Source organism: Canis lupus, chromosome X, assembly GCF_011100685.1.
Source record: "Canis lupus familiaris isolate Mischka breed German Shepherd chromosome X, alternate assembly UU_Cfam_GSD_1.0, whole genome shotgun sequence".
Taxonomy (NCBI): domain Eukaryota; kingdom Metazoa; phylum Chordata; class Mammalia; order Carnivora; family Canidae; genus Canis; species Canis lupus.
Window position 1 is genome coordinate 90001194 of NC_049260.1, and position 72089 is coordinate 90073282.

A 72089-nucleotide genomic window follows, 5' to 3' on the forward strand; every position below is an offset into this window, starting at 1 on the left:
TTCTTGTTCTTTCTCTCTCTCTCAAATAAATAAATAAATAAATAAATAAATAAATAAATAAATAAATAAATAAATGGAATATTTTTTAAAATCTGACAGTTATGAACTCTGTAGTTTGAAAATTATTTTCTTTTAATTACTGGAAGGATGTATATATCTTCATGCTTCCCCACCAAAATTGATGTCTAGTTTATGAAGACACTTAAACGCTTATATGATTTTGACCACATTTTAAATTTTGATTCATATTTTGAAAAAAATAGCATAAATTATACCCTTTATTATACACACACAGGCAAAAATATACACATAATACATATAACAAATAAATGAGATATTACTGATAAACTGTCTGAATGCCAGTCCAGATACAGTGAAGAATTCACCAAGTTAATTGTCAATTTATAAGAACTGTCTAGAGAGTCAGCCAGACTTCTCTGCTGACTCCTCACTCACCTTTTTAAAAATTCTAAACTTTCTTTATAGAATGCCCTTTCTCTTTCCTCCTATAAAGACTAGTGCAAATGTTAACTTCTCCATAAAGCTTTCCCCATAGTTCCATCTCAAATAAATTGCTCCCTCCTTTGGACTCTTAAAACACTTTCTCTAGATTCCTATAATAGAATCATCTGTAAATCCTAAAAGACCCTGGAAACAAAGCAACCAAATAACTTAAATATCTTCAATGAGCAGTTAATATGTGTCATTCATATATATACATACATATATATATATATCCATTTCCAAGAATGCTATGGAGTAGCATTGGAAATTCCTCTGCATATTTCAATTGCAGGTGAAATATTATTAAGGAAATTAAAAACTTGAGGTGCCTGGGTGACTCAGTCAGCTAAGCAGACAACTCTTGATTTCAGCTCAGGTCATGATCTCAGGATCATGGGATCAAGCCCTGCCTCAGCTGATGAAAGCTTTTAAACAGTAAGTAAACAAAAGCATTAATTATGCGAGGTGAGGAATGTGTTATTCATCTTGAGCTTGGTAACCATTCCACAATGTATATGCATATCAAATTATCACAAAGTATGCTTTAAATATATACCATTATATTTGTCAATTATTCCTCAATAAGCTTAAAAATAACAAAAGCAGAACAGTAAATAAAGAGTACCCCGATGATATCCCACAAAAATTAGTAATAATGGTATTTGTACAAGTAATTTCCATTTACCATCCCTTGCTTGCTAGAAACTTTTAAACCATATCCTTCCTTTGCTATTTTAAGACAATGCTTACAAATTTTCTTTAATTTCAGATAATACACATGCTAAGAGGAATGGTTTCTGTCTGATTCTCAGTCCAAATGTCCCATGACTTTTTTCTTAATTAACAACATTCTTCTATTGAAAATAGTATTGTGCACATGTAAAATTTTTAACAAGGCAAAGGGTACACAATATAAAAGACATCCCCTTACCACACTTGATACCCAGATTCTTTCCCTGGAGACACTCACGATTATAGTGTCTTATGTATACTTTCATATAAAAGATGCATTTGTTTATTTTTATTTTGTACACAAATGAGAGCATACTATTCACACTGTTCTGTATTCTGCTGTGTACAGTTAACTATATATCTCAGAAACTTTTATAGGTACATATAAATCAGTCACATTCTTTACCAGTTAACATTGTACAAAATTTATTCAAATATTTACCTGAATGAAAGACACAAAGGGTGTTTTTATTCTTTTGCTATTATAGACAGACCTGCAATAAATATCCATGTGTGTAGATGTATATATATTTTAGTATGTGATATAAAAGCCATACTTGTTTTCATTTAGATTTTTTTAAATTATGGGTAAGATTAAGCATCTTTTCATATTTACAAGTCATTTATATATTTTTTTCCTGTGATTTTCTTGTTTGTACACTTTGCTCATCCTTATATTGGTTTTTCTTTTTCTTATTTGGAAGAGCTCTTTATATCTTAGGAAACCTAGCTCTTTGTATGTCATATGTGCTGTCAACATACTTTCCAGTTTCCATTTATCTTTTGACATTTCTAGTGTGCTTTTTCCTGAGAAAATTTGTAAGTTGTTTTATGTCATTAAAGTTATCATTATTTCTCTATAAAGCTCCTGGGTCTCACATCTTGCTTTAGAAAGGCTTTCTTGGGACGCCTGGGTGGCCCAGCAGTTGAGCATCTGCCTTTGGCTCAGGGTGTGATCCCGGGAGTTCTGGGATCAAGTCCCACATAGGGCTCCCTGCATGGAGTTTGCTTCTCTCTCTGCCTATGTCTCTGTCTCTCTGTGTGTGTGTGTGTGTGTGTCTCTCATGAATAAATAAATAAAATCTTTAAAAAATTAGAAAGGTTTTCTCAATTTCATGAATATAAACATTTTCCCCACGTTTTCTTTCAAGAAACATTTTCCAAATTTATTCTTTATGTGTAAATCCTTGAGCTAGGTGGCATTTATTTGAAAGGAAAGAAAAAGTTAAGAATCCAGGTTTATCATGAGAGACACCTAACTCTGGGAAACAAACAAAGGGTAGTGGAAAGGGATGTGGGCAGGGGGTTGGGGTGACTTGGTGATGGGCACTGAGGGGGGCACTTGGCGGGATGAGTACTGCATGTTATCCTATATGTTGGAAAATTGAACACCAATAAAAAAAAAAGAATCCAGGTTTATCTCTTTTTCCTTCAAAATAGATAGCTAGTTGTTCCAACATCATTTCTTAAACAATTTATCTTTTCCTCATTTTTAAAAAAGATTTTATTTATTTATTTGACAGAGAGATAGAGAGAACCAGAGAGCACAAGCAGGGGGGAATGGCAGAGGGAGAAGGAGAAGCAGGCTCCCTGCTGACCTGGGAGCCCAATGTGGAGCTGATCCCAGGACCCCAAAGGACATCTGAAGGCAGATGCTCAACTGACTGAGCCACCCAGGCCCTTCTCTTTTCCTCATTTTAAAAAATACCCTTTATCGGGGCACCTTGGTGGCTCAGTTGATTGTCTGACTCTTGATTTTGGCTCAGGGTCATGAAATCAAGCTCTGCACTGGGCATGGAGCCTGCTTAAGATTCTCTCTCTCTCTCTCTCTCTCTCTCTCTCTCTCTCTCCCCCCCCCCCCGCAGCTCATGTTCCCTCTTTCTTCCTCTAAAAAAATAAAATAAAATACTCATTATCATATACTAAATTCCTCTGTCTACTTGGATCTATTTCTGGACTCTTTTCTGTTTCACTGATCTATTATTTTGCCAGCACTGAAGAATTTTATTTTCTGTACATACATAGTACATTTTAATATCTGGCCAGATGAGGCCCTCCTTGTTATTTTTCTTTTTTGGAAATTTTCTTTGCCCATTATGTTCTTAATTTATATCTAAAAAAGTTAACGTCTATCTCCTGATCCTAGAGTCAATGTTTTATTCACCTCTACTTCAGCCCACGTGAGGGAGAAAGTCTTGCTCTAGGGCCACAAGTATGGTCTAACACACAGCAGATGTTTTACCAATGAGATGGATAGTAGTTTATTAATCACATATTTTCACAACCTAGGGAAGGAGGACACCATACCCTGTAGGATCACACAGGTGTTTCATTCAGGAACATAGTGAACCAGTAGGTGCTAAGGAAGATAGGCTTTGTAGTAACAAGAAGATGAGGCAACCCCTGGTTCTTGTGGATGTACTTGTTTTGTCTAAATTCCTCTGGCTACTCTGGAAAACTGTGTGGAGGCTCCTCAAAGAGTTAAAAATAGAGCTGCCCTACGACCCAGCAATTGCACTGTTGGGGATTTACCCCAAAGATACAGATGCAGTGAAACGCCAGGACTCCTGCACCCCAGTGTTTATAGCAGCCATGTCCACAATAGCCAAACTGTGGAAGGAGCCTCGGTGTCCATCGAAAGATGAATGGATAAAGAAGATGTGGTTTATGTATACAATGGAATATTACTCAGCTATTAGAAACGACAAATACCCACCATTTGCTTCGACATGGATGGAACTGGAGGGTATTATGCTGAGTGAAGTAAGTCAATTGGAGAAGGACAAACATTATATGGTTTCACTCATATGGGGAATATAAATAATAGTGAAAGGGATTAAAGGGGAAAGGACAGAAAATGAGCGGGTAATATCAGAGAGGGTGACAGAACATGAGACACTCCTAACTCTGGGAAATGAACAAGAGTAGTGGAAGGGGAGGTGGGCGGGGGGATGGGGTGACTGGGTGATGGGCACTGAGTGGGGCACTTGACAGGATGAGCACTGGGTGTTATACGTTATGTTGGCAAATCGAACTCCAATATAAATAAACAAACAAACAAACAAACAAATAAATAAAAATATTTTAAAAAAACACAAATTCCTCTGGCTGGAAGTGAGCCGAAATTTTCATAATCAAGCAGTATGCCTGGTCCTTTTGGTAGGGTTGTTTGCTAGGAGACCATATCCATGTGAGCACAATGGAGATCCAATTTGCAGCTAGGCTATTTGAGGCCCTCTTAGTTTTCCCAAGATATTGAGACACACATAATATTAGGGCTTACTCCACAACTGACCCTTGGTGCATTGACGTCAATTTAAACCTTAATGACCGAGCCTTCTAGGGGGTAGGAGAAGTACCTCCCTAGGAAAAAAGGTAGTTACCTGATCAAGAGGGAAAAGGCCACATGATGAGGTTTTTGTAAAAAATAAATAAACTTTAGAAGTGCACCCCTTTATAGCCAATAAAGTATATTGAGGGCATCAGTGTGTCATTGTGAGAAGTGCAAGTCCCCAGGGAGTACAAATTTAGGTTAATCAATGCCTCTGGCAGAGATGACAACAAACATGGGCTCCATTTGATATTTTTTAACTTAAATGGGAGTTCTTTGAGAAGCTCATTATGCTTCCTAATTAAACCATCTGCCAGAGCCTATAGGAAAGGTAGAAGTTCCATTGAATATCTGATTCAAGAGGTCAAGGTTTGGCATTCTGAGAAGCAAAACTAGTACTTTGGTCACTATCAGTAATGCCTGGAATTGCAAAGGGCATAAGGAGTGTCTTCATGAGGCTTTGTATTGTAGCTTTGTTATATGGTGAGGCAATCTGTTACCTTGATTTACCTTTTGGGCATCTGTGAGGCAAGAGCTTCTCAGTGTTCTTCAACCCAAAGGGAACAAATTTTAGGCCATTTCCCACAAGTTTGTAAACTTGTACAAATGGGGCAATTTTTTGGACCAGGGTATCCAGTGCTACAGTGACTGTCTGATATGGGACCAATTGTGCCGGTCCTTGAGTCTCATTCTTTATTAGGAACATTCTGATTAAAAGATTAAAAACACCTTGAACTCTATTGTGTATGACAGTGGCAATACCATAGGTAAAGTGTACAAACTCCCACTGTTATTTACTCAGCTGATGCAAAGGGTCTCTCCAAGTAGCCTCCCCCTGGGAGAGGTGACCTCCCCCAGCACCATGGCATCTGACAAAGGACTGAGGACAGGAAAGGCCACATCCACCTGTAGAAGGCCCTGGTTTCTCTCCCTCTTATAGCCAGGAGTTCTCAGCCATGCTAACCTTGTGGGTGCCTCTTCCACCCCTCATGGCATAGTGTACATCTGGATACATAAGGTCATAAACTCCAAGTCTGTAAAAGTTGCTATTTCCAGGAGAGCCCAGTACATGGCCACAATGACCATTCCAGTTGTGAATGGTGCAGAGCTAAGGGCAGTTTATTGCATCAGAAGCCCATGGCCAATTAGTTACTGTGATTGGTGGTTCAGATTCCCAAAGGAATGACAGAAGGATGGCACAGCCTGTTCAGAGAAGGGGTCTCCGAGGGCACTCACAAAAGTACCTTTTAATTTCAATTTGGACAGATTCTAAAGCCTTCCGTTGGAGAAGACTTTATTTAAGGTGGGCCCATTTGCAAGTAACAGCATTGGTAAGATGAAGTGAAATTATAAATAAGAAATATGTTGCCGGGATCCCTGGGTGGCGCAGCGGTTTGGCGCCTGCCTTTGGCCCAGGGCGCGATCCTGGAGACCCGGGATCGAATCCCACGTCGGGCTCCCGGTGCATGGAGCCTGCTTCTCCCTCTGCCTGTGTCTCTGCCTCTCTCTCTTTCTCTCTGTGAGACTATCATAAAAAAAAAAAAAAAAAAAAAGAAATATGTTGCCTCCAAAAAGCAAAAAGGGCTAGGAGACGTTGAACTTATCTTAACATTGTGTGTGCTGAAAGTGTCAATAAGTCTTTCTTGACAGGTTCAAAGATGGAGCAGCTCCTGGTTTCCCAGAGATTTTTCAGGAATTTAAGAGGTGGTGGGATCTTGCACTATGTGTGGTAATGGCCTGTCCCTTTTTTGTGAGCTCCTTTGTGAATATTTCTGTGTCCTTAATATATGTCAAACAAATCTCTTCGGAGGAAGATGACATCAATATAATGTCACGCCTGTGTTCACCTTCATAGGGAAAGGTGGATGCAGTTAAGATCTTGCTGGCAAAGACTGTGTGTAATGACAAGGCCATTGAGGTATCCCATGGGTAGCCTGGAAAAGGTGCATCGTGTCCTTTCAGAGGTGAAGGCACACAGTCCTGAGAGGCTGTTGAAATAGACACTGAACAGAACACAGTAGCCAAATCTTTAACAGCAAAATATTTACCAGTTGCTGATTGGACAGAGTCAATAATTACAATATTAGGTGTAGGGGCCTTAGGTTTGTTGTGCTCCACTGTGAGGCACCGGGTCAAAATGGGATGTTCAAGGAGAAGCAGTAGCAATTATCAGCCTTTCACTCACTGGGTCATATATAATATGTAAGTTTAAATCCGTGAAGACCCGGGTTTAGTTTACACAGGGTGATATGAACTATTTTACCTTGGAAAGAGGCATGCTCTGAGCTACTGATGAGTTGCAGCCAGGCAGAGGGAGAGCACGAGATGGCATCCACCATCCTATGTTCCCTGAGAGTGCCTCCAGAGACCTCTAAAATGTGTGCCAACTCTGAAGCCTACCACCCAGGCCAAAGCTCTAAGACAAGTGAAGAGGCCACTTTCATAGAAAGACTAAGAGTGTGTTTCAGTCAGCTGTCTATGTAGCACCCTGGGGGTGGTAGCCTGCCAAGAACGATCCCTCTGATTGTTATAGTTCCATGGAGCATAGGAACACAAGTCGCCCTGGCCACCACAACCAGGTGATCAAAGGGTATTCTCCTGAGTGGCAGCTGCAAAAACTGGGGCACCAGACATGAGTCAAAGGTTCCCTCCAGGAGATACTGACATTCTGGAGTGCAGCAGAGGGAAAGCACAAAGATGGCATACTCCGGCTTCTGTCTCTGGAGAGTATGCCAAAGGACCCCAAAGGTGTTTTAAAGGCCTGCCCCTCAGGCCAACACTTTAAGATTAGCCGGTGAACCTCTTTCACATAAAGCCTGACACCTCTGGATTGACTACTCTTTTCCTGGGCCTTGGGACAGATGGGTTATCATTTCTTTCTGGGCCCTGGGGCAGGTGAGTCTGAGTACAGGAGTCCTTTAAGAGCCATTTCTTACTTTGCTGTAGTCTTGTGGGTTTTGTGAACTCACAATTTGTTGATTTGTAAAGCTAGATGTTTTGGGGGTTTGTCTCTCAAGCTCAGGTCTTAAAAGCTGGGGTGCCCGAGGTAGGGTTCAAACCCTCTGCTCCTCAGGAAGAAGCTTCACATTTTAAGTTCCTCCTGGATTGTGGTTGCCATGCTAGGAATAGCGTTTATGGCAAGATTGTGTCTCAACTTCACCTACCTGCTTCATTGGTTGTGTGTGTGTGTGTGTGTGTGTGTGTGTGTGTGTGTGTGTGTGTTTCCTCATTTGCCTTATATGTAGGAGTTGCTCAGCTAGTTTTTTGGGGTTTTTTCCTCAGAGGAAATTGTTTCATATGTAACTGTCGATTCATATGTATTTTATATGTAACTGTGTATCTGTGGAAGAAGGTGAGTTCAGGATCTTCTTACATCACCACCTTCAATACATTTTGACTTTTGCTTAAAACCCTTGCATCTAGGTACTGGAATGTCTTGATGGCCAGTTTATCTTTCATAGTCAACATTTCAAGATTCCCAGGGCCAGATGCCATCTTCCCTCCATGCTCTTTTCTTTCTCCCTCGTACCTGGGTCATCTCCAGAACTAGTGAACTCTCTGGAAATGCTCATCATTTCAGGGCAGCCTCCATTCAGAGACACAAAAAGACACCGACATAAAATGAAAGTGGGAGGTGATCTACACAGACTTAGAGTCTTGACACTGGAATGCAGTACACTTCTATTTTTATGGCTCTATCTTTTCTCTGTGTCTGAGATTGTAAGATTATTTTCCAAACAATGATTAAAGATTATAGAACCCCCTAAATTGGTTAATTGGTACTTGGATATTTTTACCTTTAAGTAATGAGGCACCATTAACTCATCTCCTACAGTGTCAGAGAGCCCAAATAGTTAAATCTACCTTGTGCACTCTTATTAAAGGGATATCTGATGCAACAACAAATGGCTGGGACAAAATACCTGTCATTCCAACCTTTGGAATTTTTTTTTTTTTTTTTTTTTTTTCTTTTTTCCAACCTTTGGAATTTTTTAGAAATAATTTAGCAGAAGTTCAAAGACCCATTTGGTAAATTGTCACTGCCTTGCATATTTTGTTCCACAAACAGTTCTTCCTTTCCCATTTAGAGGAAGGAGGAGGAGGAGGACAAAAGAAGAAAAAAAGGGCAGACTGAGTGGCTCAGCGGTTTAGCGCCGCCTTCAACCCAGGGCATGATCCTGGAGACCCGAAATCGAGTCCCATGTTGGGCTCCCAGCGTGGAGCCTGCTTCCCCCTCTGCCGTGTCTCTGCCTCTCTCTCTCTGTGTGTCTCACATGAATAAATTAATAAAATATTTTTAAAAAGAAGAAAAATGTATAAGTCACATAATTTTTCTCCCCGCCTATTTTTCCTGCTTTTAAAATCACCTGATACTTCAGTGGGGGTGTCTCTAAGCAAAATTAATCTTCTCTTTGTAGATCTGGAAAATTAAATGTTTTCCAATGTTTGTAGTTGGGAATTCCCAACGTTTGAAGAAATGAGTAGACTAGGAAGGGGAAGTTCAGTATGCTAGATCTACCTTACCTCTCTTACTTCAAAAAAATATCTCTATTTCTGTCTTCTCTGTTTTAGGATTAGGAAAGTCATCCCTTCTTCCTGCCCTTGCAATTTTCTATATGGAAAACTATTAATGTGCCTTTCCCAGTACAAAGTACCCATGTTAGTTGATCCATAATACTTATACATATCTGCAGGAAGTAGTCAGGTAGAAGAAAGTGAAAATGCTACCAAAGAAATGCAAAGGAGGATATTCATCTTTTGATTTTCAAAATCTGATTGTGTACACATTCTAAATCACTAGCTAGTACATTTTATCCTCGCCTCGGTAAAGGGTGAGTAGCAGATTTCTAAGTGTCCCTAGGGAGAAGTGTAGCACTACCAGAAACCGACCACAAATTAACCCTATCCTTTACAGTTTGCTTATAATTTTTTTAGAGAGAGAATGATAGAGACTGTGTGAGTGTGTAGAGAAGGGCAGAAGGAGAAGGAAAAAATCTTAAGCAAGCTCCACGTCCATCGAGGAGCCAAACAACCCTGAGATCATGACCTGAGCGGAAATCAAGAATCAGATGTTTAACCGACTGAGCCGCCACACAGGTGCCCCCAAGTGTGTTTATAATTTTGATAATCTTTTTATTATTTTATTTTAAAATTAATACAGTAGAATAAAAGGACATAGTCTATATGGTCTTTTTTTTTCTAATTTCAGTCTTGCTTTAAGACCCAGAGATTGTTTTACTCTCACATAAATGTCATATACTTGAGAAGGATATAGACTATAATTGTTAGAATGGGGTAACATACAAATATATGTCTTTTAAACTGATTTGTTGATTAAGTTTATCAAATCATTCAAAACTTTATTATTATTTTGTTCATTTTACCTATCATTTAGTGAAATAGATATATATTTTTTAAATAATAAATTTATTTTTAGTGGTGTTCAATTTGCCAACATACAGAATAACACCCACTGCTCATCCCAAGTGCCCCCCTCAGTGCCCGTCACCCAGTCACCCCCACCCTCCACCCTCCTCCCCTTCCACCACCCCTAGTTCGTTTCCCAGAGTTAGGAGTCTTTATGTTCTGCTCCCCTTCAGATATTTCCCACATATTTCTTCTCCCTTCCCTTATATTCCCTTTAACTATTATTTATATTCCCCAAATTAATGAGAACATATAATGTTTGTCCTTCTCCGATTGACTTACTTCACTCAGCATAATACCCTCCAGTTCCATCCATGTCGAACCAAATGGGGGGTATTTGTCATTTCTAATGGCTGAGTAATATTCCACTGTATACATAGACCACATCTTCTTTATCCATTCATCTTTCGATGGACACTGAGGCTCCTTCCACAGTTTGGCTATTGATGATTCCACACAAATCTTAAAATAATTTGTTCTAACTCTCTGAAGAAAGTCCATGGTATTTTGATAGGGATTGCATTAAATGTGTAAATTGCCCTGGGTAACATTGACATTTTCACAATATTAATTCTGCCAATCCATGAGCATGGAATATTTTTCCATCTCTTTGTGTCTTCCTCAATTTCTTTCAGAAGTGTTCTATAGTTTTGAGGGTATAGATCCTTTACCTCTTTGGTTAGGTTTATTCCTAGGTATCTTATGCTTTTGGGTGCCATTGTAAATGGGATTGACTCCTTAATTTCTCTTTCTTCAGTCTCATTGTTAGTGTATAGAAATGCCACTGATTTCTGGGCATTGATTTTGTATCCTGCCACGCTACCAAATTGCTGTATGAGTTCTAGCAATCTTGGGGTGGAGGCTTTTGGGTTTTCTATGTAGAGTATCATGTCATCGGTGAAGAGGGAGAGTTTGACTTCTTCTTTGCCAATTTGAATGCCTTTAATGTCTTTTTGATGTCTGATTGCTGAGGCTAGGACTTCCAGTACTATGTTGAATAGCAGTGGTGAGAGTGGACATCCCTGTCTTGTTCCTGATCTTAGGGGAAAGGCTCCCAGTGCTTCCCCATTGAGAATGATATTTGCTGTGGGCTTTTCGTAGATGGCTTTTAAGATGTCGAGGAAAGTTCCCTCTATCCCTACACTCTGAAGAGTTTTGATCAGAAATGGATGCTGTATTTTGTCAAACGCTTTCTCTGCATCTAATGAGAGGATCATATGGTTCTTGGTTTTTCTCTTGCTGATATGATGAATCACATGGATTGTTTTACGAGTGTTGAACCAGCCTTGTGTCCCGGGGATAAATCCTACTTGGTCAGAGTGAATAATTTTCTTAATGTACTGTTGGATCCTATCGGCTAGTACCTTGTTGAGAATTTTTGCATCCATGTTCATCAGGGATATTGGTCTATAATTCTCCTTTTTGGTGGGGTCTTTGGTTTTGGAATTAAGGTGATGCTGGCCTCATAGAACGAATTTGGAAGTACTCCATCTCTTTCTATCTTTCCAAACAGCTTTAGTAGAATGGGTATGGTTTCTTCTTTAAACATTTGATAGAATTCCCCTGGGAAGCCATCTGGCCCTAGACTTTTGTGTCTTGGGAGGTTTTTGATGACTGCTTCAATTTCCTCCCTAGTTATTAGCCTGTTCAGGTTTTCTATTTCTTCCTGTTCCAGTTTTGGTAGTTTGTGGCTTTCCAGGAATGCGTCCATTTCTTCTAGATTGCCTAATTTATTGGCGTATAGCTGTTCATAATGTGTTTTTAAAATCGTTTGTATTTCCTTGGTGTTGGTAGTGATCTCTCCTTTCTCATTCATGATTTTATTTTATTTTATTTTATTTTATTTTATTTTATTTTTTTTTGGACATTCATGATTTTATTAATTTGAGTCTTCTCTCTCTTCTTTTTAATAAGGCTGGCTAATGGTTTATCTATCTTATTAATTCTCTCAAAGAACCAACTCGTGGTTCTGTTGATCTGTTCCACAGTTCTTTTGGTCTTGATTTCGTTGAGTTTTGCTCGAATCTTTATTAACTCTCTTCTTCTCCTGGGTGTAGGATCTATTTGCTGTTTTTTCTCTAGCTCCTTTAGGTGTAAGGTGAGCTTTTGTATTTGAGTTCTTTCCAGTTTTTGGATGGATGCTTGTATTGCAATGTATTTCCCCCTTAGGACTGCTTTTGCTGCATCCCAAAGATTTTGAATGGTTGTATCTTCATTCTCATTAGTTTCCATGAATCTTAATTCTTAATTTCCTGGTTGACCCTTTCATCTTTTAGCAGGATGGTCCTTAACCTCCACGTGTTTGAGGTCCTTCCAAACTTCTTGTTGTGATTTAGTTCTAATTTCAAGGCATTATGGTCTGAGAATATGCAGGGGACGATCCCAATCTTTTCGTATCGGTTCAGACCCGATTTGTGACCCAGTATGTGGTCTATTCTGGAGAAAGTTCCATGTGCACTTGAGAAGAATGTGTATTCAGTTGAGTTTGGATGTAAAGTACTGTAGATATCTGTGAAATCCATCTGGTCCAGTGTATCATTTAAAGATCTGGTTTCTTTGGAGATGTTGTGCTTAGAAGACCTATCGAAGGTAGAAAGAGCTAGATTGAAGTCACCAAGTATAAGTGTATTATTATCTAAGTATTTCTTCACTTTGGTTATTAATTGGTTTAAATATTTGGCAGTTCCCACTTTTGGGGCATGTATATTGAGGATTGTTAAGTCCTCTTGTTGGATAGATCCTTTAAGTATGATATAGTGTCCCTTTTCATCTCTCACTACAGTCTTCGGGGTAAATTTTAGTTTATCTGATGTAAGTATGGCTACCCCTGCTTTCTTTTGAGGACCATTTGAATGGTAAATGGTTCTCCAACCTTTTATTCTCAGGCTGTAGGTGTCCTTATGTCTAAAATGAGTCTCTTGTAGACAGCAAATAGATGGGTCCGGCTTTTTTATCCAGTCTGAAACCCTGCGCCTTTTGATGGGGTCATTAAGCCCATTCATGTTCAGAGTTACTATTGAAAGATATGAGTTTAGTGACATCATGATATCTACTCAGTCCTTGTTTTTGTGGATTGTTCTGCTGAACTTCTTCTTAATGGGGAATTTTAAGAGTCCCCCTTAAAGTTTCTTGCAGAGCTGGTTTGGAGGTCACATATTCTTTCAGTGCCTGCCTATCTTGGAAGCTCTTTATCTCTCCTTCCATTTTCAATGAGAGTCTTGCTGGATAAAGTATTCTTGGTTACATGTTCTTCTCATTTAAGACCCTGAATATATCCTGCCAGCCCTTTCTGGCCTGCCAGGTCTCTGTGGAGAGGTCTGCTGTTACCCTAATACTCCTCCCCATAAAAGTCAGGGATTTCTTGTCTCTTGCTGCTTTAAGGATCTTCTCTTTATCTTTGGAATTTGCAAGCTTAACTATTAAATGTCGAGGTGTTGAATGGTTTTTATTGATTTTTTTGGGGTGGGGGGGAATCTATTTCCTGGATCTGAATGCCTGTTTCCCTTCCCAGATTAGGAAAGTTTTCAGCTATGATTTGTTCAAATACATATTCTGGACTTCTGTCCCTTTCGGTGCCCTCGGGAACCCCAATTAAACGTAGGTTTTCCTTCCTCAGGCTGTCGTTTATTTCCCTTAATCTATCCTCATGGTCTTTTAATTGTTTGTCTCTTTTTTCCTCAGTTTCCTTCTTTGCCATCAACTTGTCTTCTATGTCACTCACTCATTCTTCCACCTCGTTAATCCTCGTCGTTAGGACTTCTAGTTTGGATTGCATCTCATTCAATTGATTTTTAATTTCTGCCTGATTGGATCTAAATTCTGCAGTCATGAAGTCTCTTGAATCCTTTATGCTTTTTTCTAGAGCCAGCAGTAGCTTTATAGTAGTGCTTCTGAATTGGCTTTCTGACATTGAATTGTAATCTAGATTTTGTAACTCTGTGGGAGAGAGGACTGTTTCTGATTCTTTCTTTTGAGGTGAGGTTTTCCTTCTAGTCATTTTGCTCAGTGCAGAGTGGCCAAAAGCAAGTTGTATTGGGAAAAGGAGAAAAAGAGAGGAGAGAAAGAAGGAAAGAAAAGAGAAAAAGAAAAAAGAAAAAAGGAAGAAAAAAAGAAAAAAAGAGAAGAAAAAGAGAAATAAAGAGAAAAAAAGGGTGGGTGAAGCAAACAGAAATAAAAAAAAAACACGGGGGAGTATCTTCTGATTCTGTATACTTTAAGTCCCTTGACTTCCCCTGGAACTTCTCCGTCTAGCGGGTCTTCTGGGGGAGGGGCCTGTTGTGCTGATTTTCAGGTGTTAGCACTTGGGGGAGCTGCTCTGCCCCCTTCCTGGTGCAGGGCTCAGTGGGGGTTGATTACCCCGTGAGGCCCCTGCAGGAACAACCGCAGTGGCTGGGCAGCTCTGGAAACCTGGATTCAGCCCCCGCAGTAACTACAGAGCTCTCCGTCTGCAGGGCCTGGAGGCTCCGGGGCGGGGCCGCTGATCTGCTCAGCTCGGGGCAGGAGCGTCCTTGCTGTCCTGGGCCCTCCCGGCCTCTGCCTGTCCCGGGGGAGGCCGGATTCTGGGCTGTGTCCCGGCGCCCTGTGCTCCCGGGCCTGTGCTGTTGGATTCGCGTCCCGGCTGCGCATCCCCCTCCGAGGAGCCGCCGCCCGAGCCCCTCCGAGCTGCTCCCGGGTCAATGTGTGCACGCTGTAGCCCTTTAGGGAGCTCGGCCAAGGCGTGCAGCGTGCTCTCCCCGGGGCGCAGGTGTCTGTTAGTGTCCCAGGGAGCCCGAGGGCATCCCCGCCCTCCTGGGGTCCTGCTCTAACTCCCTGCGAGCCCCTTTCCGCCCGGGAAGGTTGGTGCAGCTCCTGCTTTTCCGGGACTGAGCTCTACTGTCCTGGGGACACTCCCCCCGGCCTTAGCCCGGCTCCTCGCGGGGCCCCTCCCCCTTTTGTTTCTTTATTTCTTTTTCCCCGTCTTCCTACCTTGATAGAAGCCGAACTCTTCTCACTGTAGCATTCCAGCTGTTCTCTCTTTAAATCTAAGGCCGAATTCATAGATTTTCAGGATGATTTGAAGGTTATCTATTGAATTTGGTGGGGACAGGTGATTTGGGGACTCTACTCTTCCTCCATCTTGCCCCTCCCCCCTCCTGAAATAGATATATTAAATAAATTTTTATCATGCTGAATTTTGTCCATCTATACACGAAATTCTGTCAATTTTTTCTCATATATTTGAGCAAGGATGATGGCATCCACTTAGGTTTTAGAATTTCATATCATCCTGGTGAAGTTAAACATTTTTCTCTCTCTTTTTTATAAAGAGATTTAATTTATTTATTTGAGAGAGAAAGAGAGAGCATGCAAGAGAGAGAGAGAGCACCAGTAGGATGGAGAGGCAGAGAGAGGAAGAAGCAGACTTCCAGCTGAGCAGGGAGCCTGATGTAGGACTCAATCTCAGGACTCTGGGATTATGAACTGAGCCAAAGGCAGACATTTAACCAAATGAGCCACCCAGGCGCCCCCTAAGTTAAATGTTTTTCATCATGTGGTCACTATTTCCCCCTAAATTCTATTTTATGTGATATATGCAATCAGTATATATATTTGGCTTTCACAGCAACAATTTTATTAACTGACTCAAAAGCTAGAAGAAAATAGACTATCAGTATATTTTTTTAAGTTGTTTTTCTCCTAATCTTTTCGTTTCGACATTTATGTGTTTTTATATCTAAGCTTACTTTTATAAAATTATATAGCTGTGGGCAGCCCCGGTGGCCCTGTGGTTTAGCGCTGCCTTCGGCCGAGGGCCTGATACTGGAGACATGGGATCGAGTCCCACATCGGGCTCCCTGCGTGGAGCCTGCTTCTCCCTCTGCCTGTGTCTCTGCCTCTCTGTCTCTTATGAATAAATAAATAAAATCTTTAAAAAATATATAGCTGTGTCTTTAAAAAGTCAATATTAGAGTATTAGAGTATTAGTCTTTTAATTGGTGATTTAGGTCACTGTACGTTTATTGCAGTAATTTATTTGAATGATTTCTCCTATCTTTTTTTCCCCCTGCTTTCTACATATCCCTATATTTTCTCTACTTCCTTTAACCTTTTTTTTTTTTAAAGTGGCTCCATCCTAAGCATGGAGCCCAATGTGGGGCTTGAACTCATAATCCTGAGATCAAGACCCAAGCTGAGATCAAGAGTCAGATGCTTAATGGACTGAGCCACCTAGGTACCCCTTAACTTTCTTTCACTGCAATTCTTTTTGGCTGGTAGATGTTTTCCCGTATTGTCCTGAAGTTATATACTTCGTGCTCCTTTTTTTTTTTTTTTTCAAATGGAAGCTTAAAAAAGAAAAAGACTTAAAAACTTAAAAAAAAAAATCTGATCATACAGGCAAAAAAGCCTTGCAATCCAAACAGCTGTATCGTAGATTCTCTCTCTTCCTCCTTCAGTGTATTAAGGGCCAGGCTAGCACAGAGTTCGGCAGAGGGAATACGCATACAGGAAGAAGAAAAAAAGAGCTGCATTTTTCTGGCCTCAGGAGATTATGACAAGGAGTCCAATGGTACTCACTAAACAAATAACAATCACACTGTGAGTCTCAAGTAGTATATTAGAATAGTGAGTGTAACCCTGAGGACAGACGGCATTCTTCCTCCTATTCCCCACTTCCAACTCTGGAGAGAAGTATCTTCTCAGGCTGTTCCTACATTAACGGGAGGTACTAATGCCTTATCAGTTAGCTGTGCAAACTGAACGCCTGGCATTTGGCTTTACTGAGTTACCTTATGTTTGATTGGTTTAGATATTAGATTAAGTGTCAATGGCACTGCCTGTGGACCCTCCAAAGCAGGAAAACGTGTCCCAGTAGAACGGGTTGGGTCTGGACCACTGGGCTAGTTGGCTCAGTGGAGGACATGGAGAGGAGTAAGGGACAGACAGGGCTAGGCAGTGAGAGATAAGAGGGAGGCCCCAGAGTCAGGCTCCCATAAATGCCAAGGACACCAAGATGCAACAAACCCAGAGATAAGGAAGTAGATCTGGTCACCTGACCCCAAATGTTAAGGAGTATCTTCCTTTGATGGCTACAATGTAATCACAGAGACTCACCAGACCCAAAATGACATGTCATTCACTCAAGACGGCACAAGAATCTCAAGGCCATAAACTCTCTGGTCAGGTTCTCTATAAAAGGCCAGCCACAAAAACCTTCAGCGGCAACCCTGTAGGGACCCCCTCTTCCTCCTGAGAGCTTTCTCTGTATCTTTGCTTAATGAACTTCTATCGCTTTGCTCACTCTCCTTTGTCTGAGAGATTCATTCTTCAACTCCGTGAGACAAGAACCAAGCTCTCCTACAACATTTTGGTGCCTAAACCCAGGATCACTGCCATCAAAGGGTGAGTAAATGAGGACTCTTCTTTTTCTTTCCTGGGAGATTTAACTCCCTTAAATAACCCCTTCTTTTAACAAACAGCAAAACTGGGCACCTGTCAGCCAGTTAAAGGTGAATAGCATGGCCTCCAGTCTTAAGACTCAGGTGACAGGCTTCTGGAGAGAGGATTGGTCCATCCCCCTTCCCCAAAAGAAAGGAATGTTGGGGGCAGCCAGGTGGCTCAGCGGTTTAGCACAGCTTCAGCCCAGGGCGTGATCCTGGAGACCCAGGATCGAGTCCCACATCGGGCTTCCTGCATGGAGCCTGCTTCTCCCTCTGCCTGTGTCTCTGCCTCTCTCTCTCTCTCTCTCTCTCTCTCATGAATAAATAAATAAAATCTTAAAAAAGAAAGAAAGAAAAAAAAGGAATGCTGGCCTAACCCTATCCAGTTCCTCTTGCCATTCTCTGGCTTTTTTTTTCTGCTTTTCCAGCCTCAGGGACTTTCCCTATAGTGGGGCCATGCTTGCAAATGGGACCTCAGGTGTAGGAACAGAATAACCACCAAGGGTAAGGCGAGGAAACTTAATTCAAATTGGCTTATAATTAGCCTGAGTGCTCAGGCACCAGGGGGCTAGGAATGCAAGCGAATTCACAGGGCCAAGGGCTGAGGGCTCTGGCAGGAGAGCTCTGAAGAATGAGGTCATTTCTAGGATTCCCTGCTAGTCTAAGGTTCATCCAGAGGGCGCACATAGGACTGGCAATCCAGTGCTCTGAACCTGCCCTTGGGTTACTATTCGGTGGCCTTGGGGTCTTTGAGACATGTAAAAGGATGGAGACCGGCCCTGGGGGTCACATCCTGGGGAAGCCTCACCCACAAGCAGCACACGCTTCCCACTGAGACACCCTAAGTATTTCGCTTGCATTCTTTGCCTTCTAAAAAGAATATCAGGGGATCCCTGGGTGGCTCAGCAGTTTGGCGCCTGCCTTTGGCCCAGGGCATGATCCTGGGGTCCCGGGATCGAGTCCCATGTCAGGCTCCCTGCATGGAGCCTGCTTCTCCCTCTGCCCGTGTCTCTGCCTCTCTCCCTCTCTCTCTCTCTCTCTCTCTCTCTGTCTATCATGAATAAATAAATAAATAAATAAATCTTTAAAAAAATAAAATAAAAAGAATATCACAGTTTAAACTATTAACCTTGCTAAACTGTATGATTAGGCCAGACTTTTTGGGGCAAATCCAGATGAGACAAGGAGGATCAGGTCAGGGATGGGTAGGAGTGGCAACTGCTCCCGCCAGCCTGATCCCTCCTCAACCCAAGATGTTAAGCCACTCTTTCACTTTGGGTAGGTGAACCAGGGGGCACCTTGGTTCACAGGGGAGAGCTAATATGTAGGGGCACCTGCACAGTCACCTCCCTATAACAGGTATGGGGTAACTGACTCCTACCAGGATTGTGGGAAGGGAAGAAAACCATCCTCTGCAGGGACCCCTCTGGATTGGGTACTGCAAAATTGAGTAATTCCCCCCTTGTAAAACTTGTCTAGCATTTTCCATGGGTTAAAAACAGTGGGTTCTTCAAGGCAAGGTAAAATGACCTTCACGGTAAGGCACGGTCTCTTCTTCAGTTCCCAAAGCCTCTGCCTTGAGGTGTCTTTTAACCCACTGGAAACTATTTGGATTGCAAAATTTAGGGAAGGTCTGAGCTCCTGTAACACTGTATGGCCTCCATGGGATCAATCGGAGGAAACACAGGCCCTCCCTAGCGAAGGGGATGATGACCCTCTCACTGCCCCTCCTCCTAATAGATGTGGGGGCTTCTCCCTCATTTATTTCCTAGGTTAATGGGTATCATTGGAGCCAATTGTGGTTAGTCTAGTTCAGGATGGGGACGTTAAGGAATATTCCCAAGCAGCTGCCGAAACTCTCTTTGTTTGGTGGAAGTTCCTCATCTTCTCCTGCCTGACGTGGACTGCCTAATTCCACTCATTGGTGGAAGAACATGGCATTTGCTCATTTGTCCAAGTGGATGAGCTTTAGAACTGGGAACCCTTTTTCTGGTTGCACTTCACCTTTTCTGTCTCCCCTCCCCCTGCTTCTGTTTCTGCACCACTTTGGGTGCCACTTGCATACACTGCTCACTTCAGATTTCCCCACCAGTGTCTCAGGTAACAATTGACAAATGGGGAACACACTGAATTTTAAAAGTGGACCCAGGGGAAATATATTCAGTATGTAAATTAATTTAAGTTTGTTCATTTGATATGATAGACATATATTTAAAGTTATCAGCATTAAATATAAAGCTTTTATTCTATCAAGGTTTGCTAGAGGTCAAATAAGCTCCGGTTAGCTCTGTTGTAATTTGTTAGCAAAAAGATGACTTAAAATGATGGTTTATCTTGTCTGTCTCAAAGTTTTCATAGGTAATTGTTAAGATAGCTTCAAAGGTTTTGGCAATGGAAAACTTTAAAGTTCAGCTTGAATGGTAATTGAGATTGAATTCACTGGATAGCTAAGTCTTTTTCAAATAGGATAAAGTCCTAAAGCATTTATTATTGGATATAGGTTTGTGCTTTTAACTTCTTATTGCAGAGAAACTAAGGATATTTGAGTCTGTTGGTAAACATGCTTCATGCTTAATAAATTCATAAATTTGTCTTATAAAGAGTTTTGATATAATAGTTCACAATTGGTTACTACTTAGTTTTCCCTGAAGACTAAATCCTGCTAATGTAATTAAGACTGATGGAGAATAAGGGAAACAACTCTGTATGTAGAAAGGGTGGAAATATATAAAAAAGATATAATAAATGGAAATGCATTTTTCTTAAAGGTAAAAGAAGGTAATTTGGTCCTAAATGAGACTGGTTGTTTGAAAAAAAAATGGCTTGGAACAAAATCAGCATGTAAAAGAAAGTTGTTGAAGGTTTGTGAAGGGAAATCTTTGGAAAGGTATTTTAGATGTGGTGACGATAGACTAAGATTAAAATGAAGGGTTTTTAAAAATACACAGCTATAAGATTAAAAGTCTGCTTTCTCTCTGTTTGAAAAGACAAGTTTTCTTGAATTGTTGGCCTTCCCTTGATAAGAAAATGTAAACAGTTGTTTTCTCTTTGCCAGCCCAGAAAAACTAGTTTCTATGTTTTGCCTTTATCAGGCATTTAACATCCCTAATCGTATTTAGGAATGTGCTTTAAAACTTTCTAAGGTTTTAACAAACTTCCCAAGATTTAAATTGTAAATGGAGACTTTTTGACTCATTAGGCCTTTTATTTGGCATATTAAGTTACTCTGAAATTACTGTTGAGCAAATGATAAGCCTTAGGTTACATTTGGGTAAATGCTGTAACTATTCTAGAGATGATATGTAATTCCTAAAGTTTTAATATAAGGTCATCACTTGATATTTTGATCGCTGAAATGTTATGTGTCACAGAAATAACTGAGTTTCCTTCTCAATTGCATCATAATGAACTCATATCTGATTATTAACCATGTCCATTTCTAAGGCTTTATCATTTATAGTTGTTCTCATTCTCTCGGAAAATGAGTTTCATCTCCAAGGAGGTTCATATAAAGGATCTTTAGGACAAATACAAGGTTTTGAGGTTTTTAAGATCAAAACTGAAATGGGTAAGAATTTCCAGAACTAACAAAGTTGCATTCAAATTAAAGAAAAATAGTAACATGGCACTAAGTAAACCAAAAGGATAATTATAGTTTTGTGACTCTTGTTTGAAACACTACTGGTTCTCTGATGTTTGCTCTCCCAGGTTAAGAAAACCTAAGATATCTATGACTTACAGAAATGCGATAAAGTATTCATTTGTAAATAAAATAAAGCAGTGACTTTTCTCTCTAATTGAACCCTCTGAAATTCAACAGGTCTCAGTAAGTATTCTTTCTTTCATAGTCATTTGCATAAGTTCAATAAGAATCTGCTCTTTTAAACAGGACACCACTGAAAATACTGGTTCTTTTACCAAGGGTTTGACTGGGATGTCTTATTTGAGAGACATGCATAGACTCAGATATGACCAAACAGCTTTAAGAAACTAAGTTTGACTTAATGAAACATGGAGTCACAAAGCCCCTTGGAAATGGTGGCCTGATACCTTGCTTCCAGAGTTCCCAGCAGCCTCACCAGGTAAGTAAAGAATGTCACTTCCTGGCAGGTGCAGGAACGTCAGGATACTTTGGGGACCTTGTGAAGAGGAATCCACCCACATCTACCGGTATGTCTGATGGCAAGTACTTGGCTTGGCTTCTGGCCTGGTGAGGCTACTAAAAGCTCAACCTAGAGATTCCTTATAAAACTGTTCCAGCAAAGCAGATTCTAAAAGATCTATATGATCAATCATTATTCTTGCTGAGTGTATGTAAATAATCAGGCCAAGTTTGTTAAAAGTGGACTCGTTTTACAGACAGGTCAGTCCTGATTTGGCTACCTCTGATTTTAAAAAAAATGAGAGTTATTATAGAGGGAAACTATGTTTTAATAACACATCCTTGCAGATGGTAAATTATAGCTCTGATGGTTTTTAAATGAATGCTGTTTGCCTAAGCTAGACTACTTGAGGTAAACTTCAGAGAAATAGTTTTTGTATTTCTATACAATTGCTCATGTACAAGATACTCTATACTTTTTTTTTCTATGGGATAATAACAGGACCCCATGGGTATAATGATTATTTAAACAACTAAAAAAAATGGGATTCATTCCCCAGCAATTATATAACTCAACTCGCACTTTGATCAGTTCAGTATGGCTGGGATGACAAAATCGCTCCTTTAGAGCCAGAGCATACCCCACTGCATGAGGTTACCTATGGGCTTGTGTAAATAGTGGATGATCTCACTTTATGATGAGATTGGATGGTTTACTGGGGGATGCCCTTATCTCTTGAGACAAGTTTTCTCCTACTTGTAGTGATACCTCGTAATTATAATGCTGTTCAGGCTAGATCCAATAAACAGCCGCGGGGAAAAAGGATCTCCAAATATCAACCGGGGGATCTAGTGTTAGGAGGGACCATATGTTGTCATTCTCTCTACTCCAACTGCTGTCAAAGTTTCAGGTCTTGGATCCTGGCTTCACCATTCCTGTATTAAGAAGTGGACATCAGGCCGGTGTCATCCGCCATCTTGTGCGAAGCAAGGTGGCCTCTACTTCCCCGAGCGACTTCTCTGCTTCTGCCTCGACTGCCCCTTGATCACACTCATGTCTCGGGACCCGTTCCGGAGCCGGGGCGGCGGTGGCTTCCACCGGCGCGGAGGAGGCCGCGGCCGCGGTGGCCTCCACGACTTCCGCTCCCCGCCGCCCGGCATGGGCCTCAATCAGAGCCGGGGACCCATGGGGCCCGGCCCGGGCCAGGGCGGCCCCAAGCCCCCGATCCCGCCACCACCTCCGTACCAGCCGCCGCCGCCGCCACAGGCCCCGTCCAAGCCCGTCGGTGCTCAGGGACCCTGGCCGGCTCCGGGAGAGGGCAGCGCTCCGCCGGCCTCCGGCTCGGCACGGCCCGCCACTCCTCCGACGTCGGGGGCCCCTGCGGGCCCCGGACCCACCCCGCGGCCGCCGCCGCTGCCCGCAGTCACCTCGGCGCCCCCAGGGGCGCCCCAGACCGCGCCGCCGTGCGGCGGGGTCCCCACCACCCCGCCCCAGGCCGGGGACCCGCCGCCTCCACCTGCAGGGGGCCCGGGCCCCGGACCTAAACAGGGCCCAGGCCCCGGAGGCCCGAAAGGCGGCACAATGCCAGGCGGCCCGGGGCTAAGGACTCCCGGCGGCCTCCCCACGCCGTGGCACCGGGGTGGCGGGCGCGGGAAGCCCCGCGGAGGGGGGCAGCGCCACCCGCCCTACGGCCAGCAGCACCGGCAGGGGCCCCCGCCCCGCGGCCGCAGCGAGGAGGAGGTGCACTCGGAGGGGTTCAAAGCCAGCCTGTCCCTCCTGAGGAGGCCTGGAGAGAAAACTTACACTCAGCGCTGTCGGTTGTTTGTTGGGAATCTGCCTGCTGATATCACAGAGGATGAACTCAAAAGACTCTTTGCTAAATACGGAGAACCAGGAGAAGTTTTTATCAACAAAGGCAAAGGATTCGGGCTTATTAAACTTGAATCTAGGGCACTGGCTGAAATTGCCAAAGCTGAACTCGATGATACACCCATGAGGGGTAGGCAGCTTCGGGTTCGCTTTGCCACACATCCTGCTGCCCTGTCCGTGCGAAATCTTTCACCTTATGTTTCCAATGAACTCTTGGAAGAAGCCTTTAGCCAGTTTGGTCCTATTGAGAGGGCTGTTGTAATTGTGGATGATCGTGGGAGATCTACAGGGAAAGGCATTGTTGAATTTGCTTCTAAACCAGCGGCAAGAAAAGCATTTGAAAGATGCGGCAAAGGTGTTTTCTTACTGACAACAATGCCTCGTCCAGTCATTGTGGAACCACTTGAACAATTAGATGATGAAGATGGCCTTCCTGAAAAACTTGCACAGAGGAATCCAATGTACCAAAATGAGAGAGAAATGCCTCCTCGTTTTGCCCAGTATGGCACACTTGAGTATGAATATTCTCAGCGATGGAAGTCCCTGGATGAAATGGAAAAACAGCAAAGGGAACAAGTTGAAAAAATCATGAAAGATGCGAAAGACAAATTGGAAAATGAAATGGAAGATGCCTATCATGAGCATCGGGCAAATCTTTTGCGTCAAAATCTGATGAGGTGCCAGGAAGAATTAAGACGCATGGAAGAACTTCACAATCAAGAAATGCAGAAACGCAAAGAAATGCAACTAAAGCAAGAAGAAGAACGGCGTAGAAGGGAAGAAGAGATGATGATTCGGCAGCGTGAGATGGAAGAACAAATGAGACGCCAAAGAGAGGAAAGTTATAGCCGGATGGGCTACATGGATCCAAGAGAAAGAGACATGAGAATGGGTGGTGGAAGAACAATGAACATGGGAGATCCCTATGGTTCAGGAGGCCAGAAATTTCCACCTCAAGGTGGTGGTGGTGGCATAGGTTATGAAGCTAATCCTGGAGTCCCACCAGCAACCATGAGCGGTTCCATGATGGGAAGCGACATGCCTACTGAGCACTTTGGGCAGGGAGGTGTGGAACCTGTAGGTGGACAGGGTCCTAGAGGAATGGGGCCTGGGACTCCAGCAGGATATGGTAGAGGGAGAGAAGAGTATAAAGGCCCAAACAAAAAGCCCCAATTTTAGATGTGATATCTAGGTTTTCATTCCAGTTTCTTTTTGTCTTTTCTTGTTTAGATACCAATCTTTTAAATTCTTGCATTTTAGTAAGAAAAAGCTACCTTTTTATGGATGTTAGCAGTTTATTGACCTAATATTTGTAAATGGTCTGTTTGGGCAGGTAAAATTATGTAATGCAGTGTTTCAAACAGGAGAATTTTTTTCTTTATTTCCTTTTTTTTTTACTTGTATAATGTCCCTCAAGTGATGGCAGTGTACCCTGTGCCACTGAATTTCCAAAGTGTACCATTTTTTTTTACTGTGCTTCGAATAAATAGAAAATATAGTTATAATATGGATCTTCAACTTTGCCATTCATGCTTCTATACATATTAGGCTATGCACTTTGAAAGCATGAGCATGTCTAGGCCTTTGAACGGCACATGCCATTTCTGGGAAATGTATCTGTAGGCTAAGTATTGCTTTCTACATATAAGTACCCTCTTGTTTTAAAAAGAAGAAATGAAGGCAGCCCGGGTGGCTCCCTGGTTTAGCGCCCCCTTCAGCCCAGGGTGTGATCCTGGAGACCCGGGATCTAGTCCTGCGTCAGGCTTCCTGCACGGAGCCTGTTTCTCCCTCTGCCTGTGTCTCTGCCTCTCTCTGTGTCTCTCATGAATAAATAAATAAAATCTTTAAAAAAATAAAAATAAAAAGAAGAAATTCATATTGAAGTAGTTTCATTATTTGATTTGTTTGGCATTATAGGAATCAAGCTGGTGCTAAGTCTTTTTAAATGGTTATGTAAGCAAGCTGAACTGTAAATCTTCCTTCAGGAATGTGTATTAAGATTATGGAATAGGTGAAAGACTATTGATAGGGGAGAAAGTGGGTATGACTAAATGGATCTTTATGGCCGTATGATCTATCTTTTCCTTGAAAGTTTCTGAAGAAAAGTGGAAAGATCATTCTGTTGCGCTCCTCCATTCTTGTTTTTAAAAGATCAACTCCCAAGCCCTACAAATGGCTTGTACTGAACTTTCACATTTGATTTAAAGATTGTTAAACATTAAAAAAAAAAAAGAAGTGGACATCAGACCTCGATAGTCCTGCAAGTAATCCTCCAACCTATTCCTGTGAGCCTATAGAAGACTTTCGTTTACTAGTCAAAAAACAAGGCAAGTAAATCTAAGCCATGGTTTTGGGGTTACTTTTATTATGCAATAATATACATATAAGCGCTATGACGGAATGTTCTATTTTAACATCCCAGGTCATTAATATAACTGTGGGAGGACCCTTAACTTCCAATTCTGGTTCAACTGTTCTTTGCCTGTTGGCCCCATAATGTAGAAAAAGGAAAATACTGTTATTTATGAACAGAAAACAGCCGACACTTCCAGTTTCACCAACTTAACAGATCAATTCCACAAACAAAATAAAAATTATACCATACAACTGGTTACGAGTACTTAATAGATGCAAGAAATACACCTGTGTAAAAATACAAAAAGGATCTCACGATATTGATTACAAAATTCCTTTCCCACTGAGGTCACTATAAACCCAAACCCCATGAGACTATTGACTGCATCCAAGTTTTAGATACATATGGCTCTCAATGTCATGAGGCAATCTCAGTTTTGTGTTGCTAACAGTAACTCCCCACAAAGTTTGCTTTTCTATAGCCTAGTGGGTGTGGGGGCCACCCAGGCAGAAATTTAACGACTCAACAATCTTGCTCAGCTTCAAGCTTCTCTACAGTACAGGCCCCGTCTAAAACATATAGTCCCAGTCAATTGCATATGCATAGCCTGCAATAAGCCTACTACCCAGTGCAGCTTTACCTTACAACTCCTGTTGCCAACTAGAGACTTATACCTACCAAGAGGATGGGCCTTACTTTGTGCCAGTATGGCCCATTATATCATTCCTAAATGATTCTCGGGGTTATATACTGTAGGCAAACTAGGATTATTGTTCTTCTCACCACCAGCAACCCGTTATCAACAACAACTGCCTCATTTACCCTCCAATTGCAATGATAATGTGGTTCTCATATCAGATGGGGAAACAGCAGCCTTAGCCCTCTCCCTCGTGGCTCTCCCAGCACTAGGAAAGGTCTTACATCATGAGATAAAACTGTTTGCTCAACAGAACCTTAAACAATACATCCCAAGTCTTAGATGCTCTAAATCAAGAACTAAGTGAAGTTAGGGCAGGATTTCTAGAAAATCGGGCAACTATTGATTACTTACCACTTCAACATCACTTAGGTTTTAAAGAGTTTCCACACATGTGCTGTTTTAATATAACTAACAATTATTATAAGATCTCACAACTAATAAGTGACATTCGAGCTCAACTGGACAAAATCAGAGTCTCTCCAGGATTATTTGATTGGCCTGGAAACTGGGGTCAATATTTCAGAGATGCCATTATACTGATGGAACTAATTGTTGGATTTTGACTTTCTTTCTGTGTTTGTTGGAGCCTGTGTCTCCTCATGCCTTCCAACATCTCTTGGGAGCCATACCATGGACCTCTTGACATACCTCTGAGAATACCCTGACTGCCGACCCCTCACACTGTCCTTTTCCAGCCTCAAGAAGCCAGAGCAGTCATCGTCCCACTCCCTAACAGCAGTTAAGGTTACTATTCCAGGGGGAGGAATGAGTAAGGGACAGACAGGGCTAGGCAGAGATAAAGGGGGGGCCCCAGAGTCAGGCTCCCATAAATCCCAAGGGCACTGAGATGCAACAAAAACAGAGATAAGGAAGTAGATCCGGCTACCTGGCTCCAAATATTAGGGAATATCTTTCTTTGATGGCTACAATGTAATCACAGAGACTCATTAGACTCAGAAAGCAGTACGTCATTCACCCAAGATGGAACAAGAATCTCAAGGCCATAAACTCCCTAGTCAGTTTCTAAGTAAAAAACCAGCCAAAGGGACCTGGGTGGCTTAGTGGTTGAGCCTCTGCCTTTGGCAGAGGGTGTGATCTGGGTGTCCTGGGATTGAGTCTCACATCAGGTTCCCTGCAGGGAGCCTGATTCTCCCTCTGCCTATGTCTCTGCCTCTTTCTCTGTGTCTCTCATGGATAAATATATGAAAAAAATCTTTTAAAAAATGACTAGCCAAAAAACCTTCAGTGGCAACCCGTTGGGACCCCTCTCACTTTTGAGAGGTTTCTCTGTATCCTTGCTTAATAAACTTCTATCACTTTACTCCCCTTTGCCTGTGAGATTCATTCTTTGACTCTATGAGACAAGAACCAAGCTCTCCCACATCAGAGAATGAGGAGTAAACAGCTAGCACAAATTGAGGTGACTTTGACTTTTTTAAAAAAGATTTTCTTTGTTTACTCATGAGAGACACAGAAAGAGAGGCAGAGACATAGGCAGAGAGAGAAGCAGGCTCCCTGCAGGGAACCTGATGTGGGACTCGACCCCAGGATCCCTGGATCACTACCTGAGCCAAAGGCAGACAGTCAACTACTGAGCCACCAAGGCGTCCCAACTTTGACTTTTTTTAAAAAAAGATTTTATTTATCCATTTGACAGAGAGCATAAGGAAAAGGAGCAGCAAGCAGAGGGAGAAGCAGGCTCCCCGCTGAGCAGGGAGCCCAATGCAGAGTTTGAATCCAGGACCCCAGGATCATGACCTGAGCTGAAGGCAGATGGTTAACCGACTGAGCCACCCATGTCCCTCAAGGTGACTTTGACTTTATCAGGAATGGTACCAGCTCTGAATAAAGCAAAAGAGAGATGGGGATCATCAGTTACATTAGTCATATTTTTGACTCTGAGTGCACACAGCAATGTGCAGCCAGGTGGGCAATGGATATCAGCATAGAGAACAGAGGTCAAGGACCTGACATGTGAGGGTCCCCACATTCCCTCTGCCGTGACACTACATAAGCCATATCCCTCTTCCCCCTAAAACTACAGTTCAGCCAGGAGAGAAGCAGGGAGGAAGGGAAGCTGCCCTAGAAACTAAGCTGTTCACTGAGAGAATCTGAACATTTTCTAAAGTGACTGTTTAATTTTAGATCAGACTAAGGTTTAAACTGAATTGGACATTAATTTTAACCCCCACCAATGAGAGGGTGGGGAATCAAGAAAAAGGCCAGATTGGTTGTAAATAAAATAAATAAGTCACATTTTCTCTGCACAATGAAGTTTTAGTGTGAGGCAAATGGAAATGCTAGATGTAAACCATGCCTCTCAGTGATTTTCAGATGGTTATTTTTGCTTCAAAGAAGGATAAAAATGCTGAAAGAGGGGATAAGTTATAAGGGATTTCAATTCCAGTTACACTGATCCCTGATCTCTGTATAAATCTGAGTGAATCCCTGGTTCTTAGAAAATGGTGTTGAGAATATACAAATTTAAGAAAGATTTCCAGAGATGCATTGGGACCCAGATGCTTGCATAATGTTGCCTTCCTGTTTTGGAGTAATAATAAAGGAAAGAAAGTATAAACTAGGCCAATGGATAGGGTACATCAATATCATTACATATGGGGTAAAATATAGAATAAGTTAAAAAATTGATTATAAAAATATAATTAGTGTCTAAACATATTAACACTTAGATGGAGTTTTGAGTAATAGATTTCATGACTTACAAACCATTCTATTTACTTAATGCAGATTACTGCAAAAATAGTTGTAACAATATAATGTGGATTGAAAAATAGGAAAAAAATGCAATTTGCAAAATGTTACTGTTATTAATAACCCACTTTTATATCATACTTTATAGTTTACAAAGCTCTTTCATATTCACTTAGAAGTCATACTTGATTTTAAATATATAAATGAATAAAAATTATTAACTAAAGGATTTCAAGTGAATTTATGTGAAATATATTGAAAACATGGGTCCAATATTTAAATGTCACATAAATCAGGTTATATTTCTAGAATTGCTTCAAGTGAAACTGATTATTAATTTTTTACTCCTCTGTACAATATTTTCTCTTCTTATATATTAGTTCTTGGAAAGATGAGACTGAGATATTTTTTCTCAGACATTTCTCCTATTTTATTCATAACAAAAAATATGTATGTTGTATTCTCTGAGTTAATTTGAGATTTTTTGTCTCTGACCCAAATATAATCTTGAGTGAGGTAGTTAAACTCACCAAAGGTTAGTTTCCTTATTGTAAATTGGAAGGTTGGATTAGTTGCTAAGACTATTTCTGACTCTGATATCCTATATTCTATGAAATATTCGATATAGTCTTTGTACCATAAGTACATCCAGAACTTCTCATCACTGACATGTCCCTTCTAATTTCTCAGCTATCACCATCTGAGAGACCTTATCCACATGCTCAATGAATATGCTTTCAACTAAGTGGAAAACAAAACAACAAAGCCTGGAAGTACTCTCTGGATTCCAATTCAGTTTTCATCCACGTTCTAAATATGATTTCATAAAGTGTCACTGAACACCAAAGACCATCTGTCTTTCAAACACAAAGCAAAATGACTTATGCTGTAGAGATTGCAGAAAGCATAATTGGTGGACTAGGTTTAGAATGGAGTACCATTCCTGTTTTTTTACCTGGATCACTGGGAGAAAATATGTCGCTTCATCCATCCTCTGGTTTCTCCATTTGTATAATCAAATTCTGTATCCAGACCTTCGATGGCTTGCTCGTGCCCATTCCTGTGTCAGCTTGTTTTCATCGTTTTTGTTATTTCATGGTATGGGATTTAAAGATGGCTCCCAAGTGGCCACTTATTGTCCTCTTCTGAACTGTGATGAATGGAAACAGTAGAATAACGGGGCCGCCTCAGATACCACAACCCCACAAAAGACAGGATCACAGTGGCCTATAGGAACTGCTGGAATACCATTCTGTAATATATAGTGTGTGTCAGTAAAGAAGGTTAAAACTTCTTGGATTAAATTGACATACCTGGGGGGCCTGGTTAGCTCAGTCGGTAGAGTGTGAAACTCTTAATCTCACAGTCGGGAGTTTGAGCCCCACATTGAATGTGGAGCCTCCTTAGAAAAAAAACAAAATTAAATTGACATATCTGCTAAGGCATGTTCTTCCTTGAGTCGCCACTGCTGCTGTTGCTAACTGGAATGGTATTTGCCATATTTTGAATGCTTACTTTATCAGGAATTTCACATTCATAATGATATTTGAGTCTCACAACTTAAATAAGGAAATGGTAATATTCTTCTTTTACAGATGACAAAACTGATCTTAGAGATGTAATTTATTTGAGAACATAAAGTTTAAAATTGGTAAGGCATGGATGTGTACCTGGGTTTGTCTGTCTCCAAAGCCTGATCTCTTTATTACTAAGCTAAAAGACTTGTGAGGGAAAACTGTTACAGAACCTTTAAACTTTGGGGAATTCATGGTGAGCCATGTTTGTATCTCTGAAAGTATAGCATTCTATTTTAAAACCAAGTGGATTTTCCAAAGGTTATTGAATAATGTAAGAAACTAGTGCTAATATAAGACAACTTTATGCTTTTTGGAACTTCCCATCTTTCTGAACTTTGGAAATTAAATGGCTGTTAACTTTAATCTGAAATGGCTGTAAGTCAATACTCTGACAAAGGGCATAAAAATATTGGTAACTGAGTAAGACTATGATTACTAATAAAAATCTAATAGAATTTTCTTATTAGGAAAAGTCTATTCAGATTTGACTTTTTAAAAATGTACAGTTGTAGAAGTTAAAAATGAAAAACTAATGCTGTAGTTTCCTTTCTTATGTATCATATAATTTTTGTTTTTGCATTTAAAACACACAATTTTTAAGTTGAGAGTGATGATTAAAAAAACACTTAGTTCAACCCATAAATTTACAGATCAAGAAATCTATCACCCAGAGATTACATAACTTGTCCAAGGTCACACAGGGTCTCAGAGCCAGGACTAAAATTATGGTCCCTGATTCCCTGGCCACTCTTTTTTATATTTTATGCTCTATGCTACATGCTTATTGTAAGAAATTTTGGAAGTCTAACAGGTGCTTTTAAAAATCACTTTTTTATTATGCCTGATGCCTGTAATTTTAACTCATTGGTTTTAAAATAGAGATATTTAAGGAACTTGACATATAATGAAAAGCTATAGAATTTGTCCACATCTTTAATGGGAAAGCCAGTGCTTTTTAAAAGGAAAATATAATTCCAGAAAACCTTTATTTGGTTACATTATTACTAGCTTATAAGTGAGTGAACATTTGAAACACTGATTAAGAAGCAAATTTCTACCCAAATACTTGAGACTGAAGAAATAGAGAAATACATTCTCTTTGGATAAGCAAACAATTGGTGAGGCTAAATAAAACCATACTTTGCACCCTTCTCCCCCAGCTTTGTTGAGATAGAATCAGCATATAACATTCTGTAAATCTTGGGTATACAACATGATGATTTGACCTACATATAGGTCACAAAATGATCGCCACAGAAATGGTAGTTAACACACCCATTAGTATATATATTTAGTTTGTGTATGCGTGTGTTGAGAACCTTTAGGATTTATACTCCTAGAAACCTTCAAGTGTACGATACAGCTCATCAACCCTAGTCATGCTGTACAATAGCTCCCCAGAATTTATTCAGATTATAACCGGAGGTTTGTACCCTTTGACCAACATCTCCCCATTTTCCCTATCCCTCAGTTCTTGGTAACCATCATTCTCCTTTCTGTTTCTCTAGGTTTATTTGATTGTTGGTTTTAGATTCCACATATAAGTGAGATCATGTGGAATTTGCCTTTCTCTGTCTGACTAACTTCAGTTAGCATGATGTCCTCCAGGTTCACCCATGTTGTAGTAATAGCAGAATTTCCCACCTTCTCATGGTTGAATAATAATCTTATATATTCATATATTGTGCTATTGTATCATTTACAGGAAAATTGTCAAATAATTTTCGAATAGATTTTATTTTTCTCCTTTCAAGCATGCATTCCAATCAGCAACATAGTTTGATTTCTTGCAAGGAAGGGATAAAAAACAATTTGCTCAGTGAGGTAAGTTCAGAGAGACATTGCACACATGTATTAGAATGGCAAACCAAAACCAAACCCAAAACCTGACAATGCAGGGTTGTTGGCAATGATGCAGGGCAACCAGGACTCATTCATTCACTGCTGGTGGGGAATGCAAAATGGTACAGCCACTTTTGAAGGTAGTCTGGAATTTCCTTATAAAGCTGAACACAGTCTTACCATGCCATCCAGCAATTATACTCCAAGATATTTACTCAAATGAGTTAAAAACTTGTGCCCAAACAACACCTGTACACAAATGTTTACAGCAGCTTTATTAATAGTCACCAAAAAAAAAAGAAGCAACCAAGATCCTTCAATAGGTTAATGGATAAACAAACTAGGGTACATCCATAATGTGGTATACATTTACTAAAAACAAACAAACAAAAAACAACAATCTGGGGATCCCTTGGTGGCTCAGCGGTTTGGTGCCTTTGGCCCAGGGCGTGATCCTGGAGTCTCGAGGTTGAGTCCCACGTCAGGCTCCCTGTATGGAGCCTGCTTCTTCCTCTGCCTGTGTCTCTGCCTCTCTCTCTCTGTGTGTCTCTCATGAATAAATAAATAATATCTTTTTAAAAAATCTCTCCAAAACCCTCTTAAGCCATAGATGAATCTTAAACAGATATTCTTAAATGATAGAAAGCAGTCTAAAAATGCTATATACTACATAATTCCATTTATATGACATTTTGGGAAAGGCCAAACTATAGAGATAGTAAATATACCAGTGATTACTGGTGGTTTGGGGGAGGGTAATAAGCAGGTGAAACAGAAGGGATTTTTTTTAGGGCACTGAAACTATTTCATATGATACTGCAATGGTGGATACATGACATAATGCATTTGTCAGGTCCCATAAAACTTGACAGCACAAAGAATCAACCTTAATGCACAAAAATGTTTAAGTCAATTAGGAAGTTAGGGGATCTTGAAATGAATTAAGAATGTAACATAAGATTTTAACCATATCAAAAAGGTATGAAGTGACCTCATTGAGGAGAATAATATGTTGACCTAAATAACTTTGAAAATAAATAAACTGTAAGAATTAAGTCAAAAGGAACTGTACAGAAGCACTGTACTCTACTTGATAAAGGTATTTCCCATGGAGATGACACTAACAGTTTTGAAACCACTATGCCTATATCCTGGAAATGAACAATTAACTAAGTAGATGGCAGTTGGTAAGAGCCAGGTTTCTTTTTTTTTAAGAATTTATTTCTTTATTCATGAGACACACACACGCAGAGAGAGAGAGAGAGAGAGAGAGAGGCAGAGAGAGAGGCAGAAGCGGGCCCCATGCACAGAGCGATCCCAGATCTCCAGGATCAGGCCCTGGGCTGAAGGTGGCACTAAACTGCTGAGCCACCCAGGCTGTACAAGAGCCAGGTTTCTTGACGTTGGAGTTGTGAGGTTATAGGTAAGCAAGGGAAGGGGTCTAGCAGGATCCACGTAGTAATGGATTAGAGTTGGAGACATCAGTAAAAACTCTTACTTGCCTTAATATAGGTAAAGACAAACTCATGTAGAACTATTTCTAGATATGTGTATTTACATAGATTAGTATACACAAATAACTTTCCTTGCTCTCTCAGCTGAGAGGGCCAGCAGCAAATGACACTGCAGTAGCAATGAAGATGCCTAGACCACAAATCTTTGTTTCTAATACCATTCTCCAATAAAAGGAACCAAGAATTCTCAGAGAAATGACCGGGGCAGAAAATGTCTGGTTTTTTAGTGCCAGAGCATCCTCTAGCACCAGAAACTAAGGTAGCCCTCAAACCAAACCAAACCAAACCAAAATCACAATAATGGGGATATGTCAAAAGGACAGAGAAGCCAAGTGACAGAGCTCCCAATGACCAACTCTAAAACAATTTGTGCAAGAAAATAAGGTTGTATTGGATTATAACACAACTTAGAAAAATAAATATCTGTGAATTCATACTAATATAAATAAATGATTGAATAAAGAAACAAATGGAGGGGGGAGAGTTAGACAAACCTCCCTTGTGGAAGATTTATGTAGATAGTCTGCTTTCAAGGAGATGGAGCATAGTGGAGGTTGTGCATAGTGACTTCCTTTCAAAGAGCTGAGTACGGAAGAGAGTGGGGGAATGGTAAATTTACTTTGGAGAAACCTGACAAAACTACATCAAACAGGTGATCCAGGTTAATAGTATCAGTGATAAAACATGTGGAGAGCCTGTACCCTTGGTAAGAAGTGATGAGAGTGGTTTATCTGTGATCCTCCACCATGAAACCCTTAACATCAGTCTAATCATGAGGAAAACACCAGAAAAGCACCAATTGAGGGACATTTTACAAAACATATGACCAGTACTCTCTCAGAGTGTCAAGGTCTTCAAAAACAAGGAAAGCCCAAGCCACTGCCACAGCTGAGAGAGCCGAAATGGACAGGACAACTAAATGTAATGTGGCATCCTGATGGAACTTGCAAGAGAAAAAGAACAATAGGTAAAAAAACTAAGGAGAGCTGCATAAAGTATAAGCTTTAATTAATAACGTATCAATATTGATTCATTAACTGTGGCATTTTCTTTACTAACTGTAGGCAAAACGGGGCAGCCCTGGTGGCCCAGCGGTTTAGCACCGCCTTCAGCCCAGGGTGTGATCCTGGAGACCAGGGATCGAGTCCCACATCGGGCTCCCTGCATGGGGCCTGCTTCTGCCTCTCTCTCTCTCTCTGTCTCTCATGAATGAATACATAAAATCTTTTTTTTTATGATAGTCACACACACACAGAGAGAGAAAGAGAGAGAGGCAGAGACACAGACAGAGGGAGAAGCAGGCTCCATGCACCGGGAGCCCGACGTGGGATTCGATCCCGGGTCTCCAGGATCGCGCCCTGGGCCAAAGGCAGGCGCTAAACCGCTGCGCCACCCAGGGATCCCCTACATAAAATCTTTAAAAAATAAAATGGGCCAAACTTGGCATGTGTTACTCAGAAACTTTGTACCAGTTCTAGCAATTCTTCCAGCCTAAAAATGCTCTAATATAAGAATCTATTTAAGAAAAAGACCTAGCAGAACAGTTTGAGGTTATTAAAATCAATTTATTCTTAATCGTTAATAAGGTATTTGACTAAGGCTCAGAATTTGTTGACCTTCCTCTCAGCCCATACGTCCCTCCTTTCTTCTCAAGACCATTCACCTGAATATTTTCTTAGTGCTTTCTTTTTTTTAAGGCTATCTAGGGAGGGTGTGCTCAAGCTAAGAACAAAAGTGGCTCAACTATGAATATAAGCCCTTTGCTACAAGAAACCACACTTAAGGCCCAATTGCAACTTCTATCTGGGGTTTGTGTGTAGAATGATCTGGGAAAGTAAGCCACTGCAAGCTCCAGATGGAGAAGGAAGGAGGCAGAGGAAGCCCAGTGTTTTGGTTTTCTTTGAGCATTAGTCATTCTGAAGTCCATGTCGGACCTTAGCCAGTTGTTGAGCCCTGTACCCTGTCATTCAGGGTGCTCCCCTGTATGACGAAACGGTAAACTTAGATGAATTCTCAAACTTTAGGGAAATATTTTCCGGCTCATTTTAGAGGATGACATGAAAGCCTTCTGTGCATATTGGGTTCACCTGCTCTCTGAAGTTTCACCTAAAAAGAAACATTCAAAAGTTCCATAGCTTCTTCAAGGATGCTAATCTTACTTCTGCACAGGTACTGTAGAGCACAGACTGGTGCTGCCTTGTAAGAGAATCGTATGTCTCAGCTGAAGATTAGGTCAAACTCCTTTAAAGAAGAGTTCACTGAGCCTCTGTGTTAATTAAATCAACAGAAGGGGCAACATTACCGGACTCTGAACAGATATTGAAGTCAATGGCAGAGAGGAATGCAGTCTTGGGAGAAGGAGCAACTACTAAAGGATATTCAGGCATCCTCCTCCCTTGATTCAGGAAATAAATCCTGCAGAGAAGAAGGCTAAAGGGCTATAGCATTTAGCAAATGAGAAAAGCATTTCAGAAGGAAAAAGGTATCCTGTTAAGTGGAACTTTAACAAAGAAAAATCAGAACTTCAAAACATCTCTTAGAGTTCGATAAAATATATTGTGTATGGTGCCGATATTTTATAAAATTGATTTTCCCTTTATTATAAGTCTTTTTAAATCCCCAGCACCCCTCCCTCACCTCCTGCCATTACCCATTTGATACTTAAACGTTACAAGAGTTGTCCTTTTGTTTTTATTTATAGATTGCTGATTCTGCTGGCCCCTTGCTTCTTTCATGCTCCCTATTCTCTGTTCTGTCCAGTGTTTATATTTAGAAATAAGCTAGCAGCATCCACAAAGTGGTAGGAAACAGGACTCCCAAATCCACATGCACTGACGCTCAGAACTTGGGAAAGAAGTTTGTTGATAGGAACTGGGTGGGGTTGTTGTTGTTTGTTTTGTTTTGTTTTGTTTTTCACTAAAAACAAAATTCACTAAATTCACTAAAACGTGAATTTCATGAAACTGGCAGGTTTATGTTTTAATACTTCTAGGAATTCTAAAGTTTTTTGTTTATGATGAATAAATCTAAGTGCCACGTTTTGTGTATTTAAAAAAAAAGATCTTATTTATTTGGGAGAGAGAGAGAGAGAAGCAAGCACGTGGGTTCAGGAGTGGGGGGTGGAGGTGGGGGGGATGGGAGGGAAGAGGAGAAGCAGACTCCCTGCTGAGCAGGGAGCCTGACTCAGGGCTTGATCCCAGGACCCTGAGATTATGACCTGAGCTGAAGACAGAACTTAACCAATCCCTAAGTCCCGTAGTTTAATAGTATCAGCAATTTGTCAAACAATTAACATTTTCTCCTTAAACGTATAATTTCAAATCATATAGTATGTGGTTCTTTATTCTCTTTTGTGACCCTTGTGTTTTATTTGGTTTCATTTTATCTTTTTTAAGGAATATATCTCTTATGTTATAATGAAAGTCAAGGCAAAAAGTGATTCAAAATATATGCATTCAATTACAGAAAAGATAAGATCCATGATGTGAATGAACTGTGCCTTGCCAACACCATGGAGGAATTAACAAAGTCTATTATGCCAATGTATTGATTTTGCCTTCTGCAGTTCACTTCCAAGATTTAGAGATTTAGAGAAGCATCAAAACTGTGCTTATAAGGCAGAAATACAGCAGAATGATTGAATCAGTGTTTTGGATAACTAGTCCTTTATATGGACAAGCATTAATGTAATTAATATCATATTGACAACCAAACTGTTGCTGTGATTGACTCCGTTAAATCATGGAGATGATTGAGTCATGTCTTTCAAATAATAACAGTGGTTAATGAGAAAGGATTCTCAGGTTCTTCTAATGGATATCATTCAGTTCCCTGACTCTGAAAAGATACTAGATTTATTCCCCTTCTTTCTCTACCTCTTCTACTTGCCTTTTTATTTCTATTCAATATATAAGTCTATACCATACTCCTCCCTTGAGGCATGGAGATAGATAGATATAGATATTTCAAGAGGGGGGGATAGTTTGGGTTTGTGGAGGAGAGAAAGGGAGATAGGAAGATTGGAATTCTCTTCTTAAAGTGTTTGCAAATGGAAGGGAGAAATGATAAGTTTTCTGGATCAAAGCCTTAATCCATTTTATAGACTTACATATATCACCAGGACTATAGATCAAAGGTGTTTTATTTGCAGTTTTCATAGCCTTTTATGGAGTAAGATGTGGTAGGCTAAAAGGAGGTTGTGCAAAAAATTACTTTTACAAGGAAACAACTTGGTTTATTCCTTATGATACGTTAGACATTCTGGCTGATAACACACTAATCTGGGTAAATGTCCTAACTCTCCTCTTATACTTTAAGCACCTCAATGGTAGTGACAGTGTTTTATTCCTATTTTATCCATCAAGGTAGCTAACATAGTACCTGGTACAAAGCAAGTACCCTATAAATGCTTCTTGAATAAATGAACCCTAGGGAATGGAAAGCTGTAAGACAACTTTTTAACTTTGAAGAAAACTGTAGTCCTTAAGGTACATTACGTGAGTTCTGTGTACATTTTAAAATGATTCAAAAAGGTGAAAACTTACCCTCATTAATTATAAAGGTTTATGTTAGCAACCACTTAGTTCCTATGGTTACATCTCCAAGAAATTATAAAATAGGCACTTCAAGGGTTTGGGAACAGGAACAAATTGGCTGTTATAGAATTCATGAATGCTAATAACTCATTTACTTATAATGCTTTATAATTAATTGGTTTAAAATCATCTACTGCAGTCTTAAAATGAATAGGATATTTAAAGGTCACCATTGCTCTTGGCTCTCATTTAAAACTCTAATCGAACAAAAATACATTGCGGATATCAATTAAAACATTTGAAATTATTCTTTAGCTAAACTTGGCCTCGAATACTAAATGATGTATTCACTTGCTATCTTTTAACTGTGGTGATCTATACTCTGTGATTAAGTTATTATAAAACCATAATTTCCAAGATTTTGGATGATGGAGGATATGCCCATAATTTATGAAATAGAATGAATTATGTACACACTAAGGTAATTTCTTGTGAGATGTTTAGCAATGAATCTTCACTTTTTTCCCTTCACTGGAAATGCCAATTGATATCATGTGCTAAACCAAGTTTAACACTACAGATACAAATTCAATGATGAGAATGTTCTTTTATCAATGGAAGATATAGCATCCAACAATAAATCTCAACAAAAATGCAGCAACATATCTACACATAATGTTAACACAGAGAAATAGCATTTCTTGTTGGAATTTTTGACAAGGGGTGTGTAAGCAGGTATACTAATACTACTAAAATTGCCAATTTGTAATTTTTAAATTCTAAGTGTTCACAAAAAGTTATCACTGTTGGTTTGTAGCAGAATTTTTCCAACTATATTCCATGGAATGATGTTTCAGAAAGTATTGATAGAAATGCTATTGATAGGGCTTCAAAACCAAATATGTTTAGATAATTGTGCATGTTGGTTCTCTCACTGTCTTCTTAGTCTAAACAGGTTTTTCTATAGTCCTTAAGGAATGTAGGAAAGTATATCTACCCACTGAATGATATATTTTCTAAGAAAACAAACCATTAAAACATCAAAAAAACGTTTTGTTCAATATGATGCATAAATCAACAATATATAAAGAAGCATACATGCCAAGTGTGACAGATTGTATTTTCCAGAGACAACTGCAACAACATTTCCCATCCCACATGTTTTTCTTACAAAGTGATGTTGACATCTTCCCTTTGGAGAAGTGGGGTGTGTGTTGCCTCTCCTTAAATCGGGGTGGGCTCCTAATTGTATGTAACTTCTGCATTGCATGGACTTCTGAGGCTAGGTCACAAAAGGTGATATGGTGTCTGCCTGATTTTTTTGAATACTTGCTTGGAGCCTTGAGCTGTCATGTAAGCAGTCTACCTGTCTTGAGGGCTCCATGCAGTGCCATGAGGAAGGGCCCAACTAGCCCATATGGAGAGGCCACATGGAGAGTCCATGAGACAACCTTAAGTGAAAAGAATGCCTGGCACCTTAGCTCCCCTAAAGTTCCAGCTTCAGTCACCATCTGACCACAATTACATGTGAGACTCTGAGCTTGAATCACTCAGCTGAATCCTTCCTGAAATTTCTTGGCTCATGGAAACCAGGAGACATAATGAAATAATTTTTGTTGTTTTAAACCACTAAGTCTTAGGGTGATTTGTTATGGAGTCATAGCAATTGGAACATCAGGTACCATGTTCAATATAATCTTTAGTAATAATACTAATTCTTCCATCATAATGATGAACCACTTATAGTCTCTTTGACTTTCAGCTTTTGTCATTGTGAAATGAGGATAATCTTTTGAATTTAAAAAACTAATATGAGAAGCAGAAAACCTATTTCACAAGTTCCAATTCTTGAGATCTGTGGTAGACAAGCTGTGCTCACTGTCCAAACTATTTCCAGGAACATAATTCAGGGTTACTAAGTCACCAGGAGCATATGGTTCAACTGTTCTTCTTAAATTATTTAAATACAAGAGAATATTAGAAATTTTGGCACCTGTTTCTTTACCATTCACTGCCCACAAAAACCTTAATATGATTCAGTTATTCAAAAGGAGTTGAGTATTCTTAGATACAGATTCAAAGGCCCCATGAGTACCTAAGGACAATCACAGATTAATTTAAGGATGATGATTCGAAGACTTCTCACAAGATGATATTCCCTCATATGGAGAAAAACCAAAAACACACTATAGGACTTTCTGAAGATAAGAATCCAATGTGCTTCATTAGTAATAAAGAGCCAGTTCATTGGTCTGGTTGCCAATGTTCTTCCTGGGGAAGGGAAGAAAGACCTCATAGTCATTATTTAGCAAATTTGAAAAAAGCCATTTAAGTTTTAAAAAGTTTTTTTATTTAAATTCCAGTTAACACACAGCATAAAATTACTTTCAGGTGAATAGTATAGTGATTCAACACTCCCATGCTTCACCTGGTGCTCAGCACAAGCACACTCCTTAATCCCCAACACCTAGTTAACCCATCCCCCACCAACCTCCCTTCTGGTAACCACCAGTTTGTTTAGAGTTAAGAGTGTTTCTTGGTTCGCATCTCTCTTTTTTGTCCCTTTGCTTCTTTTTTTTCTTTCTTAAATTCCACACATGAGTGAAATCATATGGTATTTGTCTTTCTCTGACTGACTTATTTCACTTAGCATTATACTCTCTAGTTTCATCCACATCATTGCAGATGGCAAGATTTCATTTGTTATGGCCAAGTAATATTCCATTGTGTATATATACTATATTTTCTGTATACATTCATCAGTTGATAGATACATGAGCTGTTTCCATAATTTGGCTTTTGTAGATAATGCTGCTATAAACACTGCGGTGCACGTGTCCCTATGAATTAGTATTTTTGTAATGTTTAGGTAAATATCTAGTAATGTCATTGCTGGATCATAGGGTAGTTCTATTTCTAGCTTTTTGAGAACACTCCATACTGTTTTCCACAGTGGATGCACCTGTTTACATTCCCACCAATAGTGCACAATGGATCCTTTTTCTCCACATCCTTGCCAACACTTGTTATTCCTTGAGTTTTTATATTAGCCATTTTGACAGGTATGAAGTGATACCTTATTGTGGTTTGGTTTGCATTTTCCTGATGATGAGTGATGCGGAGCATCTTTTTGTGTGTCTGTTGACTATCTAGATTTGGAAAATATCTATTCATGTCTTCTGCTCATTTTTAAGTTGGACAATTCATTTTTTGGGTGTTGAATTAATAAGTTTTTATATATTTTGGATACTAGCCCCTTAATGGATATGTGATCTGCAAATATCTTCTCCCATTCTGTAGAATGCCTTTTAGTTTTGTTGATCATTTCCTTTGCTGTGTAGATTTTTATTTTTGCTTTTATTTCTCTTGCCTTGGAAGACATATCTAGAAAGAATTTGCTATGGCCAATGTCAAAGAAGTTATTGCCTATGTTCTCTTCTAGAATTTTTATGGTTTCCTGTCCCACATTTAGGTTTTTCATTCATTTTGAATTTGTTTTTGTGTGTGGTGTAAGAAAGGGCTCCCATTTTATTATTTTGTATGTTACTATCCAGTTTTCCCAGCACCTTTTGTTGAAGAGACTATCTTTTGTCCAATGAATATCATTGGATATTCATTCCTGCTTTATTGAAGATGAATTGGCCATTTAATTGTGGGTTCTGAGAAAGACCACTTAAAAGAATTGCTGATGATTGCATTTGAAGTAGGGAACAATATATGTCTGGGAAAGTATTTTAAGCTTTGGAAATCCAGTATTTGTCTAGGAGTGTGAAATATTAACTACCTCTTTCTAGTCAAAATTTGAACTTTATTTCTTCAAATATTGACATGTAATGTTATCTTAATACAGAGAGGCTAATTTCCTCTTTTTCATCTAACCAGTGAGTGATTATTCATCTTCTTCATTTAAACTCAATACTACCTAGCATTTATGTATCTTTTGCCAAGCACCTGGTATATGTATTAACCCTTTTAATCTTCACAACTCTATGAGATAAGTACTATTATTATCCCCCACTATAAAGAGGAGGAAACTGAGGCCCAAAAAGATAAACTTGCCCAAAATTGCAGCCAGTAATTGATGGAGTCTTCACAGCCCAGGGCTGTTTAATACCAAGTTAGATCACTTCTCTTGAGTGTTGGTTTGCATATAGTGCTAACCAAAGATGACCCTGAGTTAAAAGCTCTGGCTTTTCAAAGTCACTGACTCTGATCTTGGATAAGTTACTCAATTATTGTGACCCTCTATCTCTGCCACTGTGTGATTATTATAATACCGTTCCTATGTTTATAGTGCAGTTTTGAGGATTATAGGTAATATGTAAAGGACCTATATAGCACTCAATACAGACTGCTACAGATGATAGAGATGGCGGTACCTCCTTATTCCAGGACTATCTCCTCAAAGCTTAACATGATCACACACAGAGACATATAGGGCAAATATGTAACTCAGCAGACATTGGATGATATATTTGAGTTGGTCATGAGTGAGATAAGAATGTTATATTGGTAAGGCAGGCTTGCGACAGAGACAATTCCCTTGGGCTAGCCATCTGCCCTGTGGCACCAGATAGGGTCAGGGAAAGGCCTAAAACAGTTCATTGATCCGAGGTTTCCAAAGTCTGTCCTTCGAAGGTTTATGCTAGAGCAAGGAAGCAATTGGCAGTAAGATTGTTGGATGTATCTTTGAATATGTAAATTTGAAGTTATGATTGCATGAGTAAGCATTTTCTTAGGAAAGCTCATTTGTCTTTCAAAATGTGCTGAAAATCCATAGAAACATATTAGAAACAGTTTAAGAGACTATAAACAGTAACAGAAAATAATTATGATAACGATATTCCCAAAGTCTTCAGATGATCTTTTCCTTTAGAAATTATTTTGGACTATTAATAGGATTCTGTGGAAAAATATATCTATTTTCAAAGTGCTTCAGTTAGATAACTAGGCCATTATAGCAATCTTGCATCTTAGTACTTTAGGATGTCTAGGTTAATATATTGATAAAAAACCTGAATGAAAAAAAATCAGATGTAAGATACCCATGTATTTAGCAACATCCAGATAAGCTGCTAAATTTGAAATTTATTTTATGGCTTAAATCTCACAATGGGCTTTATCCCTACCTCCTTCACACAGACTTATTTCTACAAATTGTATTCAACTAGACGACTTAAGAATTTGGAAAACTGGGATGCCTGGGTGGTTCAGTAGTTGAGCATCTGCCTTTGGCTCAGGGTGTGATCCTGGGGTTCTGGGATTGAGTTCTGCATCGGGCTCCCTGCATGGAACCTGGTTCTTTCTCTGTCTATCTCTCTGCCTCTCTATTTCTGTGTCTCTCATGAATAAATAAATAAAATATTTAAAAAAAAGAATTTGGAAAACTAAATATAACCACATCCCCCAACCAGTAAACCCACAGTTTTAAAAGGTGCTTTAATTATTTTAAAGAAAGAAAACTACTGGGTATATTTTATTTTACTCCTCTTGAATGAATGCCTTAATAGACCTTTTGTTGACTATAAACAGAAGCAAATGAAAATCTCACTTAGTAATTATGTTTGGTAAAATATACAATTTGACAATATCAGCCATACCAGTCAATTTGTCAATGAAATTTATTGAATTCACTTTGTAGTACCAAAGACAATTAAACCCTGAGAAGAGACACAAAGGAAGTTGAAGACATACAATTATGTATTGAACTGTTGTTCTTACATTTTAGCATTTATAAAGATAACTTGAGGAGCTTGTTTAAAATGGAAATTCTTATAAACTCAAAATGGATGAAAGATCTAAATGTGAGACAAGATTCCATCCAAATCCTAGAGGAGAACACAGGCAACACCCTTTTTGAACTCGGCCACAGTAACTTCTTGCAAGATACATCCAAGAAGGCAAAAGAAACAAAAGCAAAAATGAACTATTGGGACTTCATCAAGATAAGAAGCTTTTGCACAGCAAAGGATACAGTCAACAAAATTAAAAGACAACCTACAGAATAGGAGAAGATATTTGCAAATGACGTATCAGATAAAGGGCTAGTTTCCAAGATCTATAAAGAACTTATCAAACTCAACAGCAAAGAAACAAACAATCCAATCATGAAATGGGCAAAAGACATGAAGAGAAATCTCACAGAGGAAGACATAGACATGGCCAACATGCACATGAGAAAATGCTCTGCATCACTTGCCATCAGGGAAATACAAATCAAAACCACAATGAGATACCACCTCACACCAGTGAGAATGGGGAAAATTAACAAGGCAGGAAACCACAAATGTTGGAGAGGATGCGGAGAAAAGAGAACCCTCTTACACTGTTGGTGGGAATGTGAACTGGTGCAGCCACTCTGGAAAACTGTGTGGAGGTTCCTCAAAGAGTTAAAAATATATCTGCCCTCTGACCCAGCTATTGCACTGCTGAGGATTTACCTCAAAGATACAGATGGAATGAAACGGCAGGACACCTGCACCCAATGTTTCTAGCAGCAATGTCCACAATAGCCAAACTGTGGAAGGAGCCTCGGTGTCCATCAAAAGATGAATGGATAAAGAAGCTGTGGTCTATATATACAATGAAATATTACTCAGCCATTAGAAATGACAAGTACCCACCATTTGCTTCGACGTGGAGGGACCTGGAGGGTATTATGCTGAGTGAAATAAGTCAGTCGGAAAAGGACAAACATTATATGGTCTCATTCATTTGGGGAATATAAAAATTAGTGAAAGGGAATAAAGGGAAAGGAGAGAAAATGAGTGAAAATATCAGTGAGGGTGACAAAACATGAGAGACACCTAACTCTGGGAAACAAACAAGGGGTAGTGGAAAGGGAGGTGGCGGGGGGTTGGGGTGACTGGGTGATGGGCACTGAGGGGGGCACTTGGTGGGATGAGCACTGGATGTTATGCTATATGTTGGCAGATTGAACTCCAATAAAAAAATTAAAAAAAATAAAATGGAAATTCTTGAGTCCTCTCTCCCAGGAATTTAGACTTATTAGGGTTTCAGTAAAGTCCAGCAATGTGCATTTCTAATAATCTTCCCAAGATGATTCTGATACAGGTGATCCTTAGTTAATTACTTTTAACTCTAGAGAGAGACCTATTCACGCACATATTGTTTTTTTTAATATATATTTGCAGTGCATTGGAATCCTCTGGGAAGATTAAAAATACAAATACTTAGTGACCACTTCTAGACTGTCATTGCGAAAATATATGGAAGAAATACTGATCTAAGATGCACTAAGAGTGTTCCCATTTCCCCCATTCAATCTCTTGCTCACCTCCTATTGAATTTACTCTCAATGGATTAGAAAAGATCTGTGTCTGCAAACTTAGACTAAATTCCATATCATGCAAAGCATATGCATGTAACCCCTTTACCAATTTTTCTTGAAGCATGAATATGGTCCAACTATATCATAATTATTTAGGTATCTCCTTAAAAATGTACATCTGAAAGCTTAATCCCCAGATAGTTTATTTAATTCAGTAAGCTTTGGATGGAGCCCAATCTACAGTAGTGAAAGTTACCTTTAGATGATTAAATCCAAGTGGATCATTACCTATGCTGAGAAATGATGATTTTCAACAGAAATGCATCTGTTGCCTCCACTCTAACATCTCCAGTAAAATAAACTCACAAATTGCTCAGGTAGCCAATTCTGTTGAAAAATTTTGGTTTTTAAATTCTTCCTTAAAATGAAACTTTAAAATTCTTCCTTAAAAATCTACCTTCTGGGCAGCCCAGGTGGCTCAGCGGTTTAGCGCCGCCTTCAGCTCAGGGCCTGATCCTGGAGACCTGGGATCGAGTCCCACCTCGGGCTCCCTGCATGGAGCCTGCTTCTCCCTCTGCCTGTGTTTCTGCCTCTCTCTCTCTCTCAATCTCTCTCTCTCTGTGTGTGTGTGTGTCTGTGTCTCTCATAAATAAATAAATAAATAAATAAATAAATAAATAAATAAATTCTTTAAAAAAAAAAATCTACCTTCTAGAGACTTTGACCTTTGAGCTCTTTTTTTCTCCAAAAGCCATTTCCCCAGCGCCCATCCCACCCCTACTCCCCACTCCCAATACATTTCTTCTTCTGCAAAACTAGACATCCCTTGACTTCATATGAGGTAGACCAGATATTGATATTATTTGTCAATGTGTGTTTCATCCACTATCTATACCACAGTCATGTGAAGGGACTTATTAAGATTCAGACTTATGGGCTCTACTCTAAACCTATTGAATTAAAATCTCTGGTTGGAGAGATCTGGGGGCCTACTATTAAGAGTTGGGGCAGAGTCCACTGTAAACCTCAATGGAGGGTGTTCACACTGGTGTTAGTGTGTCTAGGCTGGGAGGGGGGCAGGAGGAAGAAATTATGCCCACCAGCCCCTTTGTTCGTGGAGTATTCTCTCAAAGATCCCTGCCCCTCCTTACAGACCCTGAGCTTAGCAAACAAATTGCTCCCATATACCCAGGCATCTTTCAGACTGCTGCTTCCATGCTGTATCTCAGTGGGACTCTTATTTGTGCTGCCTCTTCAAGGGTGAAGACTCAGCTTCCCATAGTCCTCTGGCTCTCCCAGAGCTGAGTCTGCTGATTTTTAAAGTTCCAGGTGTTAAGCTCCACTGATTATAATAACTCAAGAAATTAAGCCCCTCTGGTTTTCAAAGCCAAATATTATGGGGATTAGTCTTCCCGATGTGGGCTCTTCATGCCTAATGTGTCTGGTATGGGTTCTGCTCCTCTCCCCTCTCCATGCCTATGGTGTCTCTCCCTCCCATTAACTCTCTCATGGGTCTATTTGGTTCCTGGCCCTGTCTTTGCCCTTCCTACCCTCTTCCATGTGGCCTCTTCTTTACATTTAGCTGTAGAGAATCTATTCTGCCAGTCTTTAGGTTGTTCCCTGGGTTATTCACACTGATGTGGGTGCTATCTCAGTGTTCTCTGTGGGATGAGGTAAGCCTAGGATCCTCTTACTCTGCCATCTTACCCCTAGTTCCAAGGGACATGTATTTTTGACAAGAACACCAGGCCATATTGATGCAGAGGTTTATAGAACACAGTTTGAGGAACACAGATCTAGGAGCTTATAATATAATAAAGGCAGCCAAATAAGTGCTTAACTTTCTCAGAATGTATCAGATGAACCAGCCATGGGCTTAGTATTACTGTAGAACCATCAACATGTATGAAACTTCTTTTACCTCTAGAGAGAGACCCATTCATGTGTAGTGTTTTTCAACTCTTATTGCGGATATTTTTTAAATATAGAGGAATTCTTCTTTTAAAAAAGATTTTATTTATTTATTCATGAGAGACACAGAGAGAGAAAGGCAGAGACATAGGTAGATGGAGAAGCAGGCTTCCTGCAAGGGACCAGATGTGGGACTCAATCCTGGATCCCAGGATCATGCCCTGAGCCAAAGGCAGACACTTAACCCCTGAGCCACCCAGGCATCCTTAAATATAGAGAAATTTTATTTTAAAATGTAGAAATTCTGGTGTAGTTAGTCAGAGGTGGGACCTTCCTGGTACCTTTTGCAAAGCTCTTCAGTTGGTTTTAAGGTATAGCTTAGGGCAGCCCAGGTGGCTCAGCAGTTTAGTGCTCTCCTTCAACCCAGGGCCTGATCCTGGAGACCCGGGATAGAGTCCCACATCGGGCTCCCTGCATGGAGCCTGCTTCTCCCTCTGCCTGTGTCTCTGCCTCTCTCTCACTCTCTCTCTCTGTGTCTCTCATGAATAAATAAATATAATCTTTAAAAAAGGTATAGCTTAAATTGAAAGCCCTGTATTTGGTTGGGGCACAGGTAGGGACAAGGAAGTGGGGAAGAATCTGAAGAATCTGTAGTCAATAACGTAGTGATTGGAAAAACTATTAGTCTCAGGAAAAAAAAAACAGTTGGATATTTGTGAAGGGAAATGGGATCATTGAGTGAACTTTAAACATTGTTTTTATACAGATTATAATTGTTTATTAAAAATTTGTTCAATAGGGATGCCTAGGTGGCTCAGTGGTTTAGAACCTGCCTTCAGCTGAGGGCGTAATCCTGGAGTCCCGAGATCCAGTCCCACATCAGGCTCCCTGCATGGAGCCTGTTTCTCCCTTTGCCTATGTCTCTGCCTCTCTCTCTCTCTCTGTCTCTCTCTCTCTGTCTCTCTGTCTCTGTCTCTGTCTCTCTCTCTCTCTCTCTCTCTCTCTCTCTGTGTCTCATGAATAAATAAATAAGATCTTTAAAAAATGAATTCAATAAAGATTTTTGAGTGCCAAGCAATGCATCAGGGCTCTGGAGGTATAGACTTGAAAACAATATACAGAGTCCTTGCCTTGACAAGGACAGTCTGACATGTTTTCTTAAGTCAAAAAAATAATTAAATAAGTATTACAAATATTATACATGCTATGAAAAACATATCAAAAGTATTTAGCCTAGTCTGGAAGGTCAAAGGAAGGCTTTCATAAGGACAAGCCTTAAAGTCTAAACTTGATGTATGACTAAAGGTTTGTATGTGTTTGAAGGCTCTGAGGCAATAAGAAAAGCCATTGCAGTAGTTCCCAAAGTGTAGTCTTCAGAACAGCATCATCAGCATCCTCTGGGAACTTGTTAGAGATGCCAATTCTCAGGCCCTACCCTAGACCTACTGAGTCAGCAGAAACTATGGGGTTGAAGCTCAGCCATCTGTGTTTTACCAAGCCCTCCAGAGGATTCCAATCCAAACTAAAGTGTGAGAACTACTGGTCTACTCTGAGAGCCGGAACAACAGCCAAAGTGATAGAGCACAGTGAGCAAAGGGGGAAATGGCAAAAGAAGAAGCTAGAAAGACAAATAGGAGTGAGATTTTTTATAGGCTTTGTAAGCTCTATTTAAAATTTTTGAATTATTTAACCCCAATAATAACAAATCACATTTACTGAATGTGTATTATGTGTAAGATCCACAACAACCTAATGAGGTAGGTTGCTATTATTGTTCCCTTCTGTAGGTAAGTAAATGGAGTCCCAGAGACGTTGCTTTTCCAAGGTTCTACAGCTATTAAGTAATGGAGCTAGGATTAAAATCCAGCCAGTTTTTCTCCAGAGACCTGTTTGTTAACCATTGAACTGTACTGTTTAAATCAATGGGAAACTACTGAAGGGTCCTAAATAGGAGAGAGAGATATTTATATTGAACTTAAAAAAAAATCACCCTAGTTGCTGTGTGGAGGATAATTTGCAGAGGTCAAGTCAACCAGTAGGAAGATCTGTTAAGAACGTATTGTAGAAATTCCTGTGAAAGATGATAATGACTTGGTTTAGGGTACAAATGAAAAGAAGTGGGTAAACTCAAGGTATGTTTTAGAGGTAGAATTGGTAGATATATAAATATCTTCTCTCTTTATTTTTTTATATATTTCAAGGTTACTCTGTCTGCTGTGTGAGGAATGGATTGAAGGTGGGCAAGAGTGGAAGCAGGGAGAATGGTTACAATTCATGAATGGAGAGGAAGTGGTGTGAAATACGGAGAAGTGACAGGAAATAAGGTCAGAGAGGTAGTCTGAGGCTAAATTAAATAGGACCTTGAAGGTCATAATACAAAATGTGGTTGTATCTTAATTCAAGTAGAAGCCATTGGAAGGTTTTAAGAAGATAATGACACAACCTAATTAATCTTTTTTTTAAAGATCATCTTGGGAACTACGAGGGGAATTGATGGAGAGTATGGGGGATGAAAGGAGGAAGACCAGTTAGAAGGCTAACATGGTATAGGCAAGATATGAAGGAAGAATGGTAATAATGTGGATGAGAGACAACAAGTCATAAAACTGATAAGACTTCATGACGGAGGTTTCTCGAATGAAATACTGGGCGCCATTGACTGAAAGAAGGATGATAGAGAAAATGAAAAAATGCAACCAGTTTGAGGTGTAAGTGTGTGTGGGGGGGGGTCAAGGGAAAAATTTAATTCTCGTAATTATCACAAAATGCCTACTGAGGATTGTAGAGATGAATGGAATAATTTGCTCAATTTCACACCTTTGGTGAGTAGGAGAGATGGGTTCAAATCTGAGTCTGCCTGTGTCCTCATGTTCTTTTCATTTATACCACATGACATTTTCATGGTAGTTAATCTTTAGTGGAATGTGTAAGGCAAGAAATAACATGATATGGTAGAAAAGAAGAAAGGAGGGCTCTTTCTTTGGACTTCTCCTGGCCTGATGGACAATGTGGAGGTACCAGGAAAGAACCTAGGTTTAGGTAAAGGATGCCACAGTGAAGAACTGAGTGAGAATGTTCAGCAAAATGAGGATACTAAGTCCTAGACTGTAGCATGTTGGTGAAGAGCTTAAAAGTTCACCCATACACAAGATTATTGTTTGGAATTGCCATCCTATTAGGGTGGTATACTACAGGCTTGATAATAGGGGAGTTCCATAATCTGATTTTCACATAGGGAATATATTTGCTCATTAACATGGAAGGGGACTTGATGGCATTAAGGAGACAAGCAGCCATCCAGCTGGTTGCAATTTGATTTTGGGTATAGAGAGGAAGGGGCACATCTGAGACCTCTAAATTTTCAAAGATCCTTGAAATTCTTGAGGGTAATGTCTTAAGATCTTTGCAGATTTCCAAATTTATTAATACCACTATTGCATATAATATCTCTATAAAATGTAGTGAAGTATGGCTGAAAATTTTAAGGGAACCCTTTGGGTCTATAACAATCCTATAAATACAGTCTAAAATAATTCATAAAGCTCTTAAATTCTATCAATAATATAAGCCTCCATATTCTTAGATTGCTTCACTTTCATCAGCATTATTGCAAATTGGCGTTCTTGTACAGCCGTTTTGTGAGAAATTTACCCCCTCACCCCACCCAATTTTTAAAAATTACTATGTCTTCCATATACAATAGAGAACAACAAAGCTATTTTATGATGCAGGCACTTAAAGAAAAAAAAAAGATGTCTGTGTTGAGTGAGCAGCTAGGTTCACTCACTAGCTAGGTAACTTACCTCTACACACCACCCAGAGAGTACATGGTACAATTTCATGCCCCAGCACACTGACAAATGACTATGTGTCATGAACCTTCCAAATCACTTGAGAATAATTGGAACTGAGTTTCAAACCTGGGAATGCTTAGTAAAGGTTGACTATACATTAACCCTTGTGTCATTTAGTTAAGGTGAGACTATTGGCCTAATCCCTACGTACCCAGGAATCATAATCACTCATTTGGACCCCTTCTGCCTGTAAAGATCAAATCATATGTCAAAAAAGGACTGCCTATGAGCATGTAAGTGTTGTCTTTTTTACATAGCACTGCTCAATTATATATGTGAAAATCCTACGTCATTGATTTTTGCCTCCAAGGCAACATTTGGCAAGACTGGTTGTTAAAACTTGGGGAGTTGTGTCAATGGCATCTAGTATTAGAGGGCAGATACTGATAAACATCCTATGATACACACAACAGCCTCCTACAAGTCAGAATTATTCAGCCCAAGATGTCTATACTATTGAGGTTTAAAAACCTTCCCCTATGTCAAGGCAATTGTCTAATCAAGGACAGGTCACTTTCAATTTCTCCCACTAGAAGCTCTGCTTAGTTACCAGTTCTTTTTTCCTCTTGGTTCTCTCAGTCCTATGACTGAAGAATCTACATTTCTAGGGTAAAGGATACAATATTTTTCTATCTGCAGACTCACTTCTTTTAAGTCACTGATCTTTGTGATGTATATATACATCTATTCCATTGCATAAATATTGCTATACTGAATATTTTGACACCTCAAATTCATACATTAAAATATTAATTCCAAAAAAAATATTAATTCCAATGTGATTATATTAGGAGGTGGGGGTCTTTGGGAAGTGATTAGATCATGAGGATGGAGCCCTCAATGAATGAGATTAGTGCTGTTCTAAAAAGAGGCCAGAGATTGAGTTTGTTTTCTTTCTGCCACCAGGAAGAGGGCCCTCACCAAGAACCTGCCACTGCTGGCATCCTGATCTCAGGCTTCTAAGCTCTAGAACTGTGAAAACTACATGTTTATAGATTAAGCTACCCCATTTATGGTACTTTGTTATAGCAACTCCAGTTAAGACAAATATTTTGCATCTACTGTACTAGTTCTGAGGTACAGTGGAATAAGATAGAAAGGCAGTCTTCCCTTAGGTCCCATAGTATGTGTATTTTTGTGAGGGATACAGACAAGCAAGCAGATGATCATAATGCTGAATGGTAGGTGCTATGATGGATAAAGTCCAGGTTCTCTTGGAGCTTAGTATGTATCTGTTAAGACCAGACATTTGAGGGCAACTCACCTTTAGAAGTGTAACTATTCTCTTATAGTTCCTTTATCACTTCTCCTTTTCACTGAGAAGGTATTTAACTGGGCCAACTGACAACCTGCTCACCTGGTCCTTGATTCAGCCCTGCCTCACAAGCAGGATGGGTAGGAGAATGGAGAAGTATGATGTAGAATGGCATGTGGGGGTATCTGTCGGGAATTAGTGACCTCTAAGCACAAAAAGCAGGACAAGAAGAAATTAATCAAGGGGAAGGAGGAGAAGAGGGTATTCTAGGCTGAAAGGAAAGCATGTGTGGGAGTTTTGACTCATTGGGGAACTAACTTGACCCTCTGTAGCCTGTGCTATTTTGAATTTGTATTGGCAGATGAGAAGAATAGAGTTCAAGGGCAAGGCTTATGAGGATCACACCTATCTCAACTCTAGTCCTGAAATCATCTTCATTTTTTGTCTTCTTGTGTATGTCACAAAATTAATCCTCAATTGTTGTTAAAATTTTCCAAAGTATATAAAATGAGAGGTGAAAGTGCCCATTAACACTTGGGAAGTATCCCTTCCCAAAGGTAGCCAACATTAATAGCGTGTATCCTGCTGGCCTTATCTTCACTTCTTTTTAATGCCTTTCCCTTCACATACTGTTCATAGTCTTACATAGCATAAATTGTATCATGATAGAATTATGGATATAAACCTTTTCCTCCTTTCATTTTTTTTTGCAATATTTTCTGGAAATTTCTTACATTGGCCCACATGAACCTACCTTATTCTTTTAATATCAGTTTAGTATTCCATTATATAGATGCATCATAATTTACTGGGTCTTTTATTTCACCAGACTTCCTCCAGTTATAGATTCCTTTGCTGCTAAATGGACAGGGCAGTGAACTGCCCAATGAAGAAGCAGTGGGCTGTGTGATGATAGGAAAAATAATGAAGCTCCTTTGTTGAGAATTATGTACAGACTGCACCTGAAATCTCCCTCCTAAACAACCGTTTCCTGCCCAAAGCATTTTTCCCTTCCAATTTCTACATAAACCCTTTAAACTGCAAGTTTTTATCTGCTCTGCCCCTCAAGGATGCCTAGATGTTCACTTTAATGTGATTTTATTTGGATAAATGTATCTGAGGAGGGAAAGGCAGGGAGGGACCCGGAACCTGTCCACTCCCCTTTTCCAGCTATGTTTTAGAGGGAATACAATTAGCTGCTTTTAAGTACAACTGCAGTGATGATCAGGTTTTTAGAAATATAAATAAGGCAAAAGGAACTTGGGAAATTCTCAAAAATAAACAGAATGCAGTTAACAGGAAGCAGAAAGTAGAGGCACCTGCCTGTGTAAGTCAACAGTGAAATAACATGTTTGAAAGGCCCCAGGATCAGAGGGATTTATTTGAATTGTTAACTATAGCATGGTTTACTTCTATTCTCATTTTTGCTGGTTTTATTGATATATGTTTACAGGACCAAGAAAACAAGCAGTCTGAATTACTGTGTAAAAAATATTACTGTGTAAAAAAGGATCTGTGCACCATCTTTCACTTTACAATTTTTATGAAGGATGGAATCATCTTCATCCTTCTAGGATGATCACAAAGCAGAATTGGTTACTGGTTTTTGTTTCTTTTCAGCCAAATATTGTGTGGAGTAATGCAGGTGGGATCATTGGAGAGGCAGATTGTTTAAGGTACACTAGGAAGCCTGGAGTTGACAGAGAAGAGACAAGAACATGAAGAGCTAGGCTAAGACCCTTGCTGAGAGAATGTAGGAGAAGGAAAGGGAGGTACACTGAGGAAAGCAGGAACCAGAGCAGAATTCAGAGCAGAAGTCAAGAGAGAACTCAATCAAGCCAGTCAGGGACAGGAATACAGACACCTAAGGACTATTCAAGTAGACCACTTCAGTGGACCAGGTTGAGTCTGCAGGGAACAAGGTTGGAAAGAAAGGGCCACTGTTGAGAAGTTACATCTCTGAAATGAGTTGCACCAAAATTGTTTGATCTTCAGTTTGAATAACTGTGAGGAACCCATCAGAGCGAGGTATGAAGAGCTTGATTATATTTAATTTTTTAAAGGATTTTATTTACTTATTCACGAGAGACAAAGAGAGAGGCAGAGACACAGGCAAAGGGAGAAGCAGGCTCCCGGCAGGAGCCTGATGTGGGACTCGACCCCAGGACCCCGGGATCAGGACCTGAGCCAAAGGCAGATGCTCCACTCCTGAGCCACCCAGGTGCCCTGAGGAAGAGAGCTTGATTTTAGTGGGGCAGATTGAAGGACACTAGGTGAAGCATAGCAATGGCTGGCTAATTATCTGATGTAGCGCACTTTGTTCCATATTCTTCCCAGCCTCCTAAGTACTTTGTCACTGTTGTGTAGAATTGGGGATCCAGGACAATCTGTATTTTGTGTTCTTCTGAGCCATTTACTGCTTCAGAAAGGAATACAGTCATGGTAAGATGAGAACAGAGTCAATTCTAATTGAAGTGGGCAGATAGAGTGTCATGAATATGGACAGTACCTAAAAGAGAAATGATTGAGGCTGAAGAGCCTTAACAATATGGAGAGCTCTACAGAAATATCCTCCAGTTTCGTGAGAGAATACATTGATGTGGAAACATAGCTGCCCATCCTTTCCAGGAGTCTCCTTGGTGCAGGCTCCTCACTGGGATGCCATGTGTTTTGCTTATGCTTTGTAATTGACTTCACCCTACTAAACTTTGAACTTCAGAGTTCACTTAGGACAATAGTTTCTTTTTTTTTTAATTTTTATTTTATTTATTTATAATAGTCATACAGAGAGAGAGAGAGAGAGAGAGGCAGAGACATAGGCAGAGGGAGAAAGAGGCTCCATGCACCGGGAGCCCGACGTGGGATTCGATCCCGGGTCTCCAGGATCGCGCCCTGGGCCAAAGGCAGGCGCCAAACCGCTGCGCCACCCAGGGATCCCCAGGACAATAGTTTCTAAATTTTTTTTATTTTTCTTAAATATTTTATTTATTCATGAGAGACATAGAGAGAGGCAGAGACACAGGCAGAGTGAGAAGCAGGCTCCATGCAGGGAGCTCAATGTGGGACTCGATCCCAGGACTCTGGGATCATGCCCTGAGCCAAAGGGAGACACTCAACTGCTGAGCCACCCAGGTGTCCCTCTAAATTTTATTTTTAACAGGAGGTTTTATTGTTATCAATGGGATATTACAGAAAGCTGTAGTATGTAAACATATGTTAGAATATTTGAAGTTCAAATTTATACCATTTACTTAAGGTATAATCAGTACATGAATGAAGTTTTGATGAATATACACCTTGGAAATCTGGAATTCTGGGTGACAGTTGTATTCTTATGTTCGGCTTCAGTATCTAATTTATTTTTTCTATAAGATTTTGGTTGCACAGTGTAGACACATTCCTAATTCACACAGATAAATTGCAAGTAGAAGCAGTGTTTTGGATAGCTCAATTTACAATCTCTGCGGACTCTCGAATTAAATAGAAATGGTAGGAATAGCTATCAATCAAGGCAGCCCTAAAAACTAATTGACCCGGTAGCACAAATTAACACTGTAGTTGTTTCTATTATATTACAATTTGATATTTATTCCATTTAAGTGTTTTTTATTATTTTACTATGTTTTGAAAGATACCTTTAACAATATGATTATTGTAATTCAAACTAAATACTTTCAGAAACCATAACCTCATTAAGGCGTCTTAAAGGTCTTTGAATCAGAGTTGTAAAATCCCTGACCTAGGGAGAGGTCTGCTCTGGGAATAGCGTTGTGAGAACAGAGTCTGGGAATTCAATCAGAGGAAAACTGAATCTTGTGAGAAAACAATCTTCTGAATCAAGCTGGATGATCATGTAAGCAAATTTTGTGACTCACAAGAGGCATACTCCGTTGTTCTGTGGATGATGGAACAGTGGAAAGACTGGCTATCTGACTGCCCGTGTGTTGGACCCGCTGGAGTTTGGGTGATCGGCAGAGTAGGCCCTTGCCTGGAGTGTGCAAGAGACTGAAGGCTTTTGGTTTCCTTTCCTTTCCCTTTGTGCATTTAGATTCTACCATGACGCTTGGCACCCAGATTTGCCAATAAACGTAAGGAATGTGGTCCAAGCTATGACTCTGGCTAACATGGTGCTGATGAACTGATTCTTTCCTCCTGGCAGCTCTCAGTCTCCCAGAACAAATGCCCCAACTAGTTCTCTTGTGCTTTCATTTGCCTGAAACCAGTCCCAGCCTCAGTTGCTTCTGATTGTTGCCTTATCTCTTCCTGAGGTTCACCTTGGTTTTACCAGTTCACCCCCACCCCCTGTCCAACAATATATACTCCTCAATGGCATTGAGCCCACCCCTGCAACAACTCACATCATGCAGTTGTTTGAAACATTCCATTTCTTCATCCCCTTCTCTGTCATGATGTGCCCAGATGTGGGATAGCAAGGCTAAATTATAATAATAGGTCACATTTACTCAACACGTGCCATGTGCCAAGCACTGAGCTCAGTACTTCATATGCTTTTCTTCAATCCTCACAGAAACCTGGTGAGTGTAGGTACTGTGTTTGCCCCCATTTCACTGCTGAGGAAAATGAATTCAGTCAAGGACTAATGAACTTGGCCCAAGGTCATACAACTTGTTAGTGCAAGAGCCAGAATCTGATTCTAAACCCTGGCCTCCTAATTAATTCTTACTCTCTCCCCTTACAAAATGGCTTATGGGAAGGCAGTGTATTATTAGCAAATAAGTCATTGTTTGGGACTCTGACTGGAGTCCAGCCTCTATACAGGCTTACAGAATGAAGATCAGAGTACTGCTCTTTATATCTCTGTTGCTTCTCCCAAAGGCAACACTGATACCATTCCCCATGTTCCTTTATCAGATTTTGGGGTGAAGGATGGTTTTCCCTTTTTTTAGTGATGTGAATATAAATGACACTGAGAGGGCAAAAAGCTGTCCCCAAGTCACACGTCTAAGGTGTGGCAGAAGCAGGAACAGAAGCTGGCAGTTGGCAATCCTGACCCACCTATACTCCCAGCCTATACCCAGATAAGGGCCATGGGGAACTTGCAAGTGTGCTTGAGAATTCTATATTACTCTCAAATGATATCTTCCTTTCCTCCCAATGTCATCCCCCATAAGTTTTTCCTTAGTAAAAAATTGTGAAACCACAGTCCATTTATTCCTAATTTCCATGGGATTCTGTGATGAGTTCCATCATTGTCTCCAGATGATTATCTCCTGTCAGCCTCTGTCACTTCTTCCCAGGTCTGGATCATTTTAGGCTAATTCTCCTAATGTTAGTGAGGACCTTGATGTACTCCTCTTTTCCAGACATGAGTATAAATTCATGAGGTTTGAGGCCTATGAATATGGAATTTAGTATTGCTATGTTAATATAGCACCTCCTTGGAGCCCTTAAAGGTTGTGGGTTATGTCCCCTGTGGTAGCCTATAGAAAATTGGTGTCAGGAATACGGGTAACAGTAACAGAATATAGAGACTGGTTAGAGGCTATTACTGGGAAACTAAAGAGCAGACAACTGGATGAGCAACTGAAGAGCTTAGTGATTCTCATTTGCATGTTTGATAACTTTATCCATACTACCAGAGGACATGGAAATCAAGTACGCTTGCTTCCTTTCCTGGATTGTCTAATATTGTCTTCCTCCAAACCTACAAAGAATCATTTTTATTCATAGGGGTGTGACATATCCCCTTTGTACAAGAGGAAATGATAGTAATTAACATCAATTGAATACCTATTAGGTGCCAGGAACATAGTGTTAAGGCATGTTATTATTATTTTTAAAGGTTTTTAAAATTTATTCATGAGAGACACAGAGAGGCAGAGACATAGGCAGAGGGAGAAGCAGGCTCCTTGAGGCAGCCCAATGTGGGACTTAATCCCAGTACCCTGGGATCACACCCTGAGCCAAAGGCAGATGCTTAACCGCTGAGCCACCCAGGCATCCCTAAGGCATATTAATTCATATATTCATTCATATATTCATATTCATTAATTCATAATTCATGCATATCACCCATACATAGACTTTATGAAGTAGATGCTACTGTTATCATCTCTGGTTCATTTGGGAGAGTGGAGGCACAGAAAGATTTGGTGACTTGGCCAGGCTCACATGGCCAGGTTAGGTGGAATTTGAATTAAAGCAGTCTGACTCCAGAAGCTACCTTTTTTCCTACTCTGCTACACTGCATCTTAGAAGCATGGCCACTCAGATGCTATGTAAGAGGGAAAAAGAAAAGATCTGTATAGAGCCTCTATCCTATGTCTGTCTTACTATAAGCCACTTTAAATTTCTTTTGGGAAGGTTCAAGGGGCAGATTATGCAGAAAGACAAAAATCATTCTGGGGACATGGGTAGTGACTGAGACATCCACAAGGAACCCCAAGGAGAACATCTGCAAGGAGCTGAGGTTGAAGGAGTAATGCTGTAGCCACCAAACATGATCTCTGCTAATGGTTACTCCAGCATTTCCTGGAGCATGTCTCAGGACTTTCAGAATCACTGATGCTGTTGGCTTCTCATACACTTTAATTCTGAAACAATCTAATTAATTAGGTGATGCTTTGATCCTCTACATTTCAGAAGAAGGGACTGAAATCCCAAGAGGGCCACTCTCTTGTCTAAGGTCACAGAGCTGGTAAGTGACAGAGCAGCCTGGATTTAAAGTTCTATAGTTTGTTTTTAGAACCCAAATATTTCAATTTTGCAGATGATAGAGGAAATCTGGAGTCCAAAAGCTCATGCAAATCGAAGGTCAGGGCAAGGAGTCAGCAATCTGGGGGAAAGCAAGAACCTGGAGGACCAACTTACTGAAAAGCAAAGCCAGCCAGCCACTGGTCAAAAGGCCAAGTTCGGAAGAGCCTCAAACAGCAAAGGAGCAGAGCAGGGCAAAATGGATTAGAAATCAACTTTGAGGATTAGCACAAAGGACGTTTGAATTTCATGTGAACACTGATCCCAGCCAGGAAACTTCATGTTATGTTTTCTATTAGTGCAGGGACCAGTCCCAGGGCTTATCTAGCCTAAGAACTACAGGGAAAAGTAGATTAAGTAGGAATGCCTGGATGGAAGGCAATGGTATAAAAGAATATATTCAGGGGCACCTGGGTGGCTCAGTTAGTTGAGCATCTGACTCTTGCTTTCAGCTCAGGTCATGATCTTGGGGTCGTGAAATGGAGCCCCACATCAGACTCTGCTCAGCAGGGAGTGTGTTTGAGAGTCATTCCCTCTCCCTCTACCCCTCTGCATACTCTCTCTCAAAAATAAATAAATCTTTAAAAAGTTAAAAATAAAAAATAAAAGAACATATTCAGATAAACGCTTGCTAGAGGTTATTTAGAAAATGATAAAACTATGGATTATTAGGGGGTCAGAAAAAAATCCTAGGCTCCTCCCCACCACATTTATCCTTGAGTCCTTTTGATGACATTCCTGGCAAGGTCACCTAGCTCCTGCTTAAACACTATCTCCTGGGGCAGCTGGTTTGATTTTCAGGAAACTTTCTCAGTTCAAAACTTACTCTTTATGTTGGCCTGAAATCTGCTTCTCTGTACTTTCCTCTTTTTGGCCCTAGCTATTTTCTCCAGGGATACAAATAAGTCTAATTCACATCCACATTACAACAGACTTTGGGGCACATTTTGAAGATGGATAGCATGAGGATAAATTGTGCTATTAGCCTAACCTGATTGGAAAAGTAAGTACAGACTGACTTTTCTCATGGAAAGGCTAGTTTCTTGACCATGGAAAGTTGAGTTTCTTAAGCCATAATTTCTCCAAGAGGGGATTATATTTTGGATTTACTATTGTCTGAGCTCATTCTTCTGGATCTTCCCAAATACCCTAAAAGCAGTTTGTTCCCATGGTAAACTCAGTTTTAGTTTGACTTTGTTTACTTATTTCTAGCCCTGTGGTCTTGGCCCCATTCAGTGAAGAGTATGAAGAAGGAATTCCTATTCTAAATAAAAATTTCTCTCTCTCTCTCTCTCTCTCTCTCTATCACTACCCCTGTTGTTACATCCCCAAATACATGCATTCTTTATAGCTAACCTGGTCATTTGGGATAAACACTCAATATTTGCAGAGATACAGCATAAGTGTGATAAGGACAGAAAGAAGAGGCTCTGCCTTATTTTGTTGATGTTTTTGACAGCTAAATTAGTGAGATAAAGTAGAGGCAGGTTAAAGGGATGCAAAAAGTTATGCATTTGTTTCATGAGAAAGAGAGAAATTGAGAGACAGAGTTCGTACCAGACAGAAGGAAGAATGTGCCATACAGGATAGTCTGGAAAGATCATCCAAGATATACAGTTTCTTGGCCTCTGTATGATGAGAAAGGAAGGAAAAATTGAAACAATGGCAACTATAGATGAAAAATGGAGTTTGTGAATCAAAATTAAGAAGGATTTATGAACCACATAAAGAGAGAAATTCCATACTGGATACTTGTGAATTTTTCCAACCAGAAGTCCCAAAAATTAAGAAAAGATGTATTAAGTCGAGGCAGTGTAAATTTAAGAGAAAGAAAAAAAGAATGATTGGGTTTAAATTGGAACTCAAAGAAACAGAAAAATTATTTTAACAGAAGCTTGGAGTTATGTTTCATAAAGTTTCTTTTCTTCCCCTTGGGTGTGTGCAGAGGCGGGGGCGCTGACTTGGCAAAGATCTAACACCCAAACTGTGCTGCTGCAGCCTTTGTAGTGTGATGCCAGGGAACAACCAGGGTAGCAGTGGGGTACAGAAGAGAACAAACCTGGTTTAGGCAAAAAAAGGGAAGGGGGAGCACAGAATGCAACACAAAATAAACAGGGAGGAGCCCTCCAGACAGGCCAGGAACTATACTGGATCTCATAAGAGCTCTTTTTCACTTCTGCCACTGCCAAAAGTCCGATTTGTAAAGTGCAAAGGAGGGCCATGAGGCAGTTTTGGAAAACAAGTAGACACCCAGGATATGAGAGAAGTAGACTAAAGCACAGGTGACTCAACCCAAGTTGGCTGGACACGTAGTAGGGCCCATCATGGAGACATCTGGTAAGCACTGAGGAGGAAACCATTTATCCCAAGGGCCAGCAAATGAGGAGATGGGGCATAAACCTTAAATCAGCCTCCCCAGGGGATGAGTCAGGAAGTTGTTGTTTTTTAAAGACTTATTTATTTTAGAGAAAGAGAGAAGAGCACACATGAGCAGGGACAGAGGAAGAGGGAGGGAGAGAATTTCCAGCAGACTCCCCTCTGACTGCAGAGCTCCATGTGGGGCTCAGTCCCATAACCCTGAGATCATGATCTGGGCCAAAATCACAAGTCTGACTCTCAGCCACCTGAGCCACGTTGGTGCCCTGAGTCATGAAGGTTTTAAAGGCAGGTGGAAAAGGGTCTCGGTGAGGAGGAGAGGGCTTGTGAATAAAAATCAGATAAAGGAAATTGCTAAGTAAAGGAGGTTAATCTCATTTTGTTGAGCTCAAAAAGAAGGTCAGTGGTCCCAATTGGTTCCTGCCAGCTTCTTGATGGAAACTTGAGTTCCTGCAAACAACTAAATTAACACTTGGTTATCATGGTATCAAGCAAGGATACTATCTCATAGGAATGTGGTGGCAGACAGCATTCGGAGAAGAGGCAGAAATGGGAAAAAGAGTTGCAGCTTCACTTGTCTGCTGTGTTAACTCCTTGGTTATGGGTTTCTCTCTCTCTCTCTCTCTCTCTCTCTCTCTCTCTCTCTCATGAGTGACATTTTCTGGAATAGCCTATAACTCAAGCCCAACAGCAATTTAGGCTAAGGACACAGTCCTCTAAGTGGCTCAAATGCTAGTGTGAGCCAGTACCGAAAAACTTCCCCTAGCCCTGTCCCACAGGAGGTAAAGCCCAGGTGCACTGGCAGGCCACACGGTTGTGAAGGGCTCCTGTAAGATTTTAGAAGTCTTGGGGCACCTGGGTGGCTCAGCAGTTTAGCTCCACCTTCGGCCCAGGGGGTGATCCTGGGGTCCCAGGATAGAGTCCCACGTAGGGCTCCCTGCGTGGAGCCTGCTTCTCCCTCTGCCTGTGTCTCTGCCTCTCTTTCTCTCTGTGTGTCTCATGAATAAGTAAATAAAATCCTTAAAGAGAATTTAGAAGCCTTTAGGGAGGAGATATTTGAGGGGTTCTTTCAGGGTCATGGAGAAAAAAAAAAAGCTAAACTGAGGGCTGCAAGCAAAGGAAGCTGGGCCTTATCTTCTCCCATCCTTGTTGCCAAGTACGCCCTCAAGCAATCTCGAATGTATAATTGTGTGGAACATGAGGTGAACTTCTCTGACCTCATAATTTTGGTGAAGATGATGAAAAGGATGAGTGAGTCCTTTCTATTTCCAGTAGCAACAATTGGATAACGGGAATGGAAATTCTGTTGCCTCTAAAATACCGGATGGGAGAACAAAAGGTCAAAGAGCCTAATCCTTTATCAATAACTAATTGATCTCCCTACTCCGTGGAACCCTTTCCAAATTTTAAGATCTGATTATTTAATACCTTCATAGTGCAAAATTGTATATAATTTACCCAAGATAAGAAGTGCATTTTCCTGCCAATGCTCAAAATGCAGGGATGTTCAACCCTGAACAAATTAAAAATAACAAAGTAAATGATCTTTATTCATTATGACGTTCTCAGCTTTGGCTGAATAAAGAACATCTTTTCTCGCCTAAATTTTAAATGACAGAGTGCCCTGGATCCAAATCATAATGACATTTATCCTGTTATCTGATGCCTCAGAGAAGTTGAAGGGATCCATAAATATAGTTGTCTTCATGTTGCAGACACATTCTTCACCCTTTTTGACAGTTATTAAATACATTAATTTTCTGATGGTAATTTCAATGTAATAACCATATGAAAAATGTAAGTCTCGTTTTCCCATCAGAAAAGAAGAAACTGAGAAGTATCTGGAGAGCCATAAATCAGAGTATGAAAGACTCGTACAATGCCATTCAGGGAGTGGGGTGGAATTTCGTGTGTCAGAATTGAATTGGAGCAGAAATATAATATGGTTACAGTCCAAGGGACTTTTCCATGCAATTTGTCCCTAACCCAGATAGAGAAAAATGGTAGCCTCACCAGAATAATTAGTAAGCAAGAAACACACAGGTACTAGACAGGGTCTTGAATTCTTGGTTGACTCTACCAGAGTAAACCCACAAATAATCTAGGAGGAATGGTTTACTGAAGCAAATAGCTTGAAAATCAAATAATTTGGTAGTAAATGTTGGCTCTTAATGATACAGGGCTCTGCAAAGATCAGACTTTATCTCCCAGAAGTGAGGTTCTTTGGCTCAACCCTGTTTTGTGGCTCTTGGCAGTATTCCCAAACCTGAGCTAGATCTCTGTCAAACCCATGTACTGGCCCCCAGGGAATTAAACCAACCATCAGGTAAATCGCCTACATCTACCATAACAATGTGAAAACAATCCAAAGTGCATTCCTCCTCCATAAGTGAAAAGCAGGACATTACCATTAATGGGAATGCCACTTTTATTCAGAAATGCCTATTTTAGGGCAGCCCGGTGGCTCAGCGGTTTAGCGCAGCCTTCAGCCCCTGGCATGATCCTGGAGACCCAGGATTGAGTCCCACATCGGGGTCCCTGCATGGAGCCTGCTTCTCCCTCTGCCTCTCTCTCTCTCTCTCTGTCTCCCATGAATAAATAAATAAATAAATAAATAAATAAATAAATAAATAAATAAATACATATTTTTTAAAATGCTTGTTTTAGAATATGGGTTGTTCTTAACATCAATGTCAAAAGCCCTCAAAGGGGCCCCATAGAATAGTAGGAAACAAGCACAATCAAACACCTTTAAAGTTTGGCTGGTAGCACTATTCTTATTGCTTTGGAGGCAAAACAGGCCGGTTTCCTGTTCATTTTAAAGATCTTTCTTTCAGGTACACCCAGACTATTACACTCATAGCCTACTTTTTTGGCAATTCGTTTCATTTTGCTTCATTACTGTCCCTCCCTTCCTTCCTTCTTAAAAATATTTAATGTTACCAAAGTAATATGGGGAGATAGTTAAAAGATTAGGTTTCAATTGAAAAAAGCAGTCCCTTTATTCAACTCTCTCCACTCCTCAGCCCCATTTGAACCTTTTAGCCATTGTTTTAGTATTTACCCCCATATTCCTAAATGATGTGTTTTGTTGTGATTTCTTTCTTCTTTTTCTGTTTTAGGCTGCTCATCATCACTTATTTTTATTATTGAAGTATAACTGACATACAAAATTCTGTCAGTTTCAGGTGTACAACATAGTGATTTGACATTTGTATACAATGAGAATGAATCACTGCAATAAGCCTAGTTACCATATAATTTCTTGGCTTATCAACATTACACATTGTCTATTAACTTCTTTTAATGGAAGATGAGAAATTTAAGCATCCTATTATCTCTCTCATGCACGTCCATTTCTGTTAGTACTTAAAATGCCATACCCATGTAAATGCTATTCACTGTTGAACCAAGTGTCTACCATGTTCAGTAGACAAAAGTTGTCTACCATGATTCTACTACTTTTCAAATTTTTGCACACAAATTCTTTGTTGTTTCTTTTCATTTGCCTTGTTTTCTATATACCTAACATTAACTTTGCTCCAAAATGTCCCTCCAGAATTGTCAAATGTCCATCAATATGTTTTTACAACTACTCAAATACTTAGAAAAAGTTACCAAAAACTTACCATTTCCATTTTCCCCTGGAAGCCACTTTCCCAGTACCCTGTACCATCCTGTTTCAGTCCAGAATGGCTACTTTTGCCTCTAGGCCTGAAACACAACTCTTGTCCCATAACCTCCATTATTATTCATTCATTATTCCGTGTTGGCTCTCCTCTTTCCTAGGCTCTCATCTTTTTAGGTTTACTCCATCACTTTGATGAAGCATATGCAACCTAAGATGCATGGAAAATAAAGTTTTGAGTTCTTATAACCTGCCTTTTCTTAAGGTTTCTCTCAAGCTGGAGAATTTCTTGGCAATTCTTGGCAATATTAACAGTTACCCGTGATAAAAGTGATTAGAACCCTGCGTGAATGTGAGGTGAAGTCTTGAGGTTTGCTGATTGGTGGGTTGCTTGAATGGTGGTTAGGTGGAAGTGGGTCTCTTCACAAAGACACCCAAAATATCAGAGTTCTTTTTCTCTAAGAACCTTAGTTTCTTCAAGCATAGCTATCTAATTCATTACCCTAAGCAAAAACAGTAGTGGTATATACCTGGCTGTATCTAGGTACAGGGTATAGGGAAGGAGTGAAGATCCCATTGCACCCTATGAGATTTTCTCTTAATTTCCTTGTTCTCAGTTCCAAGCTTTATGCCTGTTCTACACACTCATCCTTGAGTCTGAAACCTCCCCAAGTTCAGTATTTCCAAAGACTAAATCTCTTGTCTCCTACTGGAGAAGGGAAGTTGGTCACCATCTGTGTGGATCAGAAGAGGGAACCTGGTGAGTTCAAACACTGTAGATTATCATTCAACCAATCTTTCTGTTTTCGTTCCATGACACTTTTTTACCTTCTGTAGTATCTGGTGCCTCCACCCCCTAGTTTCTGCAGGGCTATAGGGGTCACTTCTTGCTCTTTCCCCTCTGTGGGTACTGAGGTTATAAATTTCTTTACTCTTCAGAATTGAGTTATTCTCTTTTCTTTCCACTTTTTCTTTTCTAAAAATCTATTGAAATCTTTTGTCTACTGTTGTCTCCTTTCCTATTTTCTTAGTCCCTGTTGGTTAATACCTTTTATTATTCCAATCCTTGCCATTTTGATAAGGGCTTGGGAGGGAAACAAGATAAGTTCATGTGGATATTTTGCTATATTTAACTGGAAGTCTGTTTATCCATTACTTTTATATAAGCAAGGTGGTTTGTACAGTCTTCTCTGTTTATCTATTATTGCAGGTGATTTAGTGAGGCTTTAAATGAATGGACAGAAGGCTAAATTAGTCTATATATGAAGATTAGTTTTGACTCCAACTCAACAATCCTTCTTAGGGTCCTATAGAAAGCTATTTATTTTTCTATACTTAGGGGACATTATGAATACAATCTTGGGCCTATGACTAATTAAAAAAAATAATATCAGTGTGCCCTTAATATGCTGTCTCTCCGTTTGTATCCTAAGCATTCCGATGAAAGAATTAGAAGAAGATAGCAGGCTGAAATTCCATAGAGACAAATCCAGGCATTTGTATGGGAATTTTTTTCAGCCAACTTTCATTTATTATGTAAATTCAAACATAAGAAAAATATATATCCAGCTTCAAGTTGCATTGAAAAGCTTCATGCAATTTCATGGCCTAGTAATACCTCAGTCATTTATTTAAAAATGGCCTTGCTAGCAAGAACTGATATAGTCTCCATCATTTCCTTCTTATCTGGGTATGAAAAATCTATGGCAGGAGGTTGGACTTCTTTTTTTAAGCAAAAGGGAGGGACGCCTGGGTGGCTCAATGGTTGAGCATTTGCCTTCAGCTCAGGATGTGATCCCAGAGTTCCAGGATTGAGTCCCACATTGGGCTCCTGCATGGAGTCTGCTTTTCCTCCCTCTATCTGTGCCTCTGCTTCTCTCCCTGTGTCTCTCATGAATAAATAAATATTAAAAAAAAGTGAAAGGGAAATACTGTATAATTCATTTTCCAGAATTTATTAATTAATTATTAATCATTAAATGTTTTAAAGCAGTGTAACAGTTTTAAAAACAGTCTTTTTAAAAGAAGTTGTGGAAGGTAGAATAATCTTGCCCCCCCCAAAAAAAAAGATTTCCTCTTCTAATTTCTGGAGACTGTGCATATGTTATACTACTTGGAAAAGGTAAATTAAGGTTTCAGATGTAATTAAGTTTCCTAATCAGCTTTTCTTGAAATGGGGAGAGTATCCTGAATTATCCAGGTGGGCCCAATATCATCACAAGGGTACTACTTACCCTTGTGGAAGAGGGGGACAGAAGAGGGCCAAAGTGATGCAATGTGACAAAGTCTTGACTGGCCATTGCTGATTTGAAGATGGAGCATAGAGACCAGGGACCAAGGAATGCCAGCAGAAACTGGAAAAGGCAAAGAAATGGATTTTTCCCTGGAATCTCCAGGAATCTCCTGGAATCTCCAGAAAAAATAAAAATGAAGCCCTGCTGACTCTTTCATTTTAATCCAGTGGGACTTATTTGGACTTTCGACTCCCAGAACTATAAAATGATTAATTTGTGTTGTTTTTAAGGCCCTAAATTAGTAGTAACTGTTTATAGCAGCCATAGGAAATCAATATAAAAGCCATACTCTGAAACTTCATTTTATCCATTTAATCTGCTAATCAAACATTAACTAGTTCAAATCACTATGCAGATAGTATAAGGACTGCAAGGATGAAACATGAGGACCTTGATCTTTAGGAATTTGCAATCTAGTAGAATAGATGAGGTATTGCATTGCTTCAGATGTGCTACAGATTGGTGGTAAGACCGTTTTTTCTCTTTCCTTTCCCCATGCCCCACACCCTCTGTCACACACATACACACACACTCAACCACACACAATAAATTCTTGATTTATTTAGCCAAAGATACAAATATTTAGCAGAAGTGAGATGCCTACCAGAGCAGGAGCAAAGCAGCATTACTCTTTTAGCCCACTGAGTCCTAATGTTAGACAAACAGTAGTAGGAAATACTGCTTGAATAAAACAAAGTTTCTGGGTGCAAGAAATCTGATTTTGTGCTGCTCTGTATCCCTCTTCTATGAGTGGCTCATATCACCATTCAGGAAGAATTAAATAACCTTTGCACTTTATAAACACAAGGTTCTCCTGCTTCTTCCACTGAAATCAGGGTCATGACTCTACATGTTACCACAGGTGAAAAGGCGGCCATGAGTATCCAGGTGCCCCTGAGAGGTATTTCTTCCTTGAGCTCCACCGGGTTCCAGAAAATCCATTTCCCCATGGTATTGATATAAGTGAATTTAATCACTTTACCTAGAAGGTAAGGATTGATAAGAGAAATATGTATACATACACAGAAACCCACAGGCATGTAGCCTCAGATACTTACAAACGTTGCTAAGGTGATTAATGTATTCTCTTAAGCGAACAGATGCAAGGCAACTTTTAGGATAACTCTGGGCTTCAAAGGGTCAGAGAGGAGAAATTAATCATGTAGAAAAGAAAATCTCTTGATTGAGGAAAAAAAAGACAGTGACAGAAACTGCAAATGTTGGGTCATGTTTATTATTTTTCTTTTTCTCTCTTCTTGGTTTGCAACATAAATATAATGACAGGGAAAGGCTAGGAAACCTTAAAGGGCTGGCAAATCTAGAATAAGGGAAATTGGGGCTAGATTTAATCATGGTGAATGGCTGAGTTTAGTGTTGCAATCACAGTCATTATATTCAACAGTGATCTTTTGGTACCTACTATGTGCTCAGGAGGTTTTGTGAAAATCACAAAGGCGAATGAGACCCAGTTCTAGTGCTTGCCATCAAGTAATTTTCAATCTAGTGTTTGGGTATAAACGCCCATATAACTCTAATGTAAGGCCTGATATAGGGACTATTAGAAGCACAGGGCCATGTTAAGAAAGAGATCTGATGGTGGGGTTGGGGGGTGTTGCAGTGTGAGTGGGGAGAGATGAAGGAGGAAAAGAGAAAAGCCTCAATGAGGGAGGAAGTATTCAAATAGAACTAGAAGGATGAGTAACAGTTCAATAAGTAAAGCGGACTGAGGAGCTGCGTGAACAAACAGCACAGCACTGGGAAATCAACATGAAGTGTTCCTTCATTCATTCATCAAGGTCTCTGCTCTGTGAAATTGGTTCTACTCTGAGGTTATCATGGGAAAAATAGAGTATTTGACTTAAGCACATCTTGAATTTTGATAGTAGAGATGGCACTTCTCTATCTCAGCCAAATGGTCAAGATGAATCCTTCCAAACTGAATAGAGGCAAGTAAATGCATGAAGTAGAAGAGCACCCTGACATCATTCTGATATAAAGCCATCGTGACTGCTTCCTTAGGGAATATTCTGCTTTCTAGGTCACAGTGAATGGTGCTCATTCCTACAACAGAGGGGTTGTCTACACAATAACATGCACTTTGGGGGCACAGCAGCAATACAGGGGTGAGCTGCCCTCAGTGAGCTCACAGTCTTTGGGGGACTATGGCAGTGTCACCTGTAGAGAGCAGGTCACTCATCCTTTTGGAGCCGTACTTTTCCTTGGAAATGAAGCTTGGCTGGGATGTGGTGAGACTTAAAAAATATATGAAGGGCATATTTGGTGATATAATCATGCAAATTGGCTATTATTCCCCACTCTTAGTCCTTCTACACTGCACAGAGGAGTCTCCTGAGCCAGACTGAACTAGAGTAAGTGCCTATCCTTTTCTCTACCTTGACTCCAACACATTCAGCTGGCTCTCTGACACTCTCTGGCACTGTTTCTAGAATGAATACCTTTCTATTTGATTGACTCACTGGGAAAATGTATTCTTAGCTGGGAGTACTGTGGTGTCTGAACACTCAGTCTGAGCTTCTGCTGGGGCCCTTTAGCAGTCTTTTTCCCCAGAAGGCTACCATTCCTTCCCTAAGATGAACCTTGGTAAACTCTACAGCTGAAGTCTTCTCTTCCAAAGGAGATGTGAGGCAGCAAACTGCAAGCTTTCAGAAAGCTATATGTGGATAACTTTTACTGAAAATATTGCTATTAATGCAACACAATCACCTAAGAGTAATAGAACAAAGGCCAGTTTACAGCTTACTGCTTTTAGAGGAAGGGGGAATGGGCTTTTTAAATTGATTGCTTGGGTGAACACAATTTGTACTAAGTTTGCCTCTCAATTGGACTTGTGACAGCTTTCAGCTATGTTTGAAACACCAGAGAAATTTCTCTTTTGTCCCTTGAAGGGGAAGTGGCTAAATCGATTTGGGTTATTTGTCTGGAAAACCGTCTTGCTATCTGGAAAACTATCTCTCTGGATGCATAAAACAACCTCTTTTATAAAGATGGGGCCTTGGGCCATGGCTACCTTCTGTAATTACAAAGTGCACATTTATCAGCAATCAAATGTATAGTTTCTCTTTGGAAATGTTCTGGCTGAATTTAAGCTGTTTATCATTATTTCTAAATAAAAAGCTCTGAATGGATTGTGACAACTGCCAGACAGGTGTTATTTAAATAAATAAATAAACAGAACATTGGAAGAATTCTGATTACATTTTTCAAAGAAGTGTCATCTCAGGTAGTTAGAATAATAATCATGAGCATTGGTCTCCCCTCAACAGCCTGCACCTGGGGAAGTTGAATGACAGTTGGGGTGGGGGAGGCCCACTTAAAGTATTGCTGTTCCAGGATTATATGGGAGATAGAAGGAGCATAAAGTTTGGATGGCCCACTGGTAAAATGCTTACTTCCATCTGGTACCTAATGAGTAAATTGGGTGAAACTGGATGTGCCCCTTTATGTAACTAGAGAGTAATATCTTGAGAAGATATGTACTATCTATACATAGTTCAATGTATACATAGTATGTACTATATATACATTGTATACATATATATGTACATATATACATATATGTACATGTGTACATACAATGTATAGTATGTATGTACTATACATAGTTCAAATATAGTCCAATTTCTTTTTGGAAGATAGAACGATTGTCATGGGATATACCTCAGTTTTCCATTCTATAAAATGGGCAAGATGATGCTATTTGTCTACCTCTGTAGGTCTTTATATGGGTCAAGTTAAACAAGAGAGTTCCTGCAAAGCAATTACTACAATGCCTGTCTGGAACAGAGTATTGATTTATAAAGCCAGTGTTTTGAGAAATGAACACAACAACAGAAGAAATTGGGAAGTTCTGATTGGGTGTGCCTCTTTGGGAAGAAGGACAGTCTACTCCTGGGTGAACCTCTGAATATCTTAAATGGAAATAGATGAAGAGTCCATTAAGGGAAGAGTATTCTATGCAACAGTTACACAGATGGCCAAACGAGTCATGAGTACTATTTCTATCAGGGAAGGAACTACAAAAATTATTTTACTTCCCACAGTGATCCCTCTACCCACTTAATCCTTCAAATGTATTTGACAATTGAAGATCTATACTTCTCTATCCCATATTAAGCATAGATTACC

At 40.0% G+C, this 72089-nt stretch overlaps 1 long non-coding RNA gene and 1 pseudogene across 2 annotated transcripts; both read left to right on the forward strand.

Moving 5' to 3' along the window:
• Positions 1-16781: 16781 nt before the first annotated feature.
• Positions 16782-28153, forward strand: LOC111094817. 2 transcript variants are annotated; one of them, XR_005386408.1, is made up of 3 exons: positions 16782-17374; positions 21523-21582; positions 28098-28149. It is a non-coding gene; the product is annotated as an uncharacterized LOC111094817 (long non-coding RNA). The 2 variants fall into 2 exon arrangements; XR_005386409.1 differs by lacking the exons at positions 16782-17374; positions 21523-21582 and adding an exon at positions 25148-27184 and having other exon boundaries at positions 28098-28153.
• On the forward strand, positions 22569-24563 carry LOC475340 (splicing factor proline and glutamine rich pseudogene; annotated as a pseudogene).
• Positions 28154-72089: the final 43936 nt, after the last annotated feature.